At 46.7% G+C, this 69,355-nt stretch overlaps 25 non-coding genes and 2 pseudogenes across 25 annotated transcripts; 17 read left to right on the forward strand and 10 right to left on the reverse strand.

Moving 5' to 3' along the window:
* Positions 1 to 23,146: 23,146 nt before the first annotated feature.
* Positions 23,147 to 23,310, forward strand: LOC134950495 (U1 spliceosomal RNA). Its single transcript, XR_010183404.1, has one exon. It is a non-coding gene; the product is annotated as a U1 spliceosomal RNA (small nuclear RNA).
* Positions 23,311 to 23,462: 152 nt separating this feature from the next.
* LOC134952197 (U1 spliceosomal RNA) lies at positions 23,463 to 23,625 on the forward strand. The gene has a single exon (XR_010184772.1). It is a non-coding gene; the product is annotated as a U1 spliceosomal RNA (small nuclear RNA).
* Positions 23,626 to 24,300: 675 nt separating this feature from the next.
* LOC134951863 (U1 spliceosomal RNA) lies at positions 24,301 to 24,464 on the forward strand. The gene has a single exon (XR_010184523.1). It is a non-coding gene; the product is annotated as a U1 spliceosomal RNA (small nuclear RNA).
* Positions 24,465 to 24,616: 152 nt separating this feature from the next.
* LOC134952519 (U1 spliceosomal RNA) lies at positions 24,617 to 24,779 on the forward strand. Its single transcript, XR_010185024.1, has one exon. It is a non-coding gene; the product is annotated as a U1 spliceosomal RNA (small nuclear RNA).
* A 670-nt stretch (positions 24,780 to 25,449) lies between these two features.
* LOC134951728 (U1 spliceosomal RNA) lies at positions 25,450 to 25,613 on the forward strand. The gene has a single exon (XR_010184415.1). It is a non-coding gene; the product is annotated as a U1 spliceosomal RNA (small nuclear RNA).
* Positions 25,614 to 25,765: 152 nt separating this feature from the next.
* Positions 25,766 to 25,928, forward strand: LOC134953441 (U1 spliceosomal RNA). The gene has a single exon (XR_010185580.1). It is a non-coding gene; the product is annotated as a U1 spliceosomal RNA (small nuclear RNA).
* A 671-nt stretch (positions 25,929 to 26,599) lies between these two features.
* On the forward strand, positions 26,600 to 26,763 carry LOC134951665 (U1 spliceosomal RNA). Its single transcript, XR_010184363.1, has one exon. It is a non-coding gene; the product is annotated as a U1 spliceosomal RNA (small nuclear RNA).
* Positions 26,764 to 26,915: 152 nt separating this feature from the next.
* LOC134953005 (U1 spliceosomal RNA) lies at positions 26,916 to 27,078 on the forward strand. Its single transcript, XR_010185355.1, has one exon. It is a non-coding gene; the product is annotated as a U1 spliceosomal RNA (small nuclear RNA).
* A 671-nt stretch (positions 27,079 to 27,749) lies between these two features.
* LOC134951689 (U1 spliceosomal RNA) lies at positions 27,750 to 27,913 on the forward strand. The gene has a single exon (XR_010184383.1). It is a non-coding gene; the product is annotated as a U1 spliceosomal RNA (small nuclear RNA).
* A 152-nt stretch (positions 27,914 to 28,065) lies between these two features.
* Positions 28,066 to 28,228, forward strand: LOC134953252 (U1 spliceosomal RNA). The gene has a single exon (XR_010185519.1). It is a non-coding gene; the product is annotated as a U1 spliceosomal RNA (small nuclear RNA).
* A 2,613-nt stretch (positions 28,229 to 30,841) lies between these two features.
* Positions 30,842 to 31,005, forward strand: LOC134950318 (U1 spliceosomal RNA). Its single transcript, XR_010183257.1, has one exon. It is a non-coding gene; the product is annotated as a U1 spliceosomal RNA (small nuclear RNA).
* Positions 31,006 to 31,157: 152 nt separating this feature from the next.
* Positions 31,158 to 31,320, forward strand: LOC134952753 (U1 spliceosomal RNA). Its single transcript, XR_010185186.1, has one exon. It is a non-coding gene; the product is annotated as a U1 spliceosomal RNA (small nuclear RNA).
* A 661-nt stretch (positions 31,321 to 31,981) lies between these two features.
* Positions 31,982 to 32,145, forward strand: LOC134950707 (U1 spliceosomal RNA). Its single transcript, XR_010183580.1, has one exon. It is a non-coding gene; the product is annotated as a U1 spliceosomal RNA (small nuclear RNA).
* A 152-nt stretch (positions 32,146 to 32,297) lies between these two features.
* Positions 32,298 to 32,460, forward strand: LOC134952418 (U1 spliceosomal RNA). Its single transcript, XR_010184944.1, has one exon. It is a non-coding gene; the product is annotated as a U1 spliceosomal RNA (small nuclear RNA).
* Positions 32,461 to 33,130: 670 nt separating this feature from the next.
* Positions 33,131 to 33,294, forward strand: LOC134950415 (U1 spliceosomal RNA). Its single transcript, XR_010183337.1, has one exon. It is a non-coding gene; the product is annotated as a U1 spliceosomal RNA (small nuclear RNA).
* Positions 33,295 to 33,446: 152 nt separating this feature from the next.
* LOC134953115 (U1 spliceosomal RNA) lies at positions 33,447 to 33,591 on the forward strand (annotated as a pseudogene).
* A 608-nt stretch (positions 33,592 to 34,199) lies between these two features.
* On the forward strand, positions 34,200 to 34,362 carry LOC134952470 (U1 spliceosomal RNA). Its single transcript, XR_010184984.1, has one exon. It is a non-coding gene; the product is annotated as a U1 spliceosomal RNA (small nuclear RNA).
* A 2,141-nt stretch (positions 34,363 to 36,503) lies between these two features.
* Positions 36,504 to 36,667, reverse strand: LOC134950829 (U1 spliceosomal RNA). Its single transcript, XR_010183680.1, has one exon. It is a non-coding gene; the product is annotated as a U1 spliceosomal RNA (small nuclear RNA).
* A 670-nt stretch (positions 36,668 to 37,337) lies between these two features.
* On the reverse strand, positions 37,338 to 37,500 carry LOC134952007 (U1 spliceosomal RNA). Its single transcript, XR_010184633.1, has one exon. It is a non-coding gene; the product is annotated as a U1 spliceosomal RNA (small nuclear RNA).
* Positions 37,501 to 37,652: 152 nt separating this feature from the next.
* LOC134951363 (U1 spliceosomal RNA) lies at positions 37,653 to 37,816 on the reverse strand. The gene has a single exon (XR_010184117.1). It is a non-coding gene; the product is annotated as a U1 spliceosomal RNA (small nuclear RNA).
* Positions 37,817 to 38,487: 671 nt separating this feature from the next.
* LOC134953572 (U1 spliceosomal RNA) lies at positions 38,488 to 38,650 on the reverse strand. The gene has a single exon (XR_010185648.1). It is a non-coding gene; the product is annotated as a U1 spliceosomal RNA (small nuclear RNA).
* Positions 38,651 to 38,802: 152 nt separating this feature from the next.
* On the reverse strand, positions 38,803 to 38,966 carry LOC134951237 (U1 spliceosomal RNA). The gene has a single exon (XR_010184015.1). It is a non-coding gene; the product is annotated as a U1 spliceosomal RNA (small nuclear RNA).
* A 671-nt stretch (positions 38,967 to 39,637) lies between these two features.
* On the reverse strand, positions 39,638 to 39,800 carry LOC134953200 (U1 spliceosomal RNA). The gene has a single exon (XR_010185481.1). It is a non-coding gene; the product is annotated as a U1 spliceosomal RNA (small nuclear RNA).
* Positions 39,801 to 39,952: 152 nt separating this feature from the next.
* Positions 39,953 to 40,116, reverse strand: LOC134951190 (U1 spliceosomal RNA). The gene has a single exon (XR_010183976.1). It is a non-coding gene; the product is annotated as a U1 spliceosomal RNA (small nuclear RNA).
* A 694-nt stretch (positions 40,117 to 40,810) lies between these two features.
* LOC134952798 (U1 spliceosomal RNA) lies at positions 40,811 to 40,952 on the reverse strand (annotated as a pseudogene).
* Positions 40,953 to 41,104: 152 nt separating this feature from the next.
* On the reverse strand, positions 41,105 to 41,268 carry LOC134950979 (U1 spliceosomal RNA). The gene has a single exon (XR_010183802.1). It is a non-coding gene; the product is annotated as a U1 spliceosomal RNA (small nuclear RNA).
* A 17,334-nt stretch (positions 41,269 to 58,602) lies between these two features.
* LOC134951170 (U1 spliceosomal RNA) lies at positions 58,603 to 58,769 on the reverse strand. Its single transcript, XR_010183960.1, has one exon. It is a non-coding gene; the product is annotated as a U1 spliceosomal RNA (small nuclear RNA).
* Positions 58,770 to 69,355: the final 10,586 nt, after the last annotated feature.

The following is a 69,355-nucleotide window of genomic DNA, read 5'->3' on the forward strand; positions in this document are numbered from 1 at the left end:
TTGATAAAGAGATAGTATACTCGTAACTAGTATGTATGTATAAAGAAAGAAAAAAAACCACGGTTAGGTGGTATATACAATTATGGACGGGCTGCCGAGTGCCGACACAGAGGTAGCCACAGCCGTGAACTACCGCACTGTACTGTGTCTGCTGCTAATATATAGACTGGTTGATAAAGAGATAGTATACTCGTAACTAGTATGTATGTATAAAGAAAGAAAAAAAAACCACGGTTAGGTGGTATATACAATTATGGACGGGCTGCCGAGTGCCGACACAGAGGTAGCCACAGCCGTGAACTACCGCACTGTACTGTGTCTGCTGCTAATATATAGACTGGTTGATAAAGAGATAGTATACTCGTAACTAGTATGTATGTATAAAGAAAGAAAAAAAAACCACGGTTAGGTGGTATATACAATTATGGACGGGCTGCCGAGTGCCGACACAGAGGTAGCCACAGCCGTGAACTACCGCACTGTACTGTGTCTGCTGCTAATATAGACTGGTTGATAAAGAGATAGTATACTCGTAACTAGTATGACTATAAAGAAAGAAAAAAAAACCACGGTTAGGTGGTATATACAATTATGGACGGGCTGCCGAGTGCCGACACAGAGGTAGCCACAGCCGTGAACTACCGCACTGTACTGTGTCTGCTGCTAATATAGACTGGTTGATAAAGAGATAGTATACTCGTAACTAGTATGTATGTATAAAGAAAGAAAAAAAAACCACGGTTAGGTGGTATATACAATTATGGACGGGCTGCCGAGTGCCGACACAGAGGTAGCCACAGCCGTGAACTACCGCACTGTACTGTGTCTGCTGCTAATATATAGACTGGTTGATAAAGAGATAGTATACTCGTAACTAGTATGTATGTATAAAGAAAGAAAAAAAAACCACGGTTAGGTGGTATATACAATTATGGACGGGCTGCCGAGTGCCGACACAGAGGTAGCCACAGCCGTGAACTACCGCACTGTACTGTGTCTGCTGCTAATATATAGACTGGTTGATAAAGAGATAGTATACTCGTAACTAGTATGTATGTATAAAGAAAGAAAAAAAAACCACGGTTAGGTGGTATATACAATTATGGACCGGCTGCCGAGTGCCGACACAGAGGTAGCCACAGCCGTGAACTACCGCACTGTACTGTGTCTGCTGCTAATATAGACTGGTTGATAAAGAGATAGTATACTCGTAACTAGTATGACTATAAAGAAAGAAAAAAAAACCACGGTTAGGTGGTATATACAATTATGGACGGGCTGCCGAGTGCCGACACAGAGGTAGCCACAGCCGTGAACTACCGCACTGTACTGTGTCTGCTGCTAATATAGACTGGTTGATAAAGAGATAGTATACTCGTAACTAGTATGTATGTATAAAGAAAGAAAAAAAAACCACGGTTAGGTGGTATATACAATTATGGACGGGCTGCCGAGTGCCGACACAGAGGTAGCCACAGCCGTGAACTACCGCACTGTACTGTGTCTGCTGCTAATATAGACTGGTTGATAAAGAGATAGTATACTACTACTATTATATATACTGGTGGTCAGGTCACTGGTCACTAGTCACACTGGCAGTGGCACTCCTGCAGCAAAAGTGTGCACTGTTTAATTTTAATATAATATTATGTACTCCTGGCTCCTGCTATAACCTATAACTGGCACTGCAGTGCTCCCCAGTCTCCCCCACAATTATAAGCTGTGTGAGCTGAGCACAGTCAGATATATATATACATTGATGCAGCACACTGGGCTGAGCAGTGCACACAGATATGGTATGTGACTGAGTCACTGTGTGTATCGTTTTTTTCAGGCAGAGAACGGATATATTAAATAAAACAAACAACTGCACTGTCTGGTGGTCACTGTGGTCGTCAGTCACTAAACTCTGCACTCTCTTCTACAGTATCACAGCCTCAGGTCAATCTCTCTCTCTCTCTCAACCCTAATCTAAATGGAGAGGACGCCAGCCACGTCCTCTCCCTATCAATCTCAATGCACGTGTGAAAATGGCGGCGACGCGCGGCTCCTTATATAGAATCCGAGTCTCGCGAGAATCCGACAGCGTCATGATGACGTTCGGGCGCGCTCGGGTTAACCGAGCAAGGCGGGAGGATCCGAGTCTGCTCGGACCCGTGAAAAAAACATGAAGTTCGTGCGGGTTCGGATTCAGAGAAACCGAACCCGCTCATCTCTAATAAAAGCTACTTTATGTATTTATTCATTAAAGTTTTTAAGTTGTATTTTACAACCATACAATGATATGATATATAATGTATCGTATAATAATTACATAATGTTGATGGCATTGAATTGTCTCTGCCTTGACTAGTGGCAGCAGCTTCAGCACTAGGTGGAAGTGGATCTTGATCTTTCCCTATTTTACCCTCCACCTTTTTGTTCTCCATTTTTTAATGTGTGGAATTATATGCCAGTAATATATCTGGAATTAGACGGTGGTAATGTCTGGAATTAGATACCACTAGATAGATACCAGATATCACTGCATACCCTCCAACATTTTACACACAAAAATTGGTACAAATTAGGAAAAGGGGCGTGGTCACGGGTAAAGGGGGCGTGGTCACGTCCCTTTTCCTATACTTTCAATGGAAGTTTGGAGAGCCAAAAATAGGTACAGACCATGAAAAAAAGGTACTGTACCTATTAAAAAGGTACAGTTGGAGGGTATGTCACTGTGACTGGAATGATGACATATGCACAGTGACAGGACACTACCACAGCACCCTACAGCAGCCATATGCGGCACAAGACACTGGAGTATTAGTAATGTACTGTAGTATACTGAGCACCACAAGACAATGAGCAGTGATACGGAGCACTGATGAGATTACTAGAACTGACACTGAGCAGCCAGATGCAGCACTGGACTATTAGTAATGTTCTGTAGTATACTGAGCACCACAATGCAGCACAAAACAATGGGCAGTGATACTGAGCACTGATGAGGATACTAGAACTGACACTGAGCAGCAAGATGCAGCACTGGACTATTAGTAATGTACTCTAGTATACTGAGCACCACAATGCAGCACAAGACAATGAGCAGTGATACTGAGCACTGATGAGGATACTACTGAGAACTGACACTGAGCAGGAGAGACACACTACAATTTCATCTTGCGCCTCTTTTTTTATTTATCTTTGCATCATGTGCTGTTTGGGGCTATTTTTTTAAGTGCCATCCTGTCTGACACTGCAGTGCCACTCCTAGATGGGCCAGGTGTTTGTGCTGCCCACTTGGGTCGCTTAGCTTAGTCAACCAGGGACCTTGGTGCAAATTTTAGGACTAAAAATAATATTGGGAGGTGTGAGGTGTTCAGAATAGACTGGAAAGGAGTAGAAATTATGGTTATTAAGCTTAATACTATAGGATCAAAATTACCCCCAAATTCTATGATTTTAGCTGTTTGAGGTTTTAAAAAAAAATCACCCGAATCCAAAACCCGAAAGGGTGGTTTTGCCAAAACGCGTCCGTATCCAAAACACAACTGCGGATCCGAAACCAAAACCAAAACATGAAACACGAAAAATGCCCGCTGCACATCTCTAGTTAGGGGAGAAGCATGTAGCCTTGTAGACTATGCACAGCTATATCTAGAAAAATATACGATCTAATCTTTAACCAACCAATGCAAGAAAGTATTTAATGTGAAAATACGAAACACTAGACTAATTGGAGGTGCGCCCTAAAGCAAATTACAATGTTAGGATTAGGGGGTTCGGAAAGACCTCTAGTGTATACACTACTATATACATTTTAAGATAGGAAGGTACAAATTACATATTCACATTGCATCTATGGGCTGGATTCAAATGTCCCTTTCCTCCCTCAATCGTGCCCGTCAGCAGCTATTCTAATGTTGCTGCCAACGGGTGCGACATGTTTATTTCAGCTCGCTACCCCCAGGGGAAACAAGCTGAAATGTGTGCAAAGAGACCCATTTGGGCAACCAAACGGTGTCTTTTCACGATCGCGCCCATTACTTTATTCAGGTTTAGGTGCTTTGTGCACCCAAACCAGAGTGTAATGGGCGCAATAATTGAGGGCATTTGAATTTCCCTTATATGTGTGTGTGTGATATACACACAGACACACATACTGTATTTCTTTATATAATGGACACCTCAGTTTCTATTCATTCATGTCCTGCCCCCTACTCTGTCAGACCCCTTCCCCTCTACTTTTCTGACCCCAAACGCCACTCCTTCTTGTTGAGTGCTGGTGGGCCCATTCAGAATTTTGCTATGGGGCCCACAAAGGTCTAGTTACGCCACTGGGCAGGGTTATAGAGGAGGCGGTGCAAGGCATCCTGGGAACAGTCAAAGCTTTAGCCTGTTGGTGCCTTGGATCAACATCCAACTCTACACCCCGATGTTAGTGTAGTGCCTTTTGGGGTTAAGGTTTTACAGAAAGTTACAGGTTTTTTTAATTTAGTAAAATATGCCCCATTTTAAAGATAGGGCATTTAAATTTGTTGCACCTGTGCAGTACATAGCAGCCTGCAGGGCATGTACAGTGGCTTCATTTGGGTGCACATACATTGCCGGCTCCTGGTCGCAAACTGAAATTATTGTGTGTAAGTGGAATTAGCGGTGTTTATGTCATACAGGGGGGTGGGGGAGGTTTGTGGTTGGCGGGGGGCACGCTGTGCGATTATTATCCTGCATCTATACATACATGCGCTAACACCTGGACATACACTATTGTACCCACACCTAATATCCATACATACACGCCCTGACACCTGGACATACACCAACATTCCCACACCTGCATCTATACATACACATGCTGACACCTGGACATACACCAACATACAAGCACCTGCATCTATATATACACGCGCTGACAAATGGACATACACCGACGTACCCACACTTGCATCTATACATACATGCACTGACATCTGGACATACAAGCACCTGCATCTATACATACACGCGCTGACACCTGAACCTACACTGACGTTCCCACACCTGCATCTATACATACACATTCTGACACCTGGACATACACAGACGTACCCACACCTGCATCTATACATACACGCGTTGACACCTGGACGTACACTGACGTACACACACCTACATCTATATATGCATGGATGCAAATGTGGGTACGTCTGTATACGTCCAGTTGTTAGCATGTGTATGTATAGATGTTAGGTGTGGGTACATCAGTGTATGTCCAGGTGTCAGCACATGTATGTATAGATTCACATGTGGGTACGTTGGTGTACGTTTAGGGGTCAGCGTGTTTATGTATAGATGTTGGTGTGTGTATGTCAGTGTACGTACAGATATAGGTGTGTGTATGTATGTATGTATGTATGTATGTATGTATGTATATGTATAGAGGAAGGTGTGAGACATACATATAACACATACATGATAGATACATACATATATCACACACACGATAGATAGATAGATAGATAGATAGATAGATAGATAGAACACATACATACAAGATAGATACATACATACATGATAGATACATATATACACACACATACGATAGATAGATAGATAGATAGATAGATAGATAGATAGATAGATAGATAGATAGATATCACAAACATATATGATTCATACATATATCACACACACATACATGATACATACATGAGAAAGACCTGGGATGGTGATGAGGCCCGGGCCCCCTGCTGATGTTGCGTTGAGGAAGGCAGTGTTCCAGGGCGGATGCCAGTCGGGGAGAGCGCCGCGCAGCCCGGGAAAAATACTGCTGAGGAGCTACATCTGGAATAGCCCCAGGGAGGGAGAGTGTCACATGCCCCATCCTGCGCGGCACACTCTGCAGGCCTGCACATGGGAAGGGAGGTCTCTGGCAACACATACTCACCCTGCTGCTGAAGCCCCGCTGCTGTCCTCATCAGCGCTCTCCAGCGGGGAGCGGGGCCAGGATGAACCTCAACCTGTGAGAACTATCTTCATGATCAAGAGATCTCATATGCAAGATAAGTATGTGTTGGGAAAGGGCTGGGGAGGGCGGCTGCTCGGGCACACCCTCGTCAAGTTAAGGAGATTTAACTGAGGAAGCACAAGGGAACTCTCGTCTGAGGACAACAACTGCAGGGAGACCACATATTTTCAGATGAACATGGGAGGGCGGAAGGCTGCCTAATACTGAAGCACCCTCAGACATTAAACCATATGCAACAACTATTGCAAGCATTCCTGGGGGAAGGTCTGCAGCAGACGGATTTGCATTCGGTGATGTCATCCAAGCAGTGGGCCAAAGTTGGCTGGAACCCTCATCTGTATATGAAAAGAGAAAAGGGGCATGCGGGGCATGGCGGTCTTTTGCGGCGCTTGGATAACCCCAAGTTTGCATTAAACACCCCCACCCTCCTTCGGTGTGGGGCTCATGTTGGCCATGCCCAAGCCCCTGAAGCATTCAAGCTGATTTCTTGCAGCAGCTGGGCACTGTAACAGCTTCAGAGCTGCTCTACAAGACAAGTAAAAGGGTGTGGGCCCTGCAGCACCACCGGTAGTTTGCATACACACATATATAGGACAGCATCTCTTATATGCCCCAGGGTCAATAAAATAGTATCCTTGTCTAGGCTATCCATCCCCTCAGATAAGGCATTTGTCCATGCCGCTACAGCACTACACACCCAGGTCGACGCAATTGCCGGTCTGAGTAAGGTACCTGAATGTGTATAAATGGACTTCAGGGTAATCTCCTGTTTGTGGTCAGCACACTCTTTGAGGGTAGCCGTATCCTGGGACGGGAGGGCTACCTTCTTGGATAAGCGTGTTAATGCTTTGTCCACCCTAGGGGAGGATTCCCATCGTAACCTATCCGTTGATGGGAAAGGATACGCCATAAGAATCCTTTTGGAAATCAGCAGTCTTTTATCTGGAGATTTCCAAGCTTTTTCACATAACTCGTTCAGCTCGTGTGAGGGGGGAAAGGTACCTCAGGCTTCTTTCCCTTGTACATATGTACCCTCTTGTCAGCGACAGGGGGTTCCTCTGTGATGTGCAAAACATCTTTTATTGCCATAATCATAAATCGAATGGATTTTGCCAATTTTGGCTGTAACTTTGCATCATCGTAATCGACACTGGAGTCAGAATCCGTGTCGGTATCTGTGTTAACAAACTGGGATAGTGGGCGCTTATGAGACCCTGACAGTCCCTGCAACATAGGATCAGGCATGGGTTGAGACCCTGACTGTCCCAAAGCTTCTGCCTTGTCTAATCTTTTGTGCAATGAGTTTACACTAGCATTTAAAACATTCCACATATCCATCCAATCAGCTGTCGGCGGAGACACCACATTCATTTGCTCCCGCTCCTCTCTAATATAGCCTTCTTCCTCAGACATGTCGACACACGTGTACCGACACACCACACACACAGGGAATGCTTTTTCTGAAGACAGTTTCCCCACAAGGCCCTTTGGAGAGACAGAGAGGGAGTATGCCAGCACACACCCCAGCGCTATATAACCCAGGAATAAAACAGTAACTTAATGTTTGCCCAGTAGTGCTGCTGTATGTAATTTGCGAATTATGTGCCCCCCCCCCTCTTTTCAACCCTCTTGTCTAACGTGGTATAAGCAGGGTAGAGTCCGGGGAGCTTCCTCTCAGCGGTGCTGTGGAGAAAAAATGGCGCTGGTGAGTGCTGAGGGAGAAGCCCCGCCCCCTCGGAGGCAGGCTTCTGTCCCGCTTAAACTGTAAAATTGGTGGGGGCTCATACATATATACAGTGCCCAGCTGTATATATGTTATATTTTTGCGAAAGAGGTTTATATTGCTGCCCAGGGCGCCCCCCCTGCGCCCTGCACCCTTACAGTGACCGGAGTATGTGAGGTGTATGGGAGCAAAGGCACACAGCTGCAGTGCTGTGCGTTACCTCAGTGAAGATCATGAAGTCTTCTGCCGCCTCTGAAGTCTTCTTTTCTTCTCATACTCACCCGGCTTCTATCTTCCGGCTCTGCGAGGGGGACGGAGGCGCGGCTCTGGGATGGACGGCGAGGGTGAGATCCTGCGTACCAATCCCTCTGGAGCTAATGGTGTCCAGTAGCCTAAGAAGCAGGACCTTGCAACTCAGAGAGTAGGGCTGCTTCTCTCCCCTCAGTCCCTCGATGAGGGAGTCTGTTGCCAGCAGTGCTCCCTGAAAATTAAAAACCTAACAAAATACTTTCTGTCAGAAAGCACAGGAGAGCTCCTGAAAAGCACCCAGTCTCCACTGGGCACAGTATCAAACTGAGGTCTGGAGGAGGGGCATAGAGGGAGGAGCCAGTGCACACCCAGAACTAAAGTCTTTCTTAAAGTGCCCATGTCTCCTGCGGAGCCCGTCTATCCCCATGGTCCTTACGGAGTCCCCAGCATCCTCTAGGACTTTAGAGAAAATAGGATTTTAATACCTACTGGTAAATCCTTTTCTCTTAGTCCGTAGAGGATGCTGGGCACCCGTCCCAGTGCGTACTGTGTCTGCAGTTATTAAATGGCCCTTAACTCCAGAACATTTATGTGGAGACAACTTTCCTGACTTGACCATCTTCCTTGGATGTTTTCCCCCTGTGTGACTGCTCCCCAGCCTCGGAGGGTTGCATCCGTGGTCCCTAGGATCCCGTCCTGGATCCCAAACCATCGCCCCTCTAGGTGGTGAGAACTGTGCAGCCACTAATGGAGTGAGATTCTGGTCTTGGAAGACAGGATTATCCTCCGGTGCATGTGTAGGTGGGATCCGGACCACTTGTCCAACAGGTCCCACTGGAACACTCTGGCATGGAGCCTGCCAAACTGAATGGCCTCGTAGGCCGCAACCATCTTCCCCAGCAACCGAATGCATTGATGGATTAACACTCTTGCTGGTTTCAGAATTTGTTTGACCAGACTCTGGATCTCCAGAGCCATTCCACTAGAAGAAAACCTCTTCTGTGTCCAGTATCACTCCCAAAAACAACAACCGCGTCATTAGGATATCGGATTTTTCTGTATTTTGGAATAATTGCATACCATAACGAGATATTATGGTGATGGGACCTAAATCTAAGCACAGAATGCATTTATGTTTCATATATACCATATACACACAGCCTGAAGGTCATTTTAGCCAATATTTTTTATAACTTTGTGCATTAAACAAAGTGTGTGTACATTCACAGAATTCATTTATGTGTCATATACACCTTATACACACAGTCTGAAGTTCATTTAATACAATATTTTTAATAACTTTGAGTATTAAACAAAGTTTGTGTACACTGAGCCATCAATAAACAAAGGTTTCACTATCTCAGTCTCACTCAAAAAAGTCCGTATTTCGGAATATTCCGTATTTCGGAATATTTGGATATGGGATACTCAACCTGTATTACTTTTTTCTGCTACTGGTTCTTTACCTATGCAAACAAGCATCTGACTTGCCTTTCCTATTGCTTTGTTACATTGCTCACCTGAAATAGTAATACTTAGATAGCTTTCCTCTTGCCATTATAATGCCCTTAATATTATAGTTAGCCTTTGTATTTTTGAGACGTGTATGATTTTGCATTTTTTGGCATTAAATGTTGCCATGTTCTTGACCATTCCTCTAGTCCAGGGGCGGAACTGCCAGAGACAACGGAGTCAGTTGCCGCCGGGCTCCAGCCCTAAAGGGGCTTCCTCCATTGCCCTCCGGCTGTTACGTGCCCTTCCTACTAAATAGACAAAGGCGCTACCAGCAGGGTCTCGCAGTTTGTACATTCCATGCCGTAACACCCTTCTTTCCACCTTTTTAAAGACCCAGCCCAGCAGCCTCGCCGCTGCCACCACCGCTAGCTGCAGCACTGCCAGCGGTGGGGTGCCCCTGCTTCTTCTCACACCACAGATAGCTGGGCAGCACTGCAACTGCCTGCCTGATTGCTCCGCCCCCTTCCGGCTCCCAAGCACCTCTGCTGCCCAGTGATCCAGGAGCCTGCTGCTAGGAAGAAGTGGCCGAGCTTCAGCAAGCGAGTCTGGACACTGGCGGAGGAAGCCATGATAACCAGATAATGGGGAGTGGAGAGCCAGTTCCAAGGTAATACTTTATACAGCTGGTTGAGATCCTGGTCGGTGGATATGGATTCCAAGAAAACCCTGGAGGTGCTTCCTTTCAAGGGAGACACTCTCTTTGGAGAAGACCTCAATAAGATTGTAGCTGATCTGGCTACCGCTAAAACAGCTTGCCTACCTAGTATGACTCCTACCACGCAGAAGGCTAAAAGTACTTTCCCTTGGCCCTTTCATCCTCAAGGTAAAGCGTACCCAAGGTCAGGCATACCCAAAGCAAGCTCATGCTTCCAGACCTGCCAAGCCCAGACTGAAGCAAGCCTGGGCTGCCCATCAGCCTGCTTCCAAAACGGACAAGCCTGCCGCATGACGGTGCAGGCCTCCCTCTGGGGGATCCCAGGGTGGGGGGCCCGACTTCTAGGTTTGGCATAATTCTAAGCTAGAGAATTCTGTTTGGAGCTCACCTTGTACTTTGTGAAGAAATAATCAGCATTGTGGCTGAGCAGATACATGTAGTGTGTGGCTGCAAACTGCATGGATCTGCTGCGTTGTAATGCTGATACTTTTTTTTTCAAAGTACCAATAGCTTCATATAATGTTCACAATTTTTATGCAGGATCAAATAGCTCAATAGGTAGGGTGTTTGATTAGAATTCAACAGGTTATAGGTTTGAATCCTGGGTATGGTAGTTTGAGATGTGTTATTTAATAAAGTATGTTGTTCTGACTGCCGGCATCCTATCACCTGGGATATCATACTAAATAAATGGAGTTGATCAATTTTTTTTTATTTTTTTTTTTAAACTAGGGACAATTTCCAGATACTTTTCTTTATAACTGAGATTGCCCCCTGGAACTTCACATCAGTTGACAACTATGCATGAGTGGGCAGTGCTTGCTCTGGATCTGCCCACCCATTTATGTGCCGTCATAAAAGAAAGCACAACTGACAGTTATCCTGGGCGTACACTACACAATTATCTGTCAGGCTATCTATCCAGTCTGGATGGATGGAATGAAAATCTGGTAATGTATAGGAGCAAATGTCAATTAACCATTTGCTCCCAAACACTAGAAAAGTGGTCAAAAATGGTCATTACACAAATTGGTTAAACCCAAAATTTAACCAATTTGTTTAGGGGACCATTTTTGTCCATTTTCTAGTGTTTGAGAGTAAATCGTTGATGGTCATTTGCTCACATAGATAACCGGATTTCTATTCCAACCAGCCAGTGTTGGAGATATGGTCTGCCAGATTACATAATGCATACCAGAGCCATAACTAGACTTTTTGGTGCCCTGTGACAGATAATTATATGCCCCCCCCCTCCCCATTTTTGCAATATGGACAAAAGGCGCATGCCTTGTGGGGAAGGGGCATAACAAGATTGGTCTCAGAGAAAGCACATGAGATATGAAGATATATCTAGAATACTTGACACTCAATGGTTTGTGGTATTGCCGGGGTGCCCTCCTTAAATGCATATACAGTCACACATGGCGTGTTTGTGCAAATGGCATATCAGCAGTCAGCACTAACTGGTGACATGCCATTTGTACAAGTAAGCCATGTGTGACTAGTATATAAACATACTTTATTAAATAACACCTCAAACTATCATACCCAGGATTCAAACCTATAACCTGTTGAATTCTAATCAAATACCCTACCCATTGAGCTACTTGATCCTGCATCTATTCTAACCTCCAAAAACAGATTCAGTTGCATTTTCCAGCGTGTTTTGTTTGCGCCTTTGCAAATGTCTTACATCGACAAACTTATTTAGTACTATTTTGCAAATAGGGTTACATTGTCGCAACATTGTGTTCCCTAATTGCTTGATTTTTTTAAATGCAACAATTGATAAAGACACCTGATAATTGCTCTGTGGAGTCTTATTTTGTGTCTACTTCTTATCTACATTTAATTCCCTACCTCTAATCAAGGCATTTTTAAATGCTTGGGGCTGCCAGGACGTGAGGCCTACCTAGACTTTAGATCTGAATTTGAATGTACTTGTGAACTAACTTAATTTCCTACTTCTAAATTCATTCCTAAATTCACTACTTACATTAATCCTGTAGTTGGGCATTTTGAGCCTTCAATTGTGGGCATTGTTTTGTGTCCAGACCAGCAGCTGGTGGTGTGCATTTGCTGGAAAGGCATCGAAGACCTCCGATATGCTGCATCTCCTGATGTGTGTCTCCCTCAAGTGGCTGTCAGCAAATGCATTCTAGACACCCCATTCCAAGCTGATTGTGACATCACGGAACATGCATCATAGAACAGGCATGCTAGAATATGGGTCTTCAACCTGCGACCCTCCAGCTGCTGTGGAACTACATATACCAGCATGCCCTGCCTCAGTTTTAGCATACCTTAATAGCAAAACTGTGGCAGGGCATGCTGGGATGTGTAGTTTCACAGCAGCTGGAGGGCCACAGGATGAAGACCCATGTGCTAGAGCCAAGCCGCAGGTACATTGAATGCTAGCAAGCTGAATGTTTAAATCATTTTTGTTCCGCAGCATTCCAATGCGGAAGATTCCATGGAACCAGAGATTATTCCATTGAGAAGGACATGCTGCCTGGATGACTGCACTGTGCAAATTAAATCACGGAGCCAGTTGGCTTGTGGGTGGCTCTGGTGACTGGGTGGTTGGGTGGGCGGTGTGTCGGAGGTGGAGCACATGCAAATGAATGTGTATCATCCAGCTAGTGAGAGTGAAAACTCATGCAGGAGTGTGCCTGCTTGTCAGTGGGTTATGCACCTTGCCAGGCGTCAAATCTACATGGAGCAGCTGGAGGGGACAAGAGCAGGTTTGCAAAATATAGATAGAAGAGCATATATGCTGGCGCATTCTCCATGATTGTGTCAGCTTATGTTTTGGTGCACTGCACTTTCCTTCACTAAGTTTTAGCCATTTTGGTTAAATGCAAGTGTAGTTGCTTCTCGCCCTTTTGGCTGTGATCTTGTATCGTGGTTGAAGAGTCTGCTGGAGGGATTGTTTTCTTCATTGGCGAGAGACTGAAGATATTCCAGGATGGAAGGCTTGGGAACACTATCCGTTTTTCAGTTGTGGAAGAGTTGAAAGACCGGATTGGACTACATTCTATAGTAAAGGATATCTTTGTATTTATTAATCCTCCCTTTATATGTGTCTGTCTTTCAATAAAGCTTCGGGCTTGTGATTCCCTCACCCTCTTACACTCCACACACATAGCCTTATTAACTGTTGTATTATTGTATTGTTTAAATGTATAGTGCAGTTCATGATTTATAGTGTAGGCTGGCCTGTGCTGTAGTTCTTGAACTGTACTATACCGACAGCATTTGTATTGTGTTTTGGCTGTGCTGCAAAACGGTACTTATGTGTGTAATGTTTATGTATGTTTTTTTGCTTCTTTATGTCAATAAAGACTGCTTTTTCAATCCAATATCTGAAAACAATCAATGTTTATCTTTGATGGCAATAGAAGTGGTATGATATTTGCTGCTTTTGAAAGGCAATATCTGATATGTCCCCTATCTGGGAACCATATATTAAATGGCTTTTCAGAAAAGGGAGATGGGAGAAGAGCTTTCAGTACTTGTAGGACCGATGCTCATTTCCTATTCTAGCCTCCAAAAACAGATTCAGTTGCATTTTCCAGCGTGTTTTGGATGCGCCTTTGCAAATGTCTTACATCGACAAACTTATTTAGTACTATTTTGCAAATAGGGTTACATTGTTGCAACATTGTGTTCCCTAATTGCTTGATTTTTTAAATGCAACAATTGATAAAGACACCTGATAACTGCTCTGTGGAGTCTTATTTTGTGTCTACTTCTTATCTACATTTAATTCTCTACCTCTAATCAAGGCATTTTTAAATGCTGGGGGCTGCTAGGACGTGAGGCCTACCTAGACTTCAGATCTGAATTTGAATGTACTTGTGAACTAACTTAATTTCCTACTTCTAAATTCATTCCTAAATTCACTACTTACATGAATCCTGTAGTTGGGCATTTTGGGACTTCGATTGTGGGCATTGTTTTGTGTCCAGACCAGCAGCAGGTGGTGTGCATTTGCTGGAAAGGCATCGAAGACCTCCGATATGCTGCATCTCCTGATGTGTGTCTCCCTCAAGTGGCTGTCAGCAAATGCCTGCTAGACACCCCATTCCAAGCTGATTGTGACATCACGGTACATGCATCATAGAACAGGCATGCTAGAACATGGGTCTTCAACCTGCGACCCTCCAGCTGCTGTGGAACTACACATCCCAGCATGCCCTGCCTCAGTTTTAGCATACCTTAATAGCAAAACTGTGGCAGGGCATGCTGGGATGTGTAGTTTCACAGCAGCTGGAGGGCCACAGGATGAAGACCCATGTGCTAGAGCCAAGCCGCAGGTACATTGAATGCTAGCAAGCTGAATATTTAAATCCTTTTTGTTCCGCAGCATTCCAATGTGGAAGATTCCATGGAACCAGAGATCCTTCCATTGAGAAGGACATGCTGCCTGGATGACTACACTGTGCAAATTAAATCACGGAGCTAGTTGGTTTGTGGGTGGCTCTGGTGACTGGGTGGTTGGGTGGGTGGTGTGTCGGAGGTGGAGCACATGCAAATGATTGTGTATCATCCAGCTAGTGAGAGAGAAAACTCATGCAGGAGTGTGCCTGCTTGTCAGTGGGTTATGCACCTTGCCAGACGTCAAATCTACATAGAGCAGCTGGAGGGGACAAGAGCAGGTTTGCAAAATATAGATAGAAGAGCATATATGCTGGCACATTCTCCATGATTGTGTCAGCTTATGTTTTGGTGCACTGCACTTTCCTCCACTAAGTTTTAGCCATTTTTGTTAAGCTCAAGTGTAGTTGCTTCTCGGCCTTTTGGCTGTGATCTTGTATCGTGGTTGAAGGGTCTGCTGGAGGGAGGGATTGTTTTCTTCATTGGCGAAAGACCAAAGATATTCCAGGATGGAAGGCTTGGGAACACTATCCGTTTTTCAGTTGTGGAAGAGCACAGAGGTCGGATTGGACTACATTCTATAGTAAAGGATACCTTTCTATTTATTGCCCCTCCCCTTATATGTGTCTGTGTTACAATAAAGCTTCGGTCTTGTGATTCCCTCACCCTCTTACACTCCACACACATAGCCTTATTAACTGTTGTATTATTGTATAGTTTAAATGTATAGTGCAGTTCATGATTTATAGTGTAGGCTGGCCTGTGCTGTAGTTCTTGAACTGTACTATACCGACAGCATTTGTATTGTGTTTTGGCTGTGCTGCAACACAGTACTTATGTGTGTAATGTTTATGTATGTTTTTTTGCTTCTTTATGTCAATAAAGACTGCTTTTTCAATCCAATATCTGAAAACAATCAATGTTTATCTTTGATGGCAATAGAAGTGGTATGATATTTGCTGCTTTTGAAAGGCAATATCTGATATGTCCCCTATCTGGGAACCATATATTAAATGGCTTTTCAGAAAAGGAAGATGGTAGAAGAGCTTTCAGTACTTGTTGGACCGATGCACATTTCCTATTCTAGCCTCCAAAAACAGATTCAGTTGCATTTTCCAGTGGGTTTTAAATGCGCCTTTGCAAATGTCTTACATCGACAAACTTATTTAGTACTATTTTGCAAATAGGGTTACATTGTTGCAACATTGTGTTCCCTAATTGCTTGATTTTTTAAATGCAACAATTGATAAAGACACCTGATAACTGCTCTGTGGAGTCTTATTTTGCGTCTACTTCTTATCTACATTTAATTCCCTACCTCTAATCAAGGCATTTTTAAATGCTGGGGGCTGCCAGGACGTGAGGCCTACCTAGACTTTAGATCTGAATTTGAATGCACTTGTGAACTAACTTAATTTCCTACTTCTAAATTCATTCCTAAATTCACTACTTACATGAATCCTGTAGTTGGGCATTTTGGGACTTCGATTGTGGGCATTGTTTTGTGTCCAGACCAGCAGCAGGTGGTGTGCATTTGCTGGAAAGGCATCGAAGACCTCCGATATGCTGCATCTCCTGATGTGTGTCTACCTCAAGTGGCTGTCAGCAAATGCCTGCTAGATACCCCATTCCAAGCTGATTGTGACATCACGGAACATGCATCATAGAACAGGCATGCTAGAACATGGGTCTTCAACCTGCGACCCTCCAGCTGCTGTGGAACTACACATCCCAGCATGCCCTGCCTCAGTTTTAGCATACCTTAATAGCAAAACTGTGGCAGGGCATGCTGGGATGTGCAGTTTCACAGCAGCTGGAGGGCCACAGGATGAAGACCCATGTGCTAGAGCCAAGCCGCAGGTACATTGAATGCTAGCAAGCTGAATGTTTAAATCCTTTTTGTTCCGCAGCATTCCAATGCGGAAGATTCCATGGAACCAGAGATTATTCCATTGAGAAGGACATGCTGCCTGGATGACTGCACTGTGCAAATTAAGTCACGGAGCCAGTTGGCTTGTGGGTGGCTCTGGTGACTGGGTGGTTGGGTGGGCGGTGTGTCGGAGGTGGAGCACATGCAAATGAATGTGTATCATCCAGCTAGTGAGAGTGAAAACTCATGCAGGAGTGTGCCTGCTTGTCAGTGGGTTATGCACCTTGCCAGACGTCAAATCTACATGGAGCAGCTGGAGGGGACAAGAGCAGGTTTGCAAAATATAGATAGAAGAGCATATATGCTGGCGCATTCTCCATGATTGTGTCAGCTTATGTTTTGGTGCACTGCACTTTCCTCCACTAAGTTTTAGCTATTTTGGTTAAACGCAAGTGTAGTTGCTTCTCGCCCTTTTGGCTGTGATCTTGTATCGTGGTTAAAGAGTCTGCTGGAGGGATTGTTTTCTTCATTGGCGAGAGACTGAAGATATTCCAGGATGGAAGGCTTGGGAACACTATCCGTTTTTAAGTTGTGGAAGAGTTGAAAGACCGGATTGGACTACATTCTATAGTAAAGGATATCTTTGTATTTATTAATCCTCCCTTTATATGTGTCTGTCTTTCAATAAAGCTTCGGGCTTGTGATTCCCTCACCCTCTTACACTCCACACCCATAGCCTTATTAACTGTTGTATTATTGTATTGTTTAAATGTATAGTGCAGTTCATGATTTATAGTGTAGGCTGGCCTGTGCTGTAGTTCTTGAACTGTACTATACCGACAGCATTTGTATTGTGTTTTATCTGTGCTGCAACACAGTACTTATGTGTGTAATGTTTATGTATGTTTTTTTGCTTCTTTATGTCAATAAAGACTGCTTTTTCAATCCAATATCTGAAAACAATCAATGTTTATCTTTGATGGCAATAGAAGTGGTATGATATTTGCTGCTTTTGAAAGGCAATATCTGATATGTCCCCTATCTGGGAACCATATATTAAATGGCTTTTCAGAAAAGGGAGATGGTAGAAGAGCTTTCAGTACTGGTAGGACCGATGCACATTTCCTATTCTAGCCTCCAAAAACAGATTCAGTTGCATTTTCCAGCGTGTTTTGGATGCGCCTTTGCAAATGTCTTACATCGACAAACTTATTTAGTACTATTTTGCAAATAGGGTTACATTGTTGCAACATTGTGTTCCCTAATTGCTTGATTTTTTAAATGCAACAATTGATAAAGACACCTGATAACTGCTCTGTGGAGTCTTATTTTGTGTCTACTTCTTATCTACATTTAATTCTCTACCTCTAATCAAGGCATTTTTAAATGCTGGGGGCTGCCAGGACGTGAGGCCTACCTAGACTTTAGATCTGAATTTGAATGTACTTGTGAACTAACTTAATTTCCTACTTCTAAATTCATTCCTAAATTCACTACTTACATGAATCCTGTAGTTGGGCATTTTGGGACTTCGATTGTGGGCATTGTTTTGTGTCCAGACCAGCAGCAGGTGGTGTGCATTTGCTGGAAAGGCATCGAAGACCTCCGATATGCTGCATCTCCTGATGTGTGTCTCCCTCAAGTGTCTGTCAGCAAATGCCTGCTAGACACCCCATTCCAAGCTGATTGTGACATCACGGTACATGCATCATAGAACAGGCATGCTAGAACATGGGTCTTCAACCTGCGACCCTCCAGCTGCTGTGGAACTACACATCCCAGCATGCCCTGCCTCAGTTTTAGCATACCTTAATAGCAAAACTGTGGCAGGGCATGCTGGGATGTGTAGTTTCACAGCAGCTGGAGGGCCACAGGATGAAGACCCATGTGCTAGAGCCAAGCCGCAGGTACATTGAATGCTAGCAAGCTGAATATTTAAATCCTTTTTGTTCCGCAGCATTCCAATGTGGAAGATTCCATGGAACCAGAGATCCTTCCATTGAGAAGGACATGCTGCCTGGATGACTACACTGTGCAAATTAAATCACGGAGCTAGTTGGTTTGTGGGTGGCTCTGGTGACTGGGTGGTTGGGTGGGTGGTGTGTCGGAGGTGGAGCACATGCAAATGATTGTGTATCATCCAGCTAGTGAGAGAGAAAACTCATGCAGGAGTGTGCCTGCTTGTCAGTGGGTTATGCACCTTGCCAGACGTCAAATCTACATAGAGCAGCTGGAGGGGACAAGAGCAGGTTTGCAAAATATAGATAGAAGAGCATATATGCTGGCACATTCTCCATGATTGTGTCAGCTTATGTTTTGGTGCACTGCACTTTCCTCCACTAAGTTTTAGCCATTTTTGTTAAGCTCAAGTGTAGTTGCTTCTCGGCCTTTTGGCTGTGATCTTGTATCGTGGTTGAAGGGTCTGCTGGAGGGAGGGATTGTTTTCTTCATTGGCGAAAGACCAAAGATATTCCAGGATGGAAGGCTTGGGAACACTATCCGTTTTTCAGTTGTGGAAGAGCACAGAGGTCGGATTGGACTACATTCTATAGTAAAGGATACCTTTCTATTTATTGCCCCTCCCCTTATATGTGTCTGTGTTACAATAAAGCTTCGGTCTTGTGATTCCCTCACCCTCTTACACTCCACACACATAGCCTTATTAACTGTTGTATTATTGTATAGTTTAAATGTATAGTGCAGTTCATGATTTATAGTGTAGGCTGGCCTGTGCTGTAGTTCTTGAACTGTACTATACCGACAGCATTTGTATTGTGTTTTGGCTGTGCTGCAACACAGTACTTATGTGTGTAATGTTTATGTATGTTTTTTTGCTTCTTTATGTCAATAAAGACTGCTTTTTCAATCCAATATCTGAAAACAATCAATGTTTATCTTTGATGGCAATAGAAGTGGTATGATATTTGCTGCTTTTGAAAGGCAATATCTGATATGTCCCCTATCTGGGAACCATATATTAAATGGCTTTTCAGAAAAGGAAGATGGTAGAAGAGCTTTCAGTACTTGTTGGACCGATGCACATTTCCTATTCTAGCCTCCAAAAACAGATTCAGTTGCATTTTCCAGTGTGTTTTAAATGCGCCTTTGCAAATGTCTTACATCGACAAACTTATTTAGTACTATTTTGCAAATAGGGTTACATTGTTGCAACATTGTGTTCCCTAATTGCTTGATTTTTTAAATGCAACAATTGATAAAGACACCTGATAACTGCTCTGTGGAGTCTTATTTTGCGTCTACTTCTTATCTACATTTAATTCCCTACCTCTAATCAAGGCATTTTTAAATGCTGGGGGCTGCCAGGACGTGAGGCCTACCTAGACTTTAGATCTGAATTTGAATGCACTTGTGAACTAACTTAATTTCCTACTTCTAAATTCATTCCTAAATTCACTACTTACATGAATCCTGTAGTTGGGCATTTTGGGACTTCGATTGTGGGCATTGTTTTGTGTCCAGACCAGCAGCAGGTGGTGTGCATTTGCTGGAAAGGCATCGAAGACCTCCGATATGCTGCATCTCCTGATGTGTGTCTACCTCAAGTGGCTGTCAGCAAATGCCTGCTAGATACCCCATTCCAAGCTGATTGTGACATCACGGAACATGCATCATAGAACAGGCATGCTAGAACATGGGTCTTCAACCTGCGACCCTCCAGCTGCTGTGGAACTACACATCCCAGCATGCCCTGCCTCAGTTTTAGCATACCTTAATAGCAAAACTGTGGCAGGGCATGCTGGGATGTGCAGTTTCACAGCAGCTGGAGGGCCACAGGATGAAGACCCATGTGCTAGAGCCAAGCCGCAGGTACATTGAATGCTAGCAAGCTGAATGTTTAAATCCTTTTTGTTCCGCAGCATTCCAATGCGGAAGATTCCATGGAACCAGAGATTATTCCATTGAGAAGGACATGCTGCCTGGATGACTGCACTGTGCAAATTAAGTCACGGAGCCAGTTGGCTTGTGGGTGGCTCTGGTGACTGGGTGGTTGGGTGGGCGGTGTGTCGGAGTTGGAGCACATGCAAATGAATGTGTATCATCCAGCTAGTGAGAGTGAAAACTCATGCAGGAGTGTGCCTGCTTGTCAGTGGGTTATGCACCTTGCCAGACGTCAAATCTACATGGAGCAGCTGGAGGGGACAAGAGCAGGTTTGCAAAATATAGATAGAAGAGCATATATGCTGGCGCATTCTCCATGATTGTGTCAGCTTATGTTTTGGTGCACTGCACTTTCCTCCACTAAGTTTTAGCTATTTTGGTTAAACGCAAGTGTAGTTGCTTCTCGCCCTTTTGGCTGTGATCTTGTATCGTGGTTAAAGAGTCTGCTGGAGGGATTGTTTTCTTCATTGGCGAGAGACTGAAGATATTCCAGGATGGAAGGCTTGGGAACACTATCCGTTTTTAAGTTGTGGAAGAGTTGAAAGACCGGATTGGACTACATTCTATAGTAAAGGATATCTTTGTATTTATTAATCCTCCCTTTATATGTGTCTGTCTTTCAATAAAGCTTCGGGCTTGTGATTCCCTCACCCTCTTACACTCCACACCCATAGCCTTATTAACTGTTGTATTATTGTATTGTTTAAATGTATAGTGCAGTTCATGATTTATAGTGTAGGCTGGCCTGTGCTGTAGTTCTTGAACTGTACTATACCGACAGCATTTGTATTGTGTTTTATCTGTGCTGCAACACAGTACTTATGTGTGTAATGTTTATGTATGTTTTTTTGCTTCTTTATGTCAATAAAGACTGCTTTTTCAATCCAATATCTGAAAACAATCAATGTTTATCTTTGATGGCAATAGAAGTGGTATGATATTTGCTGCTTTTGAAAGGCAATATCTGATATGTCCCCTATCTGGGAACCATATATTAAATGGCTTTTCAGAAAAGGGAGATGGTAGAAGAGCTTTCAGTACTGGTAGGACCGATGCACATTTCCTATTCTAGCCTCCAAAAACAGATTCAGTTGCATTTTCCAGCGTGTTTTGGATGCGCCTTTGCAAATGTCTTACATCGACAAACTTATTTAGTACTATTTTGCAAATAGGGTTACATTGTTGCAACATTGTGTTCCCTAATTGCTTGATTTTTTAAATGCAACAATTGATAAAGACACCTGATAACTGCTCTGTGGAGTCTTATTTTGTGTCTACTTTTTATCTACATTTAATTCTCTACCTCTAATCAAGGCATTTTTAAGTGCTGGGGGCTGCCAGGACGTGAGGCCTACCTAGACTTTAGATCTGAATTTGAATGTACTTGTGAACTAACTTAATTTCCTACTTCTAAATTCATTCCTAAATTCACTACTTACATGAATCCTGTAGTTGGGCATTTTGGGACTTCGATTGTGGGCATTGTTTTGTGTCCAGACCAGCAGCAGGTGGTGTGCATTTGCTGGAAAGGCATCGAAGACCTCCGATATGCTGCATCTCCTGATGTGTGTCTCCCTCAAGTGGCTGTCAGCAAATGCCTGCTAGACACCCCATTCCAAGCTGATTGTGACATCACGGTACATGCATCATAGAACAGGCATGCTAGAACATGGGTCTTCAACCTGCGACCCTCCAGATGCTGTGGAACTACACATCCCAGCATGCCCTGCCTCAGTTTTAGCATACCTTAATAGCAAAACTGTGGCAGGGCATGCTGGGATGTGTAGTTTCACAGCAGCTGGAGGGCCACAGGATGAAGACCCATGTGCTAAAGCCAAGCCGCAGGTACATTGAATGCTAGCAAGCTGAATATTTAAATCCTTTTTATTCCGCAGCATTCCAATGTGGAAGATTCCATGGAACCAGAGATCCTTCCATTGAGAAGGACATGCTGCCTGGATGACTACACTGTGCAAATTAAATCACGGAGCCAGTTGGCTTGTGGGTGGCTCTGGTCACTGGGTGGTTGGGTGGGTGGTGTGTCGGAGGTGGAGCACATGCAAATGATTGTGTATCATCCAGCTAGTGAGAGAGAAAACTCATGCAGGAGTGTGCCTGCTTGTCAGTGGGTTATGCACCTTTCCAGACGTCAAATCTACATGGAGCAGCTGGAGAGGACAAGAGCAGGTTTGCAAAATATAGACAGAAGAGCTCTCCAGCCTAGTTTGCTGTCAGTTTCCACTTCTCTTTTCTTGAGCCGCTCCGTTCTATGCCCTTGCGCACTATCCTGACTTCTCCCATCTGCTTACTTTGTGCCTTCCAACGCACAATGCGAACTACAGGTAGTGCTGCAGGGCCCACACCCTTTTACTTGCCATACAGAGCAGCTCTGGAGCTGTTACAGTGCCCAGCTTCTGCAAGAAATCAGCTTGAATGCTTCAGGGGCTGGGGCATAGCCAACATGAGCCCCACACCGAAGGAGCGTGGAGGTGTTTAATGCGAACTAGGGGTCATCCAAGCGCTGCAAAAGGCCGACATGCCCTGCACGCCCCTTTTCTCTTTTCATATGCAGACGAGGGTTGAAGCCAACTTTGACCCACTGCTTGGATGACATCACCATATGCAAATCCATCTGCTGCAGGCCTTCCTCCAGGAATGCTTGCACTAGTTGTTGCATTTGGTTTGTTGTTTGGGGGTGCTTCAGTATTAGGCAGCCTTCTGCCCTCCCATGTTCATCTGAAAATATGTGTTCTCCCTGCAGTTGTTGTCCCCAGATGAGAGTTCCCTTGTGCTGCCTCAGTTGAATCTTCTTTACTTGACAGAGATGTGCCTGAGCAGCGGCCCTCCCCAGCCCTATCCCAAATCATACTTATTTTGCATAGGAGATACCATGGTCATGAAGATTGTTCTCCCAGGGTGAGGTTCATTCATTGCATTCTGGGTATGCTGACCCCTGTGATTTCCCCAAATGTGGGAAACTTGACTGCATTATTTGTGGTAGTGGGGGACTGTGTTTGTGCTTTCCTCTGGTCAGCTCTGGTAAAAGTCAGATTTCTTTGTCTCAGATCTTCCTCTAGCCTTGTTCTTCTTTCGAGAGTTCCCTTGTGCTGCCTCAGTTGGATCTCCTTTACTTGACAGGGGGGTGCCCAAGCAGCGACCCTCCCCAGCTCTAGCCCAACTCCTACTTACCTGCCAGGTGAGATACTATGATCATGAAGGTGCTTCTCCCAGGGCAAGGCTCACCCATTGCACTCTGGGTGTGCTGCCCCTGTGATTTCCCCAAATGTGGGAAACTTGACTGCATAATTTGTGTTTCCACTGGTCGGCTTTCATATAATTCAGATCTCTTTGTCTCAGGTCTCTCTCCAGCCTAGTTTGCAGTCTGTTTCCACTTCTTTTTTTTTTGAGCCCCTCCCTTCTATACCCTTGTGCACTATCCTGACTTCTCCTCCTGTCTGCTTACTTTGTGCCTTCCAATGCACAATGCAAACTACAGGTAGTGCTGCAGGGCCCACAAACTTTTACTTGCATTACAGAGCAGCTCTGGAGCTGTTACAGTGCCAAGCTGCTGCAAGAAATCAGCTTGAATGCTTCAGGGGCTGGGGCATTGCCAACATGAGCCCCACACCGAAGGAGGGTGGGGGTGTTTAATGCGAACTAAGGGTCATCCAAGCGCCGCAAAAGGCCGCCATTCCCTGCATACCCCTTTTCTCTTTTCATATGCAGATGAGGGTTCCAGCCAACTTTGGCCCACTGCTTGGATGACATCACTGTATGCAAATCCGTCTTCTGCAGACCTTCCCCCAGGAATGCTTGTACTAGTTGTTGCATTTGGTTTGTTGTTTGGGGGTGCTTCAGTATTAGGCAGCCTTCTGCCCTCCCATGTTCATCTGAAAATATGTGTTCTCCCTGCAGTTGTTGTCCCCAGATGAGAGTTCCCTTGTGCTGCCTCAGTTGAATCTCCTTTACTTGACAGAGATGTGCCTGAGCAGCGGCCCTCCCCAGCCCTACCCCAAATCATACTTATTTTGCATAGGAGATATCATGGTAATGAAGACTGTTATCCCAGGGTGAGGTTCATTCATTGCATTCTGGGTATGCTGACCCCTGTGATTTCCCCAAATGTGGGAAACTCGACTTCATTATTTGTGGTAGTGGGGGACTGTGTTTGTGCTTTCCTCTGGTCAGCTCTGGTAAAAGTCAGATTTATTTGTCTCAGATCTTCCTCTAGCCTTGTTCTTCTTTCGAGAGTTCCCTTGTGCTGACTCAGTTGGATCTCCTTCACTTGACAGGGAAGTGCCCGAGCAGCGACCCTACCCAGCTCTAGCCCAATTCCTACTTACCTGCCAGGTGAGATACTATGATCATGTAGGTGCTTCTCCCAGGGCAAGGCTCACCCATTGCACTCTGGGTGTGCTGCCCCTGTGATTTCCCCAAATGTGGGAAACTTGACTGCATAATTTGTGTTTCCCCTGGTCGGCTCTCGTATAATTCAGATCTCTTTGTCTCAGGTCTCTCTCCAGCCTAGTTTGCTGTCTGTTTCCACTTCTCTTTTCTTGAGCCGCTCCCTTCTATGCCCTTGCGCACTATTCTGACCTCTCCTGTCTGCTTACTTTGTGCCTTCCAACGCACAATGCAAACTACAGGTAGTGCTGCAGGGCCCACACCCTTTTACATGCTTTACAGAGCAGCTCTGGAGCTGTTACAGTGCCCAGCTGCTGCAAGAAATCAGCTTGAATGCTTCAGGGGCTGGGGCATAACCAACATGAGCCCCACACCGAAGGAGGGTGGAGATGTTTAATGCGAATTAGGGGTCATCCAAGCGCCGCAAAAGGCCGCCATTCCCTGCACATCCCTTTTTTCTTTTCATATGCAGATGAGGGTTGAAGCCAACTTTGACCCACTGCTTGGATGACATCACCATATGCAAATCCATCTGCTGCAGGCCTTCCCCAGGAATGCTTGCACTAGTTGTTGCATTTGGTTTGTTGTTTGGGGGTGCTTCAGTATTAGGCAGCCTTCTGCCCTCCCATGTTCATCTGAAAATATGTGTTCTCCCTGCAGTTGTTGTCCCAAGATGAGAGTTCCCTTGTGCTGCCTCAGTTGAATTGCCTTTACTTGACAGAGATGTGCCTGAGCAGCGGCCCTCCCCAGCCCTGTCCCAAATCATACTTATTTTGCATAGGAGATACCATGGTCATGAAGATTGTTCTCCCAGGGTGAGGTTCATTCATTGCATTCTGGGTATGCTGACCCCTGTGATTTCCCCAAATGTTGGAAACTCGACTGCATTATTTGTGGTAGTGGGGGGCTGTGTTTGTGGTTTCCTCTGGTCAGCTCTGGTAAAAGTCAGATTTCTTTGTCTCAGATCTTCCTCTAGCCTTGTTCTTCTTTCGAGAGTTCCCTTGTGCTGCCTCAGTTGGATCTCCTTCACTTGACAGGGGGGTGCCCGAGCAGCGACCCTCCCCAGCTCTAGCCTAACTCCTACTTACCTGCCAGGTGAGATACTATGATCATGTAGGTGCTTCTCCCAGGGCAAGGCTCACCCATCGCACTCTTGGTGTGCTGCCCCTGTGATTTCCCCAAATGTGGGAAACTTGACTGCATAATTTGTGTTTCCCCTGGTCGGCTCTCGTATAATTCAGATGTCTTTGTCTCAGGTCTCTCTCCAGCCTAGTTTGCTGTCTGTTTCCACTTCTCTTTTCTTGAGCCGCTCCCTTCTATGCCCTTGCGCACTATCCTGACTTCTCCCGTCTGCTTACTTTGTGCCTTCCAACGAACAATGCGAACTACAGGTAGTGCTGCAGGGCCCACACCCTTTTACTTGCCTTACAGAGCAGCTCTGGAGCTGTTACAGTGCCCAGCTGCTGCAAGAAATCAGCTTGAATGCTTCAGGGGCTGGGGCATAGCCAACATGAGCCCCACACCGAAGGAGGGTGGAGGTGTTTAATGCGAACTAGGGGTCATCCAAGCGCCGCAAAAGGCCGCCATGCCCTGCATGCCCCTCTTCTCTATTCATATGCAGATGAGTGTTGAAGCCAACTTTGACCCACTGCTTGGATGACATCACCATATGCAAATCCATCTGCTGCAGGCCTTCCCCCAGGAATGCTTGCACTAGTTGTTGCATTTGGTTTGTTGTTTGGGGGTGCTTCAGTATTAGGCAGCCTTCTGCCCTCCCATGTTCATCTGAAAATTTGTGTTCTCCCTGCAGTTGTTGTCCCCCGATGAGAGTTCCCTTGTGCTGCCTCAGTTGAATCTCCTTTACTTGACAGCGATGTGCCTGAGCAGCGGCCCTCCCCAGCTCTATCCCAAATCATACTTATTTTGCATAGGAGATACCATGGTCATGAAGATTGTTTTCCCAGGGTGAGGTTCATTCATTGCATTCTGGGTATGCTGACCCCTGTGATTTCCCTAAATGTGGGAAACTGGACTGCATTATTTGTGGTAGTGAGGGACTGTGTTTGTGCTTTCCTCTGGTCAGCTCTGGTAAAAGTCAGATTTCTTTGTCTCAGATCTTCCTCTAGCCTTGTTCTTCTTTCGAGAGTTCCCTTGTGCTGCCTCAGTTGGATCTCCTTCACTTGACAGGGGGGTGCCCGAGCAGCGACCCTCCCCAGCTCTAGCCCAGCTCCTACTTACCTGCCAGGTGAGATACTATGATCATGAAGGTGCTTCTCCCAGGGCAAGGCTCACCCATTGCACTCTGGGTGTGCTACTCCTGCGGTTTCCCCAAATGTTGGACACTTGACTGCATAATTTGTGTTTCACCTGGTCGGCTCTCGTATAATTCAGATCTCTTTGTCTCAGGTCTCTCTCCAGCCTAATTTGCAGTCTGTTTCCACTTCTCTTTTCTTGAGTTGCTCCCTTCTATGCCCTTGCGCACTGTCCTGACTTCTCCCGTCTGCTTACTTTGTGCCTTCCAACGCACAATGCAAACTACAGGTAGTGCTGCAGGGCCCACACCCTTTTACTTGCCTTACAGAGCAGCTCTGGAGCTGTTACAGTGCCCAGCTGCTGCAAGAAATCAGCTTGAATGCTTCAGGGGCTGGGGCATAGCCATCATGAGCCCCACACCGAAGGAGGGTGGAGGTGTTTAATGCGAACTAGGGGTCATCCAAGCACCGCAAAAGGCCGCCATGCCCTGCATGCCAATTTTATCTTTTCATATGCAGACGAGGGTTGAAGCCAACTTTGACCCACTGCTTGGATGACATCACCATATGCAAATCCATCTGCTGCAGGCCTTCCCCCAGGAATGCTTGCACTAGTTGTTGCATTTGGTTTGTTGTTTGGGGGTGCTTCAGTATTAGGCAGCCTTCTGCCCTCCCATGTTCATCTGAAAATATGTGTACCTCCTGCAGTTGTTGTCCCCAGATGAGAGTTCCCTTGTGCTGCCTCAGTTGAATCTCCTTTACTTGACAGAGATGTGCCTGAGCAGCGGCCCTCTCCAGCCCTATCCCAACTCATACTTATTTTGCATAGGAGATACCATGGTCATGAAGATTGTTCTCTCAGGGTGAGGTTCATTCATTGCATTCTGGGTATGCTGACCCCTGTTATTTCCCCAAATGTGGTAAACTTGACAGCATTATTTGTGGTAGTGGGGGACTGTGTTTGTGCTTTCCTCTGGTCAGCTCTGGTAAAAGTCAGATTTCTTTGTCTCAGATCTTCCTCTAGCCTTGTTCTTCTTTCGAGAGTTCCCTTGTGCTGCCTCAGTTGGATCTCCTTCACTTGACAGGGGGGTGCCCGAGCAGCGACCCTCCCCAGCTCTAGCCCAACTCCTACTTACCTGCTAGGTGAGATACTATGATCATGAAGGTGCTTCTCCCAGGGCAAGGCTCACCAATTGCACTCTGGGTGTGCTGCTCCTGCGATATCCCCAAATGTGGGAAACTTGACTGCATAATTTGTGTTTCCCCTGGTCGGCTCTCGTATAATTCAGATCTCTTTGTCTCATGTCTCTCTCCAGCCTAGTTTGCTGTCTGTTTACACTTCTCTTTTCTTGAGCCACTCCCTTCTATGCCCTTGCGCACTATCTTGACTTCTCCCGTCTGCTTACTTTGTGCCGTCCAACGCACAATGCGAACTACAGGTATTGCTGCAGGGCCCACACCCTTTTAGTTGCCTTACAGAGCAGCTCTGGAGCTATTACAGTGCCCAGCTGCTGCAAGTAATCAGCTTGAATGCTTCAGGGGCTGGGGCATAGCCAACATGAGCCCCACACCGAAGTAGGGTGGAGGTGTTTAATGCGAACTAGGGGTCATCCAAGCGCCGCAAAAGGCCGCCATGCCCTGCACGCCCCTTTTCTCTTTTCATATGCAGACGAGGGTTGAAGCCAACTTTGACCCACTGCTTGGATGACATCACCATATGCAAATCCATCTGCTGCAGGCCTTCCCCCAGGAATGCTTGTACTAGTTGTTGCATTTGGTTTGTTGTTTGGGGGTGCTTCAGTATTAGGCAGCCTTCTGCCCTCCCATGTTCATCTGAAAATATGTGTTCTCCCTGCAGTTGTTGTCCCCAGATGAGAGTTCCCTTGTGCTGCCTCAGTTGAATCTCCTTTACTTGACAAGGGAGGCATTTTGGATTTTTTCTTTGGGTACCCTTACACCTGATGGTCTGAATGAGAGCATCGAACTGAACAACATTGGCAGTCTCTGAAGATTTTATCTATTGATTTACCTAATATATTATTTATTGAATATCCATTTATTGTATGTTTAATAAATAAACAAAATTATTAGAAGTAGCTATTTTGGAAACAGCTTTCCTCTTAGGATGAAACTGTATAATCCTGTTGTGTGTGTTCCTTTAAAGTTCTTTAGTAAAATCCACTAGTAATGATGAACATCAGATTTCTTCCTCCATCCTCTTTTTACACTTTCTCTTGGTTCTATATATATTTTTTTTTCTATTTTTATTTTTTTCCCCTCCTTCTCCCAAAAGGCCCCCCCCTCCCTGTTTTAAATTTTAAAATCTTTAAATATTTAAATCTTCGAATCCTTAAATTGTCTGTTTAATATTTATTTTTTCTTCAATTCTTTTTGTTGTTTAAACAGCAATGTAGTTATTCCAGGGGTTAAAATAATGAAATATAGAAATAATATTAACAAAAATTAAAGGTAAAAATGAATTGATAGAATGATCCCATTAAAAGTAAATAAATAATATGGATGTTAAGCTGAGCAGGTTGGATTCGAACATGGGACTAGCTGCATAGAGTGCATTTGATGTTTCCCCTGCGCCACAAGAACTGCTTTAGTAGTGGCATGGATTTATGTTACCCTAAAAGGTTTTATATAAGTAAATGGGGATCCTTAGTGCTGAGTCTCTGAATTATGTATATGTGATTATAGATATGAGGTATTGATTGAAAGATTATAGGTTAATCTGTATATAGATTATATATTTTCTGTTATTTTTTAAACCACCTTGTTGCTTATTTTATTATTATTTTTAATCACCATGTTGCTTATTTTTATATTATGAAATGCCTTTATATGTGCAATTGCAATTAGAAAGTTGTTCCATATGTGAGTCATTACATGTATGCATCCAATTAGTACATGTATGTATCCAATCAACTAATTAGTAATGCTATTGGTCCGGTGCATTTTAAAAAGAGCCTGCTAGGCTGCTGATGTATCCTCTGACGAAACCGCTCTTGGATAACAGCGGAAAAACGCGTAAGGAAGGTGATTACCGGACACTCTGATTGCTGAGATATAAGCCCGTTCATGAACGAGCTACATCACGGCGGACGTCTGATGTAAAGACAGCGGTGAAGGGGAAAAAGCAATTTGAGACCGAGCAAAAGGAGGTCTCTACCCCACGGCAGGGAGAAATATCCCGACCGCGAGTGCCAATAAGATCCAGCCACGGTTAACGGGGGTCGTAGCATACCGCTGTGTTTCACCAACCATCACAGCGCTCTCCCCCTGTTTTCTTTCATTACTCACGTGAGTTACATATGAACTTTAACTGCAGTAAATAAGAGGCGTTGGTTACAACTGTTGCTGTTCATCCACAAGAAGGAATTTAATGTATCAATTACAATTGGAAAGTAATGATTAAATTACAACAGCTGTATCCAGGAGGATTTTTTGGACACTTTAATAAACATTCCGTTGTCATCAAGGGCAATATGAAATAGATCCTGATTACATTTAGATATGGATAGTGGTGCCTATATATGTTGACTCCTTTGTATTTTATTGAATGTGGGTTTCTTCTGTCTATATATATTTTTTAAAAATAAAGAGCTTGTATATTTTATTTTTTGTGCTCCCTTAATAACAAGTGTGATTATCTTTAAAATTTGGTTTATTATTGGTAGAACAGTACTACCTATGGGAGCAGCATTTTATAATATATGGTGAAAATTAATAGATGTATAAAGATTAAATAAGCAACAAATTGGTGAAATAGATAAGTTTTGATAGGAGCGCTGGGTTCTATATATATATATTGACATTTGGTTATATATATGTATAGACTTTATAAATTCTTGACAGAGATGTGCCTGAGCAGCGGCCCTCCCCAGCCCTATCCCAAATCATACTTATTTTGCATAGGAGATACCATGGTCATGAAGATTGTTCTCCCAGGGTGAGGTTCATTCATTGCATTCTGGGTATGCTGACCCCTGTGATTTCCCCAAATGTGGGAAACTCGACTGCATTATTTGTGGTAGTGGGGGACTGTGTTTGTGCTTTCCTCTGGTCAGCTCTGGTAAAAGTCAGATTTATTTGTCTCAGATCTTCCTCTAGCCTTGTTCTTCTTTCGAGAGTTTCCATGTGCTGCCTCAGTTGGATCTCCTTCACTTGACAGGGGGGTGCCCGAGCAGCGACCCTCCCCAGCTCTAGCCCAACTCCTACTTACCTGCCAGGTGAGATACTATGATCATGAAGGTGCTTCTCCCAGGGCAAGGCTCACCCATTGCACTCTGGGTGTGCTGCTCCTGCGGTTTCCCCAAATGTTGGACACTTGACTGCATAATTTGTGTTTCCTCTGGTCGGCTCTCGTATAATTCAGATCTCTTTGTCTCAGGTCTCTCTCCAGCCTAGTTTGCTGTCTGTTTCCACTTCTCTTTTCTTGAGTTGCTCCCTCCTATGCCCTTGCGCACTATCCTGACTTCTCCCGTCTGCTTACTTTGTGCCTTCCAACGCACAATGCAAACTACAGGTAGTGCTGCAGGGCCCACACCCTTTTACTTGCCTTACAGAGCAGCTCTGGAGCTGTTACAGTGCCCAGCTGCTGCAAGAAATCAGCTTGAATGCTTCAGGGGCTGGGGCATAGCCCCACACCGAAGGAGGGTGGAGGTGTTTAATGCGAACTAGGGGTCATCCAAGCGCCGCAAAAGGCCGCCATGCCCTGCACGCCCCTTTTCTCTTTTCATATGCAGACGAGGGTTGAAGCCAACTTTGACCCACTGCTTGGATGACATCACCATATGCAAATCCATCTGCTGCAGGCCTTCCCCCAGGAATGCTTGCACTAGTTGTTGCATTTGGTTTGTTGTTTGGGGGTGCTTCAGTATTATGCAGCCTTCTGCCCTCCAATGTTCATCTGAAAATTTGTGTTCTCCCTGCAGTTGTTGTCCCCAGATGAGAGTTCCCTTGTGCTGCCTCAGTTGAATCTCCTTTACTTGACAGAGATGTGCCTGAGCAGCGGCCCTCCCCAGCCCCATCCCAAGTCATACTTATTTTGCATAGGAGATACCATGGTCATGAAGATTGTTCTCCCAGGGTGAGGTTCATTCATTGCATTCTGGGTATGCTGACCCCTATGATTTCCCCAAATGTGGGAAACTCGACTGCATTATTTGTGGCAGTGGGGGACTGTGTTTGTTCTTTCCTCTGGTCAGCTCTGGTAAAAGTCAGATTTATTTGTCTCAGATCTTCCTCTAGCCTTGATCTTCTATCGAGAGTTTCCTTGTGCTGCCTCAGTTGGATCTACTTCACTTGACAGGGGGGTGCCCGAGCAGCGACCCTCCCCAGCTCTATCCCAAATCCTACTTACCTGCCAGGTGAGATACTATGATCATGAAGGTGCTTCTCCCAGGGCAAGTCTCACCCATTGCACTCTGGGTGTGCTGCTCCTGCGATTTCCCCAAATGTGGGAAACTTGACTGCATAATTTGTGTTTCCCCTGGTCGGCTCTCGTATAATTCAGATCTCTTTGTCTCAGGTCTCTCTCCAGCCTAGTTTGCTGTCTATTTCCACTTCTTTTTTCTTGAGCCGCTCCCTTCTATGCCCTTGCGCACTATCCTGACTTCTCCCGTCTGCTTAATTTGTGCCTTCCAACGCACAATGCGAACTAAAGGTAGTGCTGCAGGGCCCACGCCCTTTTACTTGCCTTACAGAGCAGCTCTGGAGCTGTTACAGTGCCTAGCTGCTGCAAGAAATCAGCTTGAATGCTTCAGGGGCTGGGGCATAGCCAACATGAGCCCCACACCGAAGGAGGGTGGAGGTGTTTAATGCGAACTAGGGGTCATCCAATCGCCGCAAAAGGCCGCCATGCCCTGCACGCCCCTTTTCTCTTTTCATATGCAGACGAGGGTTGAAGCCAACTTTGACCCACTGCTTGGATGACATCACCATATGCAAATCCATCTGCTGCAGCCTTCCCCCAGGAATGCTTGCACTAGTTGTTGCATTTGGTTTGTTGTTTGGGGGTGCTTCAGTATTAGGCAGCCTTCTGCCCTCCCATGTTCATCTGAAAATATGTGTAACTCCTGCAGTTGTTGTCCCCAGATGAGAGTTCCCTTGTGCTGCCTCAGTTGAATCTCCTTTACTTGACAGAGATGTGCCTGAGCAGCGGCCCTCCCCAGCCCTATCCCAAATCATACTTATTTTGCATAGGAGATACCATGGTCATGAAGATTGTTCTCCCAGGGTGAGGTTCATTCATTGCATTCTGGGTATGCTGACCCCTGTGATTTCCCTAAATGTGGGAAACTCGACTGCATTATTTGTGGTAGTGGGGGACTGTGTTTGTGCTTTCCTCTGGTCAGCTCTGGTAAAAGTCAGATTTCTTTGTCTCAGATTTTCCTCTAGCCTTGTTCTTCTTTCGAGAGTTCCCTTGTGCTGCCTCAGTTGGATCTCCTTCACTTGACAGGGGGGTGCCCGAGCAGCGACCCTCCCCAGCTCTAGCCCAACTCCTACTTACCTGCCAGGTGAGATACTATGATCATGAAGTTGCTTCTCCCTGGGCAAGGATCACCCATTGCACTCTGGGTGTGCTGCCCCTGTGATTTCCCCAAATGTGGGAAACTTGACTGCGTAATTTGTGTTTCCCTGGTCGGCTCTCATATAATTCAGATCTCTTTGTCTCAGGTCTCTCTCCAGCCTAGTTTGCTGTCTGTTTCCACTTCTTTTTTCTTGAGCCCCTCCCTTCTATACCCTTGTGCACTATCCTGACTTCTCCTCCCGTCTGCTTACTTTGTGCCTTACAATGCACAATGCAAACTACAGGTAGTGCTGCAGGGCCCACACCCTTTTACTTGCCTTACAGAGCAGCTCTGGAGCTGTTACAGTGCCCAGCTGCTGCAAGAAATCAGCTTGAATGCTTCAGGGGCTGGGGCATGGCCAACATGAGCCCCACACAGAAGGAGGGTGGGGGTATTTAATGCGAACTAGGGGTCATCCAAGCGCCGCAAAAGGCCGCCATGCCCTGCATACCCCTTTTCTCTTTTCATATGCAGATGAGGGTTCCAGACAACTTTGGCCCACTGCTTGGATGACATCACCGTATGCAAATCCGTCTTCTGCAGACCTTCCCCCAGGAATGCTTGTACTAGTTGTTGCATTTGGTTTGTTGTTTGGGGGTGCTTCCTTGTGCTGCCTCAGTTGGATCTCCTTCACTTGACAGGGGGGTGCCCGAGCAGCGACCCTCCCCAGCTCTAGCCCAACTCCTACTTACCTGCCAGGTAAGATACTATGATCATGAAGGTGCTTCTCCCAGGGCAAGGCTCACCCATTGCACTCTGGGTGTGCTGCTCCTGCGATTTCCCCAAATGTGGGAAACTTGACTGCATAATTTGTGTTTCCCCTGGTCGGCTCTCGTATAATTCAGATCTCTTTGTCTCAGGTCTCTCCCCAGCCTAGTTTGCTGTCTGTTTCCACTTCTCTTTTCTTGAGCCGCTCCCTTCTATGCCCTTGCGCACTATCCCAGGATAATTATTGTAGCTGGTCTGCGGGTAACAGCTCTCAGATCCACTTCTAGAAAAAATGCAACAATGTAATTTGAGTGACAAACTGCAGAGATGAACCCTTTCTGTGACTGCTGCACAGGGATCACACAAACTCTATTCATAGGGCTGACTTCACTTAGGGGAGATGTTCTCGCCCCGCAAAGAAGTACTTACGGTACCATTGGATTTACAGATATTTTCTTGCAATACACTATGGGGGTCATTCTGAGTTGATTGCTCGCTAGCAGTTTTTAGCAGCCTTAAAACGGTGGAGTTAACATATCTCACGTGGAAGGTGGTCATGTTATTAGCCTTGGCTTCGGCTAGGCGAGTGTCGGAATTAGCGGCTTTGTCACATAAAAGCCCATATTTGGTGTTCCATGTGGATAGAGCGGAATTGCGGACCCATCCTCAATTCCTACCAAAAGTGGTCTCATCTTTTCATATGAACCAATCTATTGTGGTGCCTTTGGCTACGCGTGACTTGGAGGATTCCGAGTTACTTGATGTGGTCAGGGCTTTGAAAATTTACGTGGCCAGGACGGCTAGAGTCAGGAAAACTGAAGCGCTGTTTGTCCTGTATGCAACCAACAAGATTGGTGCCCCTGCTTCAAAGCAGGCTATTGCTCGCTGGATTTGTAACACGATTCAGCAAGCGCATTCTATGGCTGGATTGCAGTTACCGAAATCGGTCTAGGCCCATTCCACGAGGAAAGTGGGCTCTTCTTGGGCGGCTGCCCGAGGGGTCTCGGCACTACAGCTGTGTCAGGTTCAAACACCTTTTCAAAATACTATAAGTTTGATACCCTGGCTGAGGAGGAACTCATGTTTGCTCAATCGGTGCTGCAGAGTCGGCACTTGGTCAGGTTCAAACACCTTTTTAAAATACTATAAGTTTGATACCCTGGCTGAGGAGGAACTCATGTTTGCTCAATCGGTGCTGCAGAGTCATCCGCACTCTCCCGCCCGTTTTGGAGCTTTGGTATAATCCCCATGGTCCTTATGGAGTCCCCAGCATCCTCTAGGACGTTAGAGAAAATAAGATTTTAAACCTACCGGTAAATCTTTTTCTCGTAGTCCGTAGAGGATGCTGGGCGCCCGTCCCAAGTGCGGACTACTTCTGCAATACTTGTATATAGTTATTGCTTCAATAAGGGTTATGTTATAGTTGCATCGGTCCTGCACTGATGCTACAGTATGTTGTTTTTTCGTACTCATAACTGGGTAGTTTATCACAAGTTATACGGTGTGATTGGTGTGGCTGGTATGAATCTTGCCCTGGATTAACAAAATCCTTTCCTCATACTGTCAGTCTCCTCTGGGCACAGTTTCTCTAACTGTGGCATAGAGGCGCATAGAGGGAGGAGCCAGTGCACACCCAGAACTAAAGTCTTTCTTAAAGTGCCCATGTCTCCTGCGGAGCCCGTCTATCCCCATGGTCCTTACGGAGTCCCCAGCACCCTCTACGGACTACGAGAAAAAGATTTACCGGTAGGTTTAAAATCTTATTTTCTACTTTATTCTTTTCTATCCTAGTTTATTACGACCAACTCTCATCCAAGGAGTTTGATATTCTACTACCTGCATGCAATTTAAATTGCTTAAATTGTTTATATGGTTGATTTGTCCTTCACAACCCATAATCTGCAACTTGGATGTACTTGTGTCATTGAAAATCTTATAATAAAAATGTTTATATATTGAAAAAAAAAGTTATAAGACATATGCATTCAATATTTGAAGAAACAAAATAAAATAAAGCTATGTATTGGGTTTCACTAACAAGCACATTGGAAGACTTGACTACTGTTAAAAGACATGCATTACATGGTATAGAGCCACAAACCACAATGTAGTAAAATAAAAACAAACTTACATGTGCTAGAGCTGGGGAGGGTCGCTGCTCGGGCAGCCCCCTGTCAAGTGAAGGAGATCCAACTGAGGCAGCACAAGGGAACTCTCGAAAGAAGAACAAGGCTAGAGGAAAATCTGAGACAAAGAAATCTGACTTTTACCAGAGCTGACCAGAGGAAAGCACAAACACAGTCCCCCACTACCACAAATAATGCAGTCGAGTTTCCCACATTTGTGGAAATCACAGGGGTCAGCAAACCCAGAATGCAATGAATGAACCTCACCCTGGGAGAACAATCTTCATGACCATGGTATCTCCTATGCAAAATAAGTATGATTTGGGATAGGGCTGGGGAGGGCCGCTGCTCAGGCACATCTCTGTCAAGTAAAGGAGATTCAACTGAGGCAGCACAAGGGAACTCTCATCTGGGGACAACAACTGCAGGGAGAACACATATTTTCAGATGAACATGGGAGGGCAGAAGGCTACCTAATACTGAAGCACCCCCAAACAACAAACAAAATGCAACAACTAGTGCAAGCATTCCTGGGGGAAGGCCTGCAGCAGATGGATTTGCATATGGTGATGTCATCCAAGCAGTGGGTCAAAGTTGGCTTCAACCCTCGTCTGCATATGAAAAGAGAAAAGGGGCGTGCAGGGCATGGCAGCCTTTTGCGGCGCTTGGATGACCCCTAGCTCGCATTAAACACCTCCACCCTCCTTCGGTGTGGGGCTCATGTTGGCTATGCCCCAGCCCCTGAAGCATTCAAGCTGATTTCTTGCAGCAGTTGGCACTGTAACAGCTCCAGAGCTGCTCTGTAAGGCAAATAAAAGGGTGTGGGACCTGCAGCACTACCTGTAGTTCGCATTGTGCGTTGGAAGGCAAAAAGTAAGCAGACGGGAGAAGACAGGATAGTGCGCAAGGGCATAGAAGGGAGCGGCTCAAGAAAAGAGAAGTGGAAACAGACAGCAAACTAGGCTGGAGAGAGACCTGAGACAAAGAGATCTGAATTATACGAGAGCCGACCAGGGGAAACACAAATTATGCAGTCAAGTTTCCCACATTTGGGGAAATCGCAGGAGCAGCACACCCAGAGTGCAATGGGTGAGCCTTGCCCTGGGAGAAGCACCTTCATGATCATAGTATCTCACCTGGCAGGTAAGTAGGAGTTGGGCTAGAGCTGGGGAGGGTCGCTGCTCGGGCACCCCCCTGTCAAGTGAAGGAGATCCAACTGAGGCAGCACAAGGAAACTCTCGAAAGAAGAACAAGGCTAGAGGAAGATCTGAGACAAAGAAATCTGACTTTTACCAGAGCTGACCAGAGGAAAGCACAAACACAGTCACTCACTACCACAAATAATGCAGTCAAGTTTCCCACATTTGGGGAAATCACAGGGGTCAGCATACCCAGAATGCAATGAATGAACCTCACCCTGGGAGAACAATCTTCATGACCATGGTATCTCCTATGCAAAATAAGTATGATTTGGGATAGGGCTGGGGAGGGCCGCTGCTCAGGCACATCTCTGTCAAGTAAAAGAGATTCAACTGAGGCAGCACAAGGGAACTCTCATCTGGGGACAACAACTGCAGGGAGAACACATATTTTCAGATGAACATGGGAGGGCAGAAGGCTGCCTAATACTGAAGCACCCCCAAACAACAAACCAAATGCAACAACTAGTACAAGCATTCCTGGGGAAAGGTCTGCAGAAGACGGATTTGCATACGGTGATGTCATCCAAGCAGTGGGCCAAAGTTGGCTGGAACCCTCATCTGCATATGAAAAGAGAAAAGGGGTATGCAGGGCATGGCGGCCTTTTGCAGCGCTTGGATGACCCCTAGTTCGCATTAAATACCCCCACCCTCCTTCTCTGTGGGGCTCATGTTGGCCATGCCCCAGCCCCTGAAGCATTCAAGCTGATTTCTTGCAGCAGCTGGGCACTGTAACAGCTCCAGAGCTGCTCTGTAAGGCAAGTAAAAGGGCGTGGGCCCTGCAGCACTACCTGTAGTTCGCATTGTGCGTTGGAAGGCACAAATTAAGCAGACGGGAGAAGTCAGGATAGTGCGCAAGGGCATAGAAGGGAGCGGCTCAAGAAAAAAGAAGTGTAAACAGACAGCAAACTAGGCTGGAGAGAGACATGAGACAAAGAGATCTGAATTATACGAGAGCCGACCAGGGGAAACACAAATTATGCAGTCAAGTTTCCCACATTTGGGGAAATCGCAGGAGCAGCACACCCAGAGTGCAATTGGTGAGCCTTGCCCTGGGAGAAGCACCTTCATGATCATAGTATCTTACCTAGCAGGTAAGAAGGAGTTGGGCTAGAGCTGGGGAGGGTCGCTGCTCGGGCACCCCCCTGTCAAGTGAAGGAGATCCAACTGAGGCAGCACAAGGGAACTCTCGAAAGAAGAACAAGGCTAGAGGAAGATCTGAGACAAAGAAATCTGACTTTTACCAAAGCTGACCAGAGGAAAGCACAAACACAGTCCCCCACTACCACAAATAATGCTGTCAAGTTTACCACATTTGGGGAAATAACAGGGGTCAGCATACCCAGAATGCAATGAATGAACCTCACCCTGGGAGAACAATCTTCATGACCATGGTATCTCCTATGCAAAATAAGTATGATTTGGGATAGGGCTGGGGAGGGCCGCTGCTCAGGCACATCTCTGTCAAGTAAAGGAGATTCAACTGAGGCAGCACAAGGGAACTCTCATCTGGGGACAACAACTGCAGGAGTTACACATATTTTCAGATGAACATGGGAGGGCAGAAGGCTGCCTAATACTGAAGCACCCCCAAACAACAAACCAAATGCAACAACTAGTGCAAGCATTCCTGGGGGAAGGCCTGCAGCAGATGGATTTGCATATGGTGATGTCATCCAAGCAGTGGGTCAAAGTTGGCTTCAACCCTCGTCTGCATATGAAAAGAGAAAATTGGCATGCAGGGCATGGCGGCCTTTTGCGGTGCTTGGATGACCCCTAGTTCGCATTAAACACCTCCACCCTCCTTCGGTGTGGGGCTCATGATGGCTATGCCCCAGCCCCTGAAGCATTCAAGCTGATTTCTTGCAGCAGCTGGGCACTGTAACAGCTCCAGAGCTGCTCTGTAAGGCAAGTAAAAGGGTGTGGGCCCTGCAGCACTACCTGTAGTTTGCATTGTGCGTTGGAAGGCACAAAGTAAGCAGACGGGAGAAGTCAGGATAGTGTGCAAGGGCATAGAAGGGAGCAACTCAAGAAAAGAGAAGTGGAAACAGACTGCACATTAGGCTGGAGAGAGACCTGAGACAAAGAGATCTGAATTATACGAGAGCCGACCAGGTGAAACACAAATTATGCAGTCAAGTGTCCAACATTTGGGGAAACCGCAGGAGTTGCACACCCAGAGTGCAATGGGTGAGCCTTGCCCTGGGAGAAGCACCTTCATGATCATAGTATCTCACCTGGCAGGTAAGTAGGAGCTGGGCTAGAGCTGGGGAGGGTCGCTGCTCGGGCACCCCCCTGTCAAGTGAAGGAGATCCAACTGAGGCAGCACAAGGGAACTCTCAAAAGAAGAACAAGGCTAGAGGAAGATCTGAGACAAAGAAATCTGACTTTTACCAGAGCTGACCAGAGGAAAGCACAAACACAGTCCCTCACTACCACAAATAATGCAGTCCAGTTTCCCACATTTGGGGAAATCACAGGGGTCAGCATACCCAGAATGCAATGAATGAACCTCACCCTGGGAAAACAATCTTCATGACCATGGTATTTCCTATGCAAAATAAGTATGATTTGGGATAGAGCTGGGGAGGGCCGCTGCTCAGGCACATCTCTGTCAAGTAAAGGAGATTCAACTGAGGCAGCACAAGGGAACTCTCATCTGGGGGCAACAACTGCAGGGAGAACACATATTTTCAGATGAACATGGGAGGGCAGAGGCTGCCTAATACTGAAGCACCCCCAAACAACAAACCAAATGCAACAACTAGTGCAAGCATTCCTGGGGGAAGGCCTGCAGCAGATGGATTTGCATATGGTGATGTCATCCAAGCAGTGGGTCAAAGTTGGCATCAACCCTCATCTGCATATGAATAGAGAAGAGGGGCGTGCAGGGCATGGCGGCCTTTTGCGGCGCTTGGATGACCCCTAGTTCGCATTAAACACCTCCACCCTCCTTCGGTGTGGGGCTCATGTTGGCTATGCCCCAGCCCCTGAAGCATTCAAGCTGATTTCTTGCAGCAGCTGGGCACTGTAACAGCTCCAGAGCTGCTCTGTAAGGCAAGTAAAAGGGTGTGGGCCCTGCAGCACTACCTGTAGTTTGCATTGTGCATTGTAAGGCACTAAGTAAGCAGACGGGAGGAGAAGTCAGGATAGTGCACTAGGGTATAGAAGGGAGGGGCTCAAGAAAAAAGAAGTGGAAACAGACAGCAAACTAGGCTGGAGAGAGACCTGAGACAAAGAGATCTGAATTATATGAGAGCTGACCAGGGGAAACACAAATTATGCAGTCAAGTTTCCCACATTTGGGGAAATCGCAGGAGCAGCACACCCAGAGTGCAATGGGTGATCCTTGTCCTGGGAGAAGCAACTTCATGATCATAGTATCTCACCTGGCAGGTAAGTAGGAGTTGGGCTAGAGCTGGGGAGGGTCGCTGCTCGGGCACCCCCCTGTCAAGTGAAGTAGATCCAACTGAGGCAGCACAAGGAAACTCTCGATAGAAGAACAAGGCTAGAGGAAGATCTGAGACAAATAAATCTGACTTTTACCAGAGCTGACCAGAGGAAAGAACAAACACAGTCCCCCACTACCACAAATAATGCAGTCGAGTTTCCCACATTTGTGGAAATCACAGGGGTCAGCATACCCAGAATGCAATGAATGAACCTCACCCTGGGAGAACAATCTTCATGACCATGGTATCTCCTATGCAAAATAAGTATGACTTGGGATAGGGCTGGGGAGGGCCGCTGCTCAGGCACATCTCTGTCATGTAAAGGAGATTCAACTGAGGCAGCACAAGGGAACTCTCATCTGGGGACAACAACTGCAGGGAGAACACATATTTTCAGATGAACATGGTAGGGCAGAAGGCTGCCTAATACTGAAGCACCCCCAAACAACAAACCAAATGCAACAACTAGTGCAAGCATTCCTGGGGGAAGTCCTGCAGCAGATGGATCCAATAACAGCTCCAGAGTTGCTCTACAAGACAAGTAAAAGGGTGTGAGCCCTGCAGCACCACCTGTACTTTGCATACACACATATAGGACAGCATCTCTTATATGCCCCAGGGTCAATAAAATAGTATCCTTATCTAGGGTATCCATCCCCTCAGATAAGGTATCCGTCCATGCTGCTACAGCACTACACACCCAGGCCGACGCAATTGCCGGTCTGAGTAAGGTACCCGAATGTGTATAAATGGACTTCAGGGTTATCTCCTGTTTGCGGTCAGCAGACTCTTTGAGGGTAGCCGTATCCTGGGACGGGAGGGCTACCTTCTTGGATAAGCGTGTTAATGCTTTGTCCACCCTAGGGGAGGATTCCCATCTTAACCTATCCATTGATGGGAAAGGATACGCCATAAGAATCCTTTTGGAAATCTGCAGTCTTTTATCTTGAGATTCCCAGGCTTTTTCACATAACTCGTTCAGCTCGTGTGAGGGGGGAAAGGTTACCTCAGGCTTCTTTCCCTTGTACTTATGTACCCTCTTGTCAGGGACAGGGGGTTCCTCTGTGATGTGCAAAACATCTTTTATTGCCATAATCCTATATCGAATGGATTTTGCCAATTTTGGCTGTAACTTTGCATCATCGTAATCGACACTGGAGTCAGAATCCGTGTCAGTATCTGTGTCAACAATCTGGGATAGTGGGCGCTTATGAGACCCTGACAGTCCCTGCGACATAGGATCAGGCATGGGTTGAGACCCTGACTGTCCCAAAGCTTCAGCCTTGTCTAATCTTTTGTGCACTGAGTTTACACTAGCATTTAAAACATTCCACATATCCATCCAATCAGCTGTCGCAGAGACACCACATTAATTTGCTCCCGCTCCTCTCTAATATAGCCTTCTTCCTCAGACATGTCGACACACGTGTACCGACACACCACACACACAGGGAATGCTTTTTCTGAAAACAGTTTCCCCACAAGGCCCTTTGGAGAGACAGAGAGAGAGAGTATGCCAGCACACACCCCAGCGCTATATAACCCAGGAATAACACAGTAACTTAATGTTTGCCCAGTAGTGCTGCTGTATGTAATTTGCGCCGAATTATGTGCCCCCCCTCCTCTTTTCAACCCTCTTGTCTACCGTGGTTTCAGCAGGCGAGAGTCTGGGGAGCTGCCTCAGCGGTGCTGTGGAGAAAAAATGGCGCTGGTGAGTGCTGAGGGAGAAGCCCCGCCCCCTCGGCGGCGGGCCTCTGTCCCGCTTAAACTGTAAAATTGGCGGGGGCTCATACATATATACAGTGCTCAGCTGTATATATGTTATATTTTTGGCAAAAAGAGGTTTATATTGCTGCCCAGGGCGCCCTGCACCCTTACAGTGACCAGAGTATGTGAGGTGTATGGGAGCAATGGCGCACAGCTGCAGTGCTGTGCATTACTTCAGTGAAGATCATGAAGTCTTCTGCCACCGCTGAAGTCTCTTTTCTTCTCATACTCACCCGGCTTCTATCTTCCGGCTCTGCGAGGGGGACGGCGGCGCGGCTCTGGGACGGACGGCGAGGGTGAGATCCTGCGTACCAATCCCGCTGGAGCTAATGGTGTCCAGTAGCCTAAGAAGCAGGACCTTGCAACTCAGAGAGTAGGGCTGCTTCTCTCCCCTCAGTCCCTCGATGCAGGGAGTCTGTTGCCAGCAGTGCTCCCTGAAAATTAAAAACCTAACAAAATACTTTCTGTCAGAAAGCTCAGGAGAGCTCCTGAAAAGCACACAGTTTCCACTGGGCACAGTATCAAACTGAGGTATGGAGGAGGGGCATAGAGGGAGGAGCCACTGCACACCCAGAACTAAAGTCTTTCTTAAAGTGCCCATGTCTCCTGCGGAGCCCGTCTATCCCCATGGTCCTTACAGAGTCCCCAGCATCCTCTAGGACGTTAGAGAAAATAGGATTTTAATACCTACCGGTAAATCCTTTTCTCTTAGTCCGTAGAGGATGCAGGGCACCCGTCCCAGTGCGTACTGTGTCTGCAGTTATTAAATGGCCCTTAACTCCAGAACATTTATGTGGAGACAACTTTCCCGACTTGACCATCTTCCTTGGATGTTTTCCCCCTGTGTGACTGCTCCCCAGCCTCGGAGGGTTGCATCCGTGGTCCCTAGGATCCAGTCCTGGATCCCGAACCATCGCCCCTCTAGGAGGTGAGAACTGTGCAGCCGCCAATGGAGTGATATTCTGGTCTTGGAAGATAGGATTATCCTCCGGTGTATGTGTAGGTGGGATCCGGACCACTTGTCCAACAGGTCCCACTGGAACACTCTAGCATGGAACCTGCCAAACTGAATGGCCTCGTAGGCCGCAACCATCTTCCCCAGCAACCGAATGCATTGATGGATTAACACTCTTGCTGGTTTCAGAATTTGTTTGACCAGACTCTGGATCTCCATAGCCTTTCCACTGGAAGAAAACCTCTTCTGTGTCCAGTATCACTCCCAAAAACAACAACCGCGTCATTGGGACCAACTGCGATTTTGGCAAGTTTAGGAGCCAACCATGTTGTTGAAGAACTGTCAGGGAGAGTGCAATGTTTTGCAACAACTGGTCCCTGGATCTCGCCTTTATCAAGAGATCATCCAAGTACGGGATAATTGTGACTCCTTGCTTGCGAAGGAGAACCATCATTTCCGCCATCACCCTGGTGAAAATCCTCGGAGCCGTGGACAGACCAAACGGCAACGTCTGAAATTGGTAATGACAATACTGAATTGCAAACCTCAGGTAGCTTGATGCAGTGGCTAAACGGAACATGTAAGTAGGCATCCTTATGTCTACCAAAACCATGAAATCTCCTTCCTCCGGACTGGAGATCCCTACCCTGAGAGATTCCATCTTGAAATTGAATTTCTTTAGGTAGAAATTGAGGGATTTCAGATTTCAGATTGGTCTGACTGAGCCTTCCGGCTTCGGGACCACGAAGAGGCTTGAATAAAAGCCTTCTCCCTGCTGACTAAGGCCGATTTGAACAATCGGTGAGGGGGAACGTCTTGAAACCCCAGTTTGTACCCTTGGGACACTATTTGTAAAACCCACGAGTCCAGGTCCAAATTATTCCAGAACTGACTGAAGTGTTTTAGACGTGCCCCCACTGGTGTGGGCTCCTGCAAGAGAGCCCCAGCGTCATGCAGTGGATTTGGCAGAAGCAGAGGACGATCTCTGCTCCTGCGATCTTGAAGAGGCTACAGACCTCTTCCCTCTTCTCCTTCCTCTACCTGCAAAGAAAGGGGAATCTTAACTTCTTGCATATCTATTGGGCCAAAATGACTGCGTTAGATAATGATGCGTCTTCATCCGTTGAGAGGGAACATAGGGCAAGAAGGTTGACTTACCTGCGGGAGCTGCCGAGATCAAATTAACTAGGCCGTCGCCAAACAAGGCTTCACCTTCATAGGGAAGAGACTCCCTTTCTTCTTGGAGTCAGCATCAGCATTCCCTTGGTGAATCCACAATGCCCTCCTATCCGAGACTGCCATGAAATTGGCCCGTGAACTCAAGAGTCCTATATCCCTTGCAGTCGTAAGTATGCTGCAGTGTCCTTGATATGATCCAACGTAAGGAGCATCCCATGTCTCCAGGATATCTATATCGGATGACAAGGTATTCGACCAATTCTTGAATACTACTACTCACCCATGCGCATGTAATGGCAGGTCTAAGTAATGTACCCGTGGTTACATAACTAGAAATAATGTAGCTTCCTGCATACGATCCGCTGGATTTGTGACAGGGCCCCATGCAGAACAGGGGGTGATTCCCACTTTATTCTGTCCGCGGCAGGAAATGAATAAACAACCGGAAACCTTTTGGGGATTTGAAACCATCTTGTCGAGCTGGCCCAGACTTTCTCAAACAGAGATGGAGGAACGTTACATCAGCTTTCATTATATATCTATATATATACATACATATAGACCCCTTTGTCAGGAACAGCAGGGTCCTCAGTGATGTTAATATGTCCTTAATATCCACAATCATGTACTGAATGCTCCTTGCCAATATTGGATCTAATCAGGAAATATTATGGTCGACATAGGAATCAGTATCCGAGTCAGTATCAGTGTGTAGTAACTGGGCAAAATAACATTTTTGCGGGGCCTGAGGGAAAAGAAGCATAGCCATGAACATCACATCTTTTCTCTACATCTGTGTCTGGGACACAGATTTATCCAACCTCACTCTGATATTACTGAAACTTTCACCCAGTCAGTTATTGGTGGTGCCAACAGGGCCACCATCATATGTCTGCATTCCTAATATAGTTTCCTCTTGGGAAAAACATTCAGCCACCGACATGTTGACACACATGTACCAAGTACCCACAGACACATCGGCTTATGGGGGATAGACCTACAGTAAATCTGTCAGAGGGACAGATGGGATTTTTCAGCTCACAACCCAGCGTCAAAAGTACACAGTCTGGGAAATAATAAACTCTATAGTGATAGACTTGTAACGCTCTATAGATGTGCTGGTGAGGTGAGGAAGAAGCCCCGCCGCTGTAATGGCACGCTTCTGTCCCGCTCAGAAACAAATAATTAATTACGCTGGTGGGGTAAGGACAGTGCCCAGGCACTAATGTCCACTTTTGCCAGCCTTTTGTGAGGAATTTATGCTGCCCAGGGTGCCCCCCCCCCCAACGCCCTGCACCCTGCAGTGCCTGTGTTTGTGTGGGAGCATGGCGCACAGCATTCCGCTCGCTGCGTGGTACCTCAGAATGCCATCTGTTCTTCTGCTACTCGCCTGTCTTCTGACTTCTGGCTCTGTAAGGGGGTGATGGCAGGCTACGGGAGTGGGCATCTAGGCGTACCCAGCGATCAGCACCCTCAGGAGCTAATGGTGTCCTGTCAGCCAGAAGTAGAGCCATTGAACTCACTAGAAGTTGGTCATACTTCTCTCCCCTAAGTCCCACGAAGCAGGGAGACTGTTGCCAGCAGCCTCCCTGAAAATAAGAAAAACTAACATAAGTCTTTTCAGAGAAACTCAGTAGAGCTCCCCTGTAGTGCATCCAGTCTCACTGGGCACAATTCTAAAACTGGAGTCTGGAGGAGGGGCATAGAGGGAGGAGACAGTTCACACCCTTTGAAAGTCTTAAAGTGCCCATGTCTCCTGCGGATCCCGTCTATACCCCATGGTTCTTAATGTGATCCCAGCATCCTCTAGGACGTATGAGAAAACAAATAACGCACACACGAGGAGAGAACAAAGGAAGGGGGGGGGAGGGGGGGGGGTAAGGTAAGGTAGTAAAGGCATATTGGATAAACTACAACCTTATACATATTCATTAATGTACCAGTAGTTAGAAGTAGAAGAGCTCTAACAGAAACCACAAAGCTTATCTAAAGCCACACCACACTGGATATGCCCAATCTCATTTGATCTTTGAAGCAAAGCAGTATTGGACTTTGTTACTACCAAGCAGTCTCCCATCCATGTATTATCAGATTCTTTAGGTGTTTTTAAACTACCAACACCCTTTTCTTGGTACATTTAATTTTTACATGTATTCTTTTATGTACCAGAAGTTAGAAGTAGAAAAGCTCTAACAGAAACCACCAGCTCATCTACAGCCACAGCACACTGGATTTGCCCAATCTCTCCTGATCATGGAAGCTGAGCAGTGTTGGTCCTGGTTTTAGTACTTGGATGGGAGACCACCAGGAAATACCAGGAGCTGTGTGTATTTTTACAATACCAACACCGTTCTCTTGATGCATTCCATTTTGAAACATTGGGGCAGATCTATTAAGCCTGGTGAACTGATAAAGTGCAAGGTGATAAAGTACCAGCCAGTCAGCTCCTAACTGTCATTTTTCAAACCCAGCCTGTGACATGGCAATTAGGAGCTGATTGGCTGGTACTTTATCACCATGCAAATTATCATTCCACCAGGTTTAATAAATCGGCCGCTTATTCATTTATGTACTAGTAGTTAGAAGTAGAAGAACTCTAACAGAAACCACTAAGCTCATCTACAGCCACACCACACTGTATATGCCCAATATCACCTGATCTTAGGCCTGGTTTGTTCTTGGATGTGAGACCACCTGGGAATACCAGGTGCTGTAGGTAGTTTTATACTACCAACACCGTTCTCTTGATGCATTCTATTTTGAAACTTATTCATTGATGTAGAAGTTAGAAACAGCAAAAATCATCTACAGCCGCATCACACTGGATATGTCCAATCTCATCTTATGTTGGAAGCTAAGCAGTGTTGTGCCTGGTTAGTTTTTGGATTTCAGGTCCTGCCTTCTGGTTTGGCCACGGCACCTCGGAAATTCACCAAGGTCATGGCCGTGATGACGACCCTTCACCATCGGTGGACCAGGGAGGAATCTCTCCTCCCGATAAACATTCTGGAATTGCGGGCAGTGTTCAATTCATTGATACTGGCCCTGCCTCTAGTACAGAACAGGCCTGTTCAAGTACAATCGGACAACGCCACCACGGTAGTGTACACAAATCATCAAGTCGGCACTCGAAACTGCATGGCAAAGCTGGAAGTATAAAAAAATCCTCAGTTGGGTAGAACGTCATCTGCCAGCAATATCGGCAGTGTTCATTCCCGGAGTCCTCAACTGGGAAGCGGATTTCCTCAGTCGTCAGGACGTTCACGCTGGAGAGTGGAGAGGCTGCAGCAGAAATATCTGCACTGGTGTCAGTAGGTGACTGAGGCAGGGATGACTGGGAGATAGTGGGTGACTGAAGCATGTATGAGTGGGATATAGTGGGTGACTGAAGCCGGGGTGACTGGGAGATAGTGGGTGACTGATGCAGGGGTGACAGTGATAGTGGGTGACTTAGGCAGGGGTGACAGGGAGATAGTTGGTTACTGAGGGAGGGGTGATAGGAAGGGGTTGGGTAAGTATGGGAAGAAAGTGGGTGACAGGGATAATAAATGAATAAGGCAGGGATGATAGGGAGATAGTGGATGACTGTGGCAGGGGTGACAGGGACAGTAAGAGACTGAGGCAGGGGTCGCAGGTATAGTGGTTGACTGAGGCAGCGGTGACTGGGAGATAGTGGGTAACTGAGGCAGGGGTGACAGGGAAAGTGTGCGACTCAGGCAGGGGTGATAGGGAGATAGTGGGCAGCATATCTCTGCCTCACTGCAGCAGCACATTCCTGCTTCACTGACAGCAGCACATCCCTGCAACGTTGACAGCAACACATCCCTGCAACATTGACGGCAGCACATCCCTGCCTCATTGACGGCAGCACATCCCTGCCTCACTTATAGCAGCACATCCCTGCCTCGCTGACAGCAGCACATCACTGCCTCGCTGACAGCAGCACATCACTGCTTCACTGACAGCAGCACATCACTGCTTCACTGACAGCAGAACATCCCTGCCTCACTGGCAGCAGCACATCCCTGCTTTACTGACAGCTGTATATAGGGCCTAATTAAGACCTGATCCCTGCTGTGCATATTCACACAACAGGAGATCAGGTCTGAAGTGCGTGTGTGCTGGTGCCACAGTGCACCGGCACATGCCAGAGATGCGATCAGCATCTCTGCCCAGTGAGCGCCTCTGCCTGATTGACAGGTAGAGGCGGTCACTGGGCAGGAGGAGTCGGGCCAGCGGCGTTGTGCCGCCATTTTGGGGGCACAGTCAGGACAACGCAGACATGACCGGACCGTATGGGGGCGGGGCCGTGACGGCTGTGTGACCCGGACAGCAACAGGCCTTATTTACTAAAATCTAAGATAAATTTTATGGCATTTATGTGCAGTCTAGTTTGCACAGTTGATAGAGTGTTGATCTTGCACTATCAATGTAAGCCTCACATAGGTTTGATACACATGTAAGTTTGTTTTTATTTTACTACATTGTGGTTTGTGGCTCTATACCATGTAATGCATGTCTTTTAACAGTAGTCAAGTCTTCCAATGTGCTTGTTAGTGAAACCCAATACATAGCTTTATTTTATTTTGTTTCTTCAAATATTACATAGTAACATAGTAACATAGTATCTGAGGTTGAAAAAAGACAATTGTCCATCGAGTTCAACCTATTTGTGGTGTCCTATGCATGATGATTTTACTAAAATGTCTGACTGATGCTGCTGTCAGCCATTGCATTTTATCCCTATTTATAGTAATTATAATGCATGACTATGCACCATACCCCTGGATATCCTTATCCAATAGGAATTTATCTAACCCATTCTTAAAGGTGTTGACAGATTCCGCCATTACAACTCCCTCGGGCAGGGAATTCCAAACACGTATTGTCCTTACCGTGAAAAAGCCTTTACGCTGTATTGTGCGGAATCTCCTCTCCTCTAACCTGAGCGAGTGTCCACGAGTCCTCTGTGTTGATCTAACCAGAAACAGGTCCCACGCAAGCTCTGTGTATTGTCCCCTTATATATTTGTAGATGTTGATCATATCCCCTCTTAGTCTCCGCTTTTCCAATGTAAACATGCCTAGTCTTTCAAGCCTTTCCTTGTATGCCATCATCTCCATGCCCTTAATTAGTTTGGTCGCCCTCCTCTGTACCTTTTCAAGCTCCAGGATATCCTTTTTGTAGTACGGTGCCCAGAACTGTACACAGTATTCAAGGTGTGGCCTCACTAGTGATTTATATAACGGGAGTATAATACTCTCGTCCCTAGCATCAATACCCCGTTTTATGCATGCTAATATCTTATTAGCCTTCTTTGCTGCAGTCCTACTTTGGGTACTACTGCTTAGCTTGCTATCTATGAGGACACCTAAGTCCTTTTCCAGTACAGAATCCCCTAATTTTACCCCATTTAGTAGGTAGGCATATGTCTTATAACTTTTTTTTTCAATATATAAACATTTTTATTATAAGATTTTCAATGACACAAGTACATCCAAGTTGCAGATTATGGATTGTGAAGGACAAATCAACCATATAAACAATTTAAGCAATTTAAATTGCATGCAGGTAGTAGAATATCAAACTCCTTGGATGAAAGTTGGTCGTAATAAACTAGGATAGAAAATAATAAAGTAGAAAATAAGATTTTAAACCTACCGGTAAATCTTTTTCTCGTAGTCCGTAGAGGATGCTGGGGACTCCGTAAGGACCATGGGGATAGACGGGCTCCGCAGGAGACATGGGCACTTTAAGAAAGACTTTAGTTCTGGGTGTGCACTGGCTCCTCCCTCTATGCCCCTCTATGCCACAGTTAGAGAAACTGTGCCCAGAGGAGACTGACAGTATGAGGAAAGGATTTTGTTAATCCAGGGCAAGATTCATACCAGCCACACCAATCACACCGTATAACTTGTGATAAACTACCCAGTTATGAGTACGAAAAAACAACATACTGTAGCATCAGTGCAGGATTGATGCAACTCTAACATAACCCTTATTGAAGCAATAACTATATACAAGTATTGCAGAAGTAGTCCGCACTTGGGACGGTCACCCAGCATCCTCTACGGACTACGAGAAAAAGATTTACCGGTAGGTTTAAAATCTTATTTTCTCTAACATCCTAGAGGATGCTGGGGACTCCGTAAGGACCATGGGGATTATACCAAAGCTCCAAAACGGGCGGGAGAGTGCGGATGACTCTGCAGCACCGATTGAGCAAACATGAGTTCCTCCTCAGCCAGGGTATCAAACTTATAGTATTTTGAAAAGGTGTTTGAACCTGACCAAGTAGCAGCTCGACACAGCTGTAGTGCCGAGACCCCTCGGGCAGCCGCCCAAGAAGAGCCCACTTTCCTCGTGGAATGGGCCTAGACCGATTTCGGTAACTGCAATCCAGCCATAGAATGCGCTTGCTGAATCGTGTTACAAATCCAGCGAGCAATAGCCTGCTTTGAAGCAGGGGCACCAATCTTGTTGGTTGCATACAGGACAAACAGCGCTTCAGTTTTCCTGACTCTAGCCGTCCTGGCCACGTAAATTTTCAAAGCCCTGACCACATCAAGTAACTCGGAATCCTCCAAGTCACGCGTAGCCAAAGGCACCACAATAGGTTGGTTCATGTGAAAAGATGAGACCACTTTTGGTAGGAATTGAAAACGGGTCCGCAATTCCGCTCTATCCACATGGTACACCAAATATGGGCTTTTATGTGACAAAGCCGCTAATTCCGACACTCGCCTAGCCGAAGCCAAGGCTAATAACATGACCACCTTCCATGTGAGATATTTTAACTCCACCGTTTTAAGTGGTTCAAACCAGTGTGATTTTAGAAAACTTAACACCACGTTAAGGTCCCAAGGTGCCACCGGAGGCACAAAAGGAGGCTGAATATGCAGCACTCCTTTTACAAAAGTCTGAACTTCTGGAAGAGAAACCAATTCTTTTTGAAAGAAAATGGATAAGGCCGAAATCTGGACCTTAATAGAGCCTAATTTTAGGCCCAAATTCACTCCAGTTTGTAGGAAGTGAAGGAAACGGCCCAGATGGAATTCTTCCGTAGGAGCATTCCTGGCCTCACACCAAGAAACATAATTTCACCATATACGGTGTAATGTTTTGACGTTACATCCTTCCTAGCCTTTATCAGCGTAGGGATGACCTCAACCGGAATGCCTTTCACTGCTAGGATCCGGCATTCAACCGCCATGCCGTCAAACGCAGCCGCGGTAAGTCTTGGAACAGACAGGGCCCCTGATGCAACAGGTCCTGTCTTAGAGGAAGAGGCCACGGATCTTCTGTGAGCATTTCCTGCAGATCCGGATACCAGGTCCTCCGTGGCCAATCTGGAACAATGAGGATTGTTCTCACTCCTCTTTGTCTTATTATCCTTAACACCTTGGGTATGAGAGGAAGAGGAGGAAATACATAGACCGGCCGGAACACCCACGGTGTCACTAGGGTGTCTACAGCTACTGCCTGAGGGTCTCTTGACCTTGCGCAATACCTCTGTAGCTTTTTGTTGAGCCGGGACGCCATCATGTCTATCTGTGGCAGTTCCCACCGACTTGTAATCTGTGCAAAGACTTCCTGATGAAGTCCCCACTCTCCCGGATGTAGGTCGTGTCTGCTGAGGAAGTCTGCTTCCCAGTTGTCCACTCCCAGAATGAACACTGCTGACAGTGCGCTTGCGTGATTCTCCACCCAGCGAAGAATTCTGGTGGCTTGTGCCATCGCCACTCTGCTCCTTGTGCCGCCTTGGCGGTTTACATGAGCCACTGCGGTGACGTTGTCTGACTGGATCAGAACCGGTTGGTCGCGAAGTAAGGTCTCCGCTTGACGTAGGGCATTGTATATGGCCCCTAGTTTCAGGATGTTGATGTGAAGACAAGTCTCTTGACTTGACCAAAGACCTTGGATATTTCTTCCCTGTGTGACTGCTCCCCAACCTTGGAGGCTTGCCTCTGTGGTCACCAGGATCCAGTCCTGAATGCCGAATCTGCGTCACTCGAGAAGGTGAGCACTCTGCAGCCACCACAGGAGTGATACCCTGACCCTGGGGGACAGGGTGATCAACCAATGCATCTGCAAATGTGACCCAGACCACTTGTCCAGTAGGTCCCATTGGAAAGTCCTCGCATGGAACCTGCCGAATGGAATGGCTTCGTATGATGCCACCATCTTTCCCAGGACTCGAGTGCAGTGATGCACTGACACAAGTTTTGGTTTCAATAGGTTCCTGACAAGAGTCATGAGTTCCTGGGCCTTTCCTATCGGGAGATAAACTCTCTTCTGGTCTGTGTCCAGAATCATGCCCAAGAAAGACAGACGAGTCGTAGAAACCAACTGCGACTTTGGGATATTGAAAATCCAGCCGTGTTGCTGTAACACTTTCAGTGAAAGTGATACGCTGTTAAGCAACTGCTCTCTTGATCTCGCTTTTATGAGATCGCTCAAGTACGGGATAATTGTGACACCTTGCTTACGCAGGAGAACCATCATTTCCGCCATTACCTTGGTGAAAATTCTCTGGGCCGTGGAGAGACCAAACAGCAACGTCTGAAATTGGCAATGACAATCCTGTACCGCAAATCTGAGGTACGCCTGATGAGATGGATAAATGGGGACATGAAGGTATGCATCCTGTACACAAATGCGGACAACAGGTGTCAAGCCGTGTGTTGCCTTTGTCAAGCTGTAATAAGTAGGGGTAAGGACGTTAACCACCTCAGAACATCCTCCCTTATACGTCACCTGCAGCGCATTAATCATAAGTCAGTGACAAGTTCAAAAACTTTGGATGACAGCGGAAGCAGTCCACTGACCACTAAATCCCTTCCTCTTGTAACCAAGCTCCTGCAAACCACACCACCAACTCCCTCAGTGTCAATTTCCTCCTTAGACAGGAAAGCCAATAGTCCTGCAGGCCATGTCACTGGCAAGTCTGACGAGTCCTCTCCTGCCTGGGATTCCTCCGATGCATCCTTGAGTGTAACGCCTACTGCTGCTGGCGCTGCTGTTGTTGCTGCTGGGAGTCGATCGTCATCCCAGAGGGGAAGTCGGAAGACCACTTGTACTACTTCCAGTAGGCAATTGACTGTCCAACAGTCCTTTGCGAGGAAGATGAAATATCACAGCAGTCATCCTGCTGCAAAGCGGATAACTCAGGTCTTGTCAGCCTGGGTGGTGAGAAACGTGGTTCCGGTATCCATCGTTAATTCAGAGGCAACTAGAGACTTGATTGAGGTACTGTGTCCCCGGTACCAAATGCCATCTAGGTTCCATTTCTCTAGGCAGGCGATACCGAAAATGTACACAGACCTCAGAAAAAGAGTCACCAGTGTCCTAAAAAATGCAGTTGTACCCAAGGTCCACTAGTCCACATGTCCGTGGTTAAGTGGAGCAGGGCAGACTCAGGACTATATGACTGTGACAGCCCACTGGGTAGATGTATTGCCTCCCGCAGCAAGAACAGCAGCGGCGGCACCAGTAGCAGCATCTCGCAAATGCCAACTCGTTCCTAGGCAGACTACGCTTTGTATCACCGCTTTCCATAAGAGGCACACAGCTGACAACCTCTTACGGAAACTGAGGAACATCATCGCAGAATGGCTTACCCCAATTGGACTCTCCTGGGGATTTGTGACATCGGACAATGCCACCAATATTGTGCGTGCATTACATCTGGGCAAATTCCAGCACGTCCCATGTTTTGCACATACATTGAATTTGGTGGTGCAGAATTATTTAAAAAAACGACAGGGGCGTGCAAGAGATGCTGTCGGAGGCCCGAAGAATTGCGGGCCACTTTCTGCATTCAGCCACCGCGTGCCGAAGACTGGAGCACCACCAAACATTCCTGCACCTGCCCTGCCATCCTCTGACGCAAGAGGTGGTAACGAGGTGGAATTCAACCTCGTTGAATTCCATGCTTCAGAGGATGGAGGAGCAGCAAAAGGCCATTCAAGCCTATACATCTACCCACGATATAGACAAAGGAGGGGGAATGCACCTGACTCAAGCGCAGTGGAGAATGATTTCAACGTTGTGTAAGGTTCTGCAACCCTTTGAACTTGCCACACGTGAAGTCAGTTCAGACACTGCCAGGCTTTTGCAGAAGAAGCTGGAGACATTGAAGGTGGAGCTAAAACAGAGCGATTCCGCTAGGCATGTGGGACTTGTGGATGGAGCCCTTAATTCGCTTAACCAGGATTCAATCTGTTGAAATCAGAGCAATACATTTCGGCCACCGTGCTCGATCCTAGATTTAAAACCTACATTGTATCTCTCTTTCCGGCAGACACAAGTCTGCAGAGGTTCAAAGACCTGCTGGTGAGAAAATTGTCAAGTCAAGCGGAACGTGACCCGTCAACAGCTCCTCCTTCACATTCTCCCGCAACTGGGGGTGCAAGGAAAAGGCTAAGAATTCCGAGCCCACCCGCTGGCGGTGATGCAGGGCAGTTTGGAGTGAGTGCTGACATCTGGTCCGGACTGAAGGACCTGGCAACGATTACTGACATGTCGTCTACTGTCACTACATATGATTCTGTCACCTTTGAAAGAATGGTGGAGGATTATATGAGTGACCGCATCCAGGTAGGCACGTCAGACAGTCCGTATGTATACTGGCAGGAAAAAGAGGCAATTTGGAGGCCCTTGCACAAACTGGCTTTATTCTACCTAAGTTGCCCTCCCTCCAGTGTGTACTCCAAAAGAGTGTTTAGTGCAGCCGCTCACCTTGTCAGCAATCGGCGTACGAGGTTACTTCCAGAAAATGTGGAGAAGATGATGATCATCAAAATGAATTATAATCAATTCCTCCGTGGAGACATTTACCAGCAATTGCCTCCAGAAAGTACACAGGGATCTGAGATGGTGGATTCCAGTGGGGACGAATTAATAATATGTGAGGGGGGCGATGTACACAGTGAAAGGGGTGAGGAATCGGAGGATGATGAGGTGGACATCTTGCCTCTGTAGAGCCAGTTTGTGCAAGGAGAGATTGATTGCTTCTTTTTTGGTGGGGACCCAAACCAACCAGTCATTTCAGTCAGCCGTGTGGCAGACCCTGTTGCTGAAATGATGGGTTCGTCAATGTTTTTCTTTTCAATCTAAGCCCCTGCAGTTTTCTGTAAGAATCTGCTTCGCTATGATGATCAACAAGTCACAAGGGCAAACACTCAGGGCTGGAGGTGTAGATCTTAGGACCAGCTGCTACAAGCATGGCAAAGGTGTCACTATCATTGGTGACACCCAGAGAGGCAGCGAGGGAGATTGTAATGCAGTGCGCGCAGATAAGCAGCGCAATGGTAAAAAGGAGGCATGGTCTCATAGGTAGGGGTGTGGCCTGTTTTCCTGAATCTCCATTTTGTTGCTCCGGGTATCCCGGGGGTTGAGTGCTGCACCCGGGGACTAGTGTGTGAGTGGTGCTGGCTCCTGCACAGTGACAGAAACTGGGTGTTGCACGTAATGTTACAGTGAAACACCCATATTCTGTCACTGAAGAGGAGCCGGCACTTTGGTGTCACCCCCCTTGGCGGGTGACACTCGGGTGTGGGCCGCAACCCCGTTGTGATGCCACTGACCCATGGGAAGCTTTACGTGGCTTACCCATGTGTTAGTAGCCCCAAGCATCTTTTGTGTTAGTCCCTGAAGAAAAACTTCAAATATTTACAAATACATTTTGTAATCAATGGGCCTAATTCAGTAAGGATTGCAAATTCTGTAACTTACTTAGTTACTTTGGTTCGCATGCTGGGGCCACCCAGCATGCCGCCTCCCTTCTTGACCACGCTGAAATTGCAGTCTCAGTGCAGTTCAGCGTGATCATAAAAAATGGGTTAGCCTCCTGTTGGTGCAGACTGTATGTGTGCGCAGGAAGCCGCCACCATTTTTGTGATCGCAGCTGCTGCATGTGATGTCATGCAGCAGCTCTGACCACGCCTCCTGTTTCTCCGTTGCCGACCCCATTTTGTAGCCCTGCCCATGCACCGCTCCATCTCCGACTTGGAAATGGATTGTTGCTGCCCCTTCCCCCCAGCACCGATTGACAGTCAGAAGCGATCGCATTATCTGCGGGGTGCCGCAGAAAATGCAGGCGCATGCGTATGCTCTTAGCAATTTTTGCAGTTGGATTGCTTATTGCGATTGCAATCCAACCTGAATCAGGCTCTATTACCTATCACAATGCACTGCGGGTAGTACAAAATGGGGTTAATATAAGAGAAACCCCCCCCAGAGCTGTGCTCCTTAACTGTCCCTGGTGGCTAGTGGAGCGGCTGCCCAGTAATCAGTGTCCACGCCAGTGCGCACATGGCCCACCCCCTACAGCCACGCTGGATCACGGTATAGTGTGGGCACAGAAGTCCCTTACCTCCCTTTCATCAGCGGCCTCGTGATCCCGGAGGGCGGTGTGTGTGTGACTGACCTTAGGAAGAAACCGGAGCCTCCGCTGCAGTGACCCAGCAACCAGGGCACGGGAGTATACTGCGCCGCTGGGAGTGATGGAGCTGCAGTAAAGATGTCTATTAGACCTAACCTGCTGCAGCCCTTGTAGATTCTTATAAAAAAAGTTCTTCTTTTCTTGTCAAAATTAATAGCTAAGAATAGGCTGCCTGAGGCAGCCCCCTGTTAAGTGGCCTACTACTGAAGGCACCAACTACAAACTGAGCTCCCTGTTCATGGAAGCGAGGTTATAGAGCAGGGGACGCTGAGCATCTTGGGAACAGTCAAAAGCTTTGAGCCTGTTGGTGCCTCAGATCAAGATCCTACTCTACACCCCAATGTGAATCCTTGTGGAGTCCAGTGTACCCCACAGAAGAAATGAATGTGTCACACCCATTGGCAGCAACATTAGAATAGCTGCTGATGGGCACAATTGAGAAAGGAAGGGGGGAAAACATTTGAATCCAGCACATATATGTAATTTGAATATGTAATTTGTACCTTCCTACTTTAAAATGTAATGGATGAACCTCACCCTGTGAGAACTATCTTCATGATCAAGAGATCTCATACGCAAGAAAAGCATGTGTTGGGATAGGGCTGTGGAGGGCGGCTGCTCGAGCACACCCCCGTCAAGTTAAGGAGATTCAACTGAGGAAGCACAAGGGAACTCTTGTCTGGGGACAACAACTGCAGGGAGACCACATCTTTTCAGATGAAAATGAGAGGGCGGAAGGCTGCCTAATACTGAAGCACCCTCAAACATCAAACCATATGCAACAACTAGTACAAGCATTCCTGGGGAAAGGTCTGCAGCAGACGGATTTGCATACGGTGATGTCATCCAAGCAGTGGGCCAAAGTTGGCTGGAACCCTCATCTGCATATGAAAAGAGAAAAGGGGCACTTGGATGACCCCTAGTTCGCATTGAACACCCCCCACCCTCCTTTGGTGTGGGGCTCATGTTGGCCATGCCCCAGCCCCTGAAGCATTCAAGCTGATTTCTTGCAGCAGCTGGGCACTGTAACAGCTCCAGAGCTGCTCTGTAATGCAAATAAAAGGGTGTGGGCCCTGCAACACCACCTGTAGTTCGCATTGTGCGTTGGAAGGCACAAAGTAAGCAGACGGGAGAAGTCAGGATAGTGCGCAAGGGCATAGAAGGGAGGGGCTCAAGAAAAGAGAAGTGGAAACAGACAGCAAGCTAGGCGGGAGAGAGACCTGAGACAATGAGATCTAAATTATACCAGAGCCAACCAGGGGAAAGCACAAATGCAGTCCCCCCCCCCTACCACAAATTATGCAGTCGAGATTCCCACATTTGGGGAAATCACAGAGGTCAGCATACCCAGAATGCAATGAATGAACCTCACCCTGGGAAAACAATCTTCATGACCATGGTATCACCTAAGCAAAATAAGTATGATTTGAGATAGGGCTGGGGAGGGCCGCTGCTCAGGCACACCTCCGTCAAGTAAAGGAGATTCAACTGAGGCAGCACAAGGGAACTCTCATCTGGGGACAACAACTGCAGGGAGAACACATTTTCAGACGAATGTGTGAGGGCAGAAGGCTGCCTAATACTGAAGCACCCCCCAAACAACAAACCAAATGCAACAACTAGTGCAAGCATTCCTGGGGGAAGGCCTGCAGCAGATGGATTCGCATATGGTGATGTCATCCAAGCAATGGGTATAGTTGGCTGCAACCCTCGTCTGCATATGAAAAGAGAAAATGGTCACGCAGGGCATGGCGGCCTTTGTGGGGTTGCGCTTGGATGACCCCTAGATCGCTTTATACACCCCCATCAGTGTGGGGCTCATGTTGGCCATGCCCCAGCCCCTGAAGCATTCAAGCTGATTTCTTGCAGCAGCTGGACCCAGTAACAGCTCCAGAGTTGCTCTACAAGACAAGTAAAAGGGTGTGAGCCATGCAGCACCACCTGTAGTTTGCATACACACATATATAGGACAGCATCTCTTATATGCCCCAGGGGCAATAAAATAGTATCCTTATCTAGAGTATCCGTCCATGCCGCTACAGCACTACACATACACACCCAGGCTGACGCAATTGCCGGTCTGAGTAAGGTACCTGAATGTGTATAAATGGACTTCAGGGTAATCTCCTGTTTGCGGTCAGCAGACTCTTTGAGGGTAGCCGTATCCTGGGACGGGAGGGCTAACTTCTTGGATAAGCGTGTTAATGCTTTGTCCACCCAAGGGGAGGATTCCCATCGTAACCTATCCGTTGATGGGAAAGGATACGCCATAAGAATCCTTTTGGAAATCTGCAGGAGATTCCCAAGCTTTTTCACATAACTCGTTCAGCTCGTGTGAGGGGAAAAGGTTACCTCAGGCTTCTTTCCCTTGTACATATGTACCCTCTTGTCAGGGATAGGGGGCTCCTCTGTGATGTGCAAAACATCTTTTATTGCCATAATCATATATCAAATGTATTTTGCCAATTTTGGCTGTAACTTTGCATCATCGTAATCGACACTGGAGTCAGAATCCGTGTCGGTATCTGTGTCAACAATCTGGATAGTGGGCACTTATGAGACCCTGACAGTCCCTGCGACATAGGATCAGGCATGGGTTGAGACCCTGACTGTCCCAAAGCTTCAGCCTTGTCTAATCTTTTGTGCAATGAGTTTACACTAGCATTTAAAACATTCCACATATCCATCCAATCAGGTGTCGGCGGAGACACCACATTCATTTGCTCCCGCTCCTCTCTAATATAGCCTTCTTCCTCAGACATGTCGACACACGCGTACCGACACACCACACACACAGGGAATGCTTTTACTGAAGACATTTCCCCCACAAGGCCCTTTGGCAGAGCTGGCCCTAACCAATATGATGCCCTAGGCAAGATTTTGCCTGGTGCCCCCTAGCACCACCGCTGGTTCCGCCTCTGACCTTGCACCTCTTTCCCAGCACCATCAACCCTCACCCATAACAGTACTTATTTTGGTGTTTGTACCCCCTATATTTTAAACAGGAACAGTTCGCACATTTGGCGCACAGTCCAAAAAGGGGTGTGTTTTTGCTGGCAATGGGCATGTCCTCACAATAGTACCCCCAATTAAAATTCCGCCACACAGTACTGCAATTTTATTCACATTTGATCACGCGATAGTGTCCATAATTCACATTACATCCCACAGTAGTATTACTTTACCTTATAAACGTTACTTCTCACAGTAGTGCTCCTTATTCACATTACATCACACTGAATTGCTCCTTATTTACATTACACCACACCCTATTGCTCTTTATTCACATTAGACGACACAGTAAATGCCCTTTCTATACGCAACGCTACATATTAGAGCACCTTATACACATAATGCCACACATTAGTAATGCATTTATACACATAATTCCACACAGTAATGCCCCTTACACATATGAGACACATCACTAATGTCCTTATAAACATAATGCGTCTTACACATTATGACAACCTTTATTAATGCCCTTTTACACATAATGGCCCTCATTCCGAGTTGTTAGCTCGCAAGCTGCTTTTAGCAGCATTGCACACGTTAAGCCGCCGCCTACTGGGAGTGAATCTTAGCTTATCAAAATTGCGAACGAAAGATTAGCAGAATTGCGAATAGACACTTCTTAGCAGTTTCTGAGTAGCTCCAGACTTACTCGACAACTGTGATCAGTTCAGTCAGTTTCGTTCCTGGTTTGACATCACAAACACACCCAGCGTTCGCCCAGACACTCCCCCGTTTCTTCAGACACTCCCGCGTTTTACCCAGAAACGGCAGCGTTTTTTCACACACACCCATAAAACGGCCAGTTTCCGCCCAGAAACACCCACTTCCTGTCAATCACACTACGATCAGCAGAACAAAGAAAAAACCTCGTAATGCCGTGAGTAAAATACCTAACTGCATAGCAAATTTACTTTGCGCAGTCGCAGAGCGAACATTGCGCATGCGCAATTAGCGGAAAATCGCTGCGATGCGAAGAAAATTACCGAGCGAACAACTCGGAATGACCACCCTTGCGCATGCGCAATTAGCGGAAAATCGCTGCGATGCGAAGAAAATTACCGAGCGAACAACTCGAAATGACCACCAATGTCCCTTACACATATGCCGCACATTATTAATGCCCTTATACACATAATGACACACATAGTGCCCCTTACCCATATGTTGCACATTATTAATGCATTTTTACATGACACACATAATGCTCCTTACTCATATTCCGAACACTACTGCACAATCAACCCACTCACATGCACACAGCACTCACACTGCCACTAACACTGTGACCTCTGCCTCTGCTTGGATACAGATGTGTCCTCATAAATCTTGCCTCAATGCTAACGTTGGGGCACCTTTTTTTTATTAAAATGCATCTTATTTGCATTGCTATGTTGTTAGGATGCACACGCAGCTTCTGCCGATTAAAATGATATGCAGCACGCCTATATACTGTGTGAGACTGTGGCTGTATCTGCATATGAAATGCTACACACAGAATATAGGCATGCCGCATATCATTTTAATCAGCAGAAGTTGCTGATGCCCCTAGGCATATCAAATGCCCTAGGCAATTGCCTAGTTTGCCTATGCCTATGGCCGGCTCTGCCCTTTGGAGAGACAGAGAGAGAGTATGCCAGCACATACCCCAGCGCTATATAACCCAGGAATAGCACAGTAACTTAATGTTTGCACAGTAGCGCTGCTGTAAGTAATTTGCGCCAAATTATGTGCCCCCCCCTCTCTTTTCAACCCTCTTGTCTACCGTGGTATTAGCAGGGGAGAGTCCGGGGAGCTTCCTCTCAGCGGTGCTGTGGAGAAAAAATGGCGTTGGTGAGTGCTGAGGGAGAAGCCCCGACCCCTCGGCGGCGGGCTTCTGTCCTGCTTAAACTGTACAATTGGCGGGGGCTCATACATATATACAGTGCCCAGCTGTATATATGTTATATTTCTGCCAAAAAGAGGTTTATATTGCAGCCCAGGGCGCCCCCCCTGCGCCCTGCACCCTTACAGTGACCGGAGTATGTGAGGTGTATGGGAGCAATGGCGCACAGCTGCAGTGCTGTGCGTTACCTCAATGAAGATCATGAAGTCCTCTGCCGCCTCTGAAGTCTTCTTTTCTTCTCATACTCACCCGGCTTCTATCTTCCGGCTCTGCGAGGGGGACGGCGGCGCGGCTCTGGGACGGACGGCGAGGGTGAGATCCTGCGTACCAATCCCTTTGGAGCTAATCCCTTTGGAGCTAATGGTGTCCAGTAGCTTAAGAAGCAGGACCTTGCAACTCGGAGAGTAGGGCTGCTTCTCTCCCCTCAGTCCCTCGATGCAGGGAGTCTGTTGCCAGCAGTGCTCCCTGAAAATTAAAAACCTAACAAAATACTTTCTGTCAGAAAGCTCAGGAGAGCTCCTGAAAAGCACCCAGTCTCCACTGGGCACAGTATCAAACTGAGGTATGGAGGAGGGGCATAGAGGGAGGAGCCAGTGCACACCCAGAACTAAAGTCTTTCTTAAAGTGCCCATGTCTCCTGCGGAGCCGTCTATCCCCATGGTCCTTACGGAGTCCCCAGCATCCTCTAGGACGTTAGAGAAAATAGGATTTTAATACCTACAGGTAAATCCTTTTCTCTTATTCCGTAGAGGATGCTGGGCACCCGTCCCAGTGCGTACTGTGTCTGCAGTTATTAAATGGCCCTTAACTCCAGAACATTTATGTGGAGACAACTTTCCCGACTTGACCATCTTCCTTGGACGTTTTCCCCCTGTGTGACTGCTCCCCAGCCTCGGAGGGTTGCATCCATGGTCCCTAGGATCCAGTCCTGGATCCCGAACCTTCGCCCCTCTAGGAGGTGAGAACTGTGCAGCCACCAATGGAGTGAGATTCTGGTCTTGGAAGACAGGATTATCCTCCGGTGCGTGTGTAGGTGGGATCCGGACCACTTGTCCAACAGGTCCCACTGGAACACTCTGGCATGGAACCAGCCAAACTGAATGGGCTCGTAGGCCGCAACCATCTTACCCAGCAACCAAATGCATTGATGGATTAACACTCTTGCTGGTTTCAGAATTTGTTTGACCAGACTCTGGATCTCCAGAGCCTTTCCACTGGAAGAAAACCTCTTCTGTGTCCAGTATCACTCCCAAAAACAACAACCGCGTCATTGGGACCAACTGCGATTTTGGCAAGTTTAGGAGCCAACTATGTTGTTGAAGAACTGTCAGGGAGAGTGCAATGTTTTGCACTAACTGGTCCCTGGATTTCGCCTTTATCAAAAGATCATCCAAGTACGGGATAATTGTTACTCCTTGCTTGCGATCACCCTGGTGAAAATCCTCAGAGCCGTGGACAGACCAAACGGCAATGTCTGAAATTGGTAATGGCAATACTGAATTGCAAACCTCAGGTAGCTTGATGCAGAGGCTAAATGGGAACATGTAAGTAGGCATCCTTTATGTCTACCAAAACCATGAAATCTCCTTCCTCCGGACTGGAGATCACTGCACTGAGAGATTCCATCTTGAAATTTAATTTCCTTACGTAGAAATTGAGGGATTTCAGATTTCAGATTGGTCTGACTGAGCTGTCCGGCTTAGGGACCACGAAGAGGCTTGAATAAAAACCTTCTCCCTGCTGACTAAAGCCGATTTGAACAATCGGTGAGGGGGAACGTCTTGAAACCCCAGTTTGTACCCTTGGGACACTATTTGTAAAACACACGAGTCCATGTCCGAATGAATCCAGAACTGACTGAAGAGTTTTAGACGTGCCCCCACTGGTGCGGGCTCCTGCAAGAGAGCCCCAGCGTCATGCGGTGGATTTGGCAGAAGCAGAGGATGATCTCTGCTCCTGCGATCTTGAAGAGGATGCAGACCTCTTCCCTCTTCTCCTTCCTCTACCTGCAAAGAAAGGGGAATCTTAACTTCTTGCATATCTATTGGGCCGAAATGACTGCATCAGATAATGATGCGTCTTCATCCGTTGGGAGGGAACATAGGGCAAGAAGGTTGACTTACCTGCGGGAGCTGCCGAGATCAAATTAACTAGGCAGTCACCAAACAACGCTTCACCTTCATAGGGAAGGGACTCCCTTTCTTCTTGGAGTCAGCATCAGCATTCTCTTGGTGAATCCACAATGCCCTCCTATCCGAGACTGCCATGAAATTGGCCCGTGAACTCAAGAGTCCTATATCCCTTGCAGTCTCACGTAAGTATGCTGCAGTGTCCTTGATATGATACAACGTAAGGAGTATCCCATCTCTCCAAGGTATCTATATCGGATGACAAGGTATTCGACCAATTCTTGAATACTACTACTCACCCATGCACATGTAATGGCAGGTCTAAGTAATGTACCCTTGGTTACATAACTAGAAATAATGTAGCTTCCTGCATACGATCCGCTGGATTTGTGACAGGGCCCCGTGCAGAACAGGGGGTGACTCCCACTTTATTCTGTCCGCGGCGGGAAATGAATAAACAACCAGAATCCTTTTGGGGATTTGAAACCATCTTGTCGAGCTGGCCCAGACTTTCTCAAACAGAGATGGAGGAACGTTACATCAGCTTTCATTATATATCTATATATACATACATATAGACCCCTTTCTCAGGAACAGCAGGGTCTTCAGTGATTTTAATATGTCCTTAATATCCACAATCATGTACTGAATGCTCCTTGCCAATATTGGATCTAATCAGGAAACATTATGGTCGACATAGGAATCAGTATCCGTGTCAGTATCAGTGTGTAGTAACTGGGCAAAATAACATTTTTGCGACCCCGCGGGGCCTGAGGGAAAAGAAACATAGCCAAGAACATCACATCTATTCTCTACGTCTGTGTCTGGGACACAGATTTATCCAACCTTACTCTGATATTACTGAAACTTTTACCCAGTCAGTTATTGGTGGTGCCAACAGGGCCACCATCATATGTCTGCATTCCTAATATAGTTTCCTCTTGGGAAAAACATTCAGCCATCGACATGTTGACACACATGTACCAAGTACCCACAGACACATCGGCTTATGGGGGACAGACCGTCAGTAAATCTGTCAGAGGGACACAGAGGATTTTTCAGCTCACAATCCAGCGCCAAAAGTACACAGTCTGGGAAATAATAAACTCTATAGTGATAGACTTGTAATGCTCTAAAGATGTTCTGGTGAGGTGAGGAAGAAGCCCCGCTACTGTAATGGCGCGTATCTGTCCTGCTCAGAAATAATTAATTACGCTAGCGGGGTAAGGACAGTGCCCAGGCACTAATGTCCACTTTTTCCAGCCTTTTGTGAGGAATTTATGCTGCCCAGGGTGCCCCCCCCCCCTGTGCCCTGCACCCTGCAGTGCCTGTGTTTGTGTGGGAGCATGGCGCGCAGCGTTCCGCTCGCTGCTCGGTACCTCAGAATGCCATCACTGGAGATGAAGTCTTCTGTTCTTCTGCTACTCACCTGTCTTCTGGCTCTGTAAGGGGGTGACGGCAGGCTGCGGGAGTGTGCATCTAGGCGTACCCAGCGATCAGCACCCTCAGGAGCTAATGGTGTCCTGTCAGCCTGAAGCAGAGCTATTGAACTCACTAGAAGTTGGTCATACTTCTCTCCCCTAAGTCCCACGAAGCAGGGAGACTGTTGCCAGCAGCCTCCCTGAGAATAAAAAAAACTAACAAGTCTTTTCAGAGAAACTCAGTAGAGCTCCCCTGTAGTGCATCCAGTATCACTGCGCACAATACTAAAACTGGAGTCTGGAGGAGGGGCATAGAGGGAGGAGACAGTTCACACCCTTTGAAAGTCTTAAAGTGCCCATGTCTCCTGCGGATCCAGTCTATACCCCAAGGTTCTTAATGTGACCCCAGCATCATCTAGGACGTATGAGAAAACAAATAACGCACACATGAGGAGGAGAGAACTAAGGAAGCTATAAGGAGAAGAGGGGAGGGGGGGTTGAAAGGTAAGGTAGTAAAGGCATATTGGATAAACTACAACCTTATACATATTCATTAATGTACCAGTAGTTAGAAGTAGAAGAGCTCTAACAGAAACCACAAAGCTTATCTAAAGCCACACCACACTGGATATGCCCAATCTCATTTGATTTTTGAAGCAAAGCAGTATTGGACTTTGTTAATACATGGATGGGAGACTGCTTGGTAGTATCAGATTCTTTAGGTGTTTTTAAACTACCAACACCATTTTCTTGGTACATTTAATTTTTACATGTATTCTTTTATGTACCAGAAGTTAGAAGTAGAAGAGCTGTAATAAAAACCACCAGCTCATCTACAGCCACAGCACACTGGATTTGCCCAATCTCTCCTGATCATGGAAGCTGAGCAGTGTTGGTCCTGGTTTTAGTACTTGGATGGGAGACCACCAGGAAATACCAGGAGCTGTGTGTATTTTTACAATACTAACACCGTTCTCTTGATGCATTCCATTTTGAAACATTGGGGCAGATCTATTAAGCCTGGTGAACTGATAAAGTGCAAGGTGATAAAGTACCAGCCAGTCAGCTCCTAACTGTCATTTTTCAAACCCAGCCTGTGACATGGCAATTAGGAGCTGATTGGCTGGTACTTTATCACCATGCAAATTATCATTTCACCAGGTTTAATAAATCGTCCGCTTACTCATTTATGTACGAGTAGTTAGAAGTAGAAGAACTCTAACAGAAACCACTAAGCTCATCTACAGCCACACCACACTGTATATGCCCAATATCACCTGATTTTAGGCCTGGTATGTTCTTGGATGTGAGACCACCTGGGAATACCAGGTGCTGTAGGTAGTTTTATACTACCAACACCGTTCTCTTGATGCATTCTATTTTGAAACTTATTCATTGATGTACCAGTAGTTAGAAGTAGAAGTTAGAAACAGCAAAAATCATCTACAGCCGCATCACACTGGATATGTCCAATCTCATCTGATGTTGGAAGCTAAGCAGTGTTGTGCCTGGTTAGTTTTTGGATTTCAGGTCCTGCCTTCTGGTTTGGCCACGGCACCTCGGAAATTCACCAAGGTCATGGCCGTGATGACGACCCTTCACCATCGGTGGACCAGGGAGGAATCTCTCCTCCCGATAAACATTCTGGAATTGCAGGCAGTGTTCAATTCATTGACACTGGCCCTGCCTCTAGTACAGAACAGGCCTGTTCAAGTACAATCGGACAACGCCACCACGGTAGTGTACACAAATCATCAAGGCGGCACTCGAAATTGCATAGCAAAGCTGGAAGTATCAAAAATCCTCAGTTGGGTAGAACGTCATCTGCCAGCAATATCGGCAGTGTTCATTCCCGGAGTCCTCAACTGGGAAGCGGATTTCCTCAGTCGTCAGGACGTTCACGCTGGAGAGTGGAGAGTCCGCAGCAGAAATGTCTGCACTGGTGTCAGTAGGTGACTGAGGCAGGGATGACTGGGAGATAGTGGGTGACTGAAGCATGTATGAGTGGGAGATAGTGGGTGACTGAGGCCGGGGTGACAGAGATAGTGGGTGACTAAAGCAGGGGTGACTGGTATAGTGGGTGACTGAGGCAGGGGTCGCAGGTATAGTGGTTAACTGAGGCAGCGGCGACTGGGAGATAGCGGGTAACTGGGGCAGGGGTGACAGGGAAAGTGTGTGACTCAGGCAGGGGTGATAGGGAGATAGTGGGCAGCAGATCACTGCCTTGCTGACAGCAGCACATCCCTGCTTCACTGACAGCAGCACATCCCTGCCTCACTTATAGCAGCACATCCCTGCCTTACTGACAGCAGCAGATCACTGCCTCACTGACAGCAGCAGATCACTGCTTCACTGACAGCAGCACATCCCTGCCTCACTGGCAGCAGCAGATCCCTGCCTCACTGGCAGCAGCAGATCCCTGCCTCACTGGCAGCAGCAGATCCCTGCCTTACTGACAGCTGTATATAGGGCCTAATTCAGACCTGATCTCTGCTGTGCATATTCACACAACAGGAGATCAGGTCTGAAGTGTGTGTGTGTGCTGGTGCCGCAGTGCACCGGCACATGCCAGAGATGCGATCAGCATCTCTGCCCAGTGAGCGCCTCTGCCAACACATACTTATCTTGCATATGAGATCTCTTGATCATAAAGATAGTTCTCACAGGGTGAGGTTCATCCATTACATTTTAAAGTAGGAAGGTACAAATTACATATTCAAATTACATATATGTGCTGGATTCAAATGTTTTCCCCCCTTCCTTTCTCAATTGTGCCCATCAGCAGCTATTCTAATGTTGCTGCCAATGGGTGTGACACATTCATTTCTTCTGTGGGGTACACTGGACTCCACAAGGATTCACATTGGGGTGTAGAGTAGGATCTTGATCTGAGGCACCAACAGGCTAAAAGTTTTTGACTGTTCCCAAGATGCTCAGCGCCCCCTGCTCTATAACCTCGCTTCCATGAACAGGGAGCTCAGTTTGTAGTTGGTGCCTTCAGTAGCAGGCCACTTAACAGGGGGCTGCCTCAGGCAGCCTATTCTTAGCTATTAATTTTGACAAGAAAAGAAGAACTTTTTTTATAAGAATCTACAAGGGCTGCAGCAGGCAAGGTCTAATAGACATCTTTACTGCAGCTCCATCACTCCCAGCGGCGCAGTATACTCCCGTGCCCTGGTTGCTGGGTCACTGCAGCGGAGGCTCCGGTTTCTTCCTAAGGTCAGTCACACACACACCGCCCTCCGGGATCACGAGGCCGCTGATGAAAGGGAGGTAAGGGGCTTCTGTGCCCACACTATACCGAGATCCAGCGTGGCTGTAGGGGGCGGGCCGTGTGCGCACTGGCGTGGACACTGATTACTGGGCAGCTGCTCCACTAGCCACCAGGGACAGTTAAGGAGCACAGCTCTGGGGGTTTTTCTCCTATATTAACCCCATTTTGTACTACCTGCAGTGCATTGTGATAGGTAATAGAGCCTGATTCATGTTGGATTGTAATCGCAAAGAGCTGCGCATTGGAAAATTCAGGGCTATGCCGTGTAGATGATGGCCTAACAGGAGG

The sequence above is a fragment of the Pseudophryne corroboree genome, chromosome 8 (assembly GCF_028390025.1).
Source record: "Pseudophryne corroboree isolate aPseCor3 chromosome 8, aPseCor3.hap2, whole genome shotgun sequence".
NCBI classification, from domain to species: Eukaryota; Metazoa; Chordata; class Amphibia; order Anura; family Myobatrachidae; genus Pseudophryne; species Pseudophryne corroboree.